Source organism: Rosa chinensis, chromosome 7 (genome assembly GCF_002994745.2).
Source record: "Rosa chinensis cultivar Old Blush chromosome 7, RchiOBHm-V2, whole genome shotgun sequence".
In the NCBI taxonomy this organism is placed as follows: domain Eukaryota; kingdom Viridiplantae; phylum Streptophyta; class Magnoliopsida; order Rosales; family Rosaceae; genus Rosa; species Rosa chinensis.
Genome location: NC_037094.1, coordinates 16,755,442 through 16,827,530, shown reverse-complemented (window position 1 = coordinate 16,827,530; position 72,089 = coordinate 16,755,442). Strand labels below are relative to the sequence as shown.

The 72,089-nt window shown below is 37.2% G+C and overlaps 3 protein-coding genes, 2 long non-coding RNA genes and 1 pseudogene across 12 annotated transcripts; 4 read left to right on the top strand and 2 right to left on the bottom strand.

Moving 5' to 3' along the window:
• The first annotated feature begins 8,850 nt into the window (after nucleotides 1–8,850).
• On the top strand, nucleotides 8,851–10,630 carry LOC121050494 (probable fatty acyl-CoA reductase 5). The gene is made up of 4 exons (XM_040510576.1): nucleotides 8,851–8,959; nucleotides 9,295–9,398; nucleotides 9,489–9,691; nucleotides 10,519–10,630. Exons 1-4 carry the CDS (start codon nucleotides 8,881–8,883, stop codon nucleotides 10,622–10,624), a joined length of 492 nt encoding a protein of 163 aa, XP_040366510.1. The 5' UTR covers nucleotides 8,851–8,880; the 3' UTR covers nucleotides 10,625–10,630.
• A 19,352-nt stretch (nucleotides 10,631–29,982) lies between these two features.
• Nucleotides 29,983–33,376, top strand: LOC112180041 (zinc finger MYM-type protein 1). The gene is made up of 4 exons (XM_040511348.1): nucleotides 29,983–30,312; nucleotides 30,463–30,547; nucleotides 30,654–32,741; nucleotides 32,927–33,376. The coding sequence occupies exons 3-4, from the start codon at nucleotides 30,825–30,827 to the stop codon at nucleotides 33,374–33,376; spliced, it is 2,367 nt and encodes a 788-aa protein (XP_040367282.1). The 5' UTR covers nucleotides 29,983–30,312; nucleotides 30,463–30,547; nucleotides 30,654–30,824.
• A 6,874-nt stretch (nucleotides 33,377–40,250) lies between these two features.
• LOC112179050 lies at nucleotides 40,251–40,910 on the top strand (annotated as a pseudogene).
• A 423-nt stretch (nucleotides 40,911–41,333) lies between these two features.
• On the top strand, nucleotides 41,334–47,293 carry LOC112179051. 8 transcript variants are annotated; one of them, XR_005803778.1, is made up of 6 exons: nucleotides 41,334–41,871; nucleotides 42,652–42,721; nucleotides 43,265–44,970; nucleotides 45,082–45,178; nucleotides 45,331–45,834; nucleotides 47,070–47,293. It is a non-coding gene; the product is annotated as an uncharacterized LOC112179051 (long non-coding RNA). The 8 variants fall into 8 exon arrangements; XR_005803775.1 differs by having other exon boundaries at nucleotides 45,082–45,834; XR_005803777.1 differs by adding an exon at nucleotides 46,303–46,451 and having other exon boundaries at nucleotides 43,265–45,834.
• A 3,373-nt stretch (nucleotides 47,294–50,666) lies between these two features.
• On the bottom strand, nucleotides 50,667–51,152 carry LOC112177500 (BAHD acyltransferase At5g47980). Its single transcript, XM_024315793.1, has one exon. The coding sequence runs from the start codon at nucleotides 51,150–51,152 to the stop codon at nucleotides 50,667–50,669; it is 486 nt and encodes a 161-aa protein (XP_024171561.1).
• A 3,417-nt stretch (nucleotides 51,153–54,569) lies between these two features.
• Nucleotides 54,570–56,275, bottom strand: LOC121050755. The gene is made up of 3 exons (XR_005803782.1): nucleotides 56,151–56,275; nucleotides 55,107–55,153; nucleotides 54,570–54,669 (listed from the first exon to the last, which is right to left on the bottom strand). It is a non-coding gene; the product is annotated as an uncharacterized LOC121050755 (long non-coding RNA).
• Between the last annotated feature and the right edge of the window lie 15,814 nt (nucleotides 56,276–72,089).

Genomic DNA, 72,089 nt, shown 5'->3' with positions numbered 1-72,089 from the left:
AGATATTTCTACACAAGCTTTACATGGAAATCATCACAAAGATTCATCAATTCATCAATACTTATATTTCACGTAAATACATATATATATATATATATATATATATATATATGTAGTCATTCACTTAGGAATACCACTAATACCAACTATAGTCGTAGTTAACCTAATAACTCCAAGACAATAGGGTAATCCTGCTCATAACAAATATCAATCATACTCATAACAAATACCGATCCTGCTCATAACAAATACCGATCCTGCTCATAACAAATATCGTGAGATTTACTCACCAAACGATGAAGGTAATCTGTTCATTAATGAAACTTGTGAGATTACTCACCTCAGAATCCCGCTGCGTCTTCTATACAGAACCGAACTAACACTATCACCAACAACTCATCCAATTCACCTTTAGAAGCACCTAATCACCAATGATCTCAAATCAGTAACGATTCACAATTGATTTAAGTCCGAAACACTTGTTTTGAACTAAAATTCCCAAAGTGACGCCAATCGCAGCGAAACCACATCCGAGACCTCCCAAAGTCCCCGGAATTCGTCCACAATCGATGTGACCAAACCACAAGTCGATCGGACACTCGAATCCTCACGGATCGAATAAATCGATCGGTATGAAACTGCAAAAATCATAACAATTCCATATGAACTCCAAAATTTATATATTATATATCAAAACGCTCGTATCAACGAATACAACATATATAATACCAAAAATAGTTCCTTTAGTCATCGGAACATAGCCAGAACTCCTCCACAGGCGGTGGTGCACCGCCGCTGGCCAAAACTCAATATTTCCCAAAACTCCCAACATCAAAAAGCTTCATCTAAGCATGCTTGTGAATTCTCATAACTAGCTCGAAGTCAGAAAACAAGCATAAAGGGTCAAAAACTACCTCACAAGCCGTGAACAGTAATCCAATCTGAGTTGAACCAAGTTTTACGTGAATTGATCCAAACAACCACCAAGGATCGATCAAGGAGGCTGCTCTGAGCTCCCCAAGCTCAACTTGAAGCCCCGCCGACGTCGGAGATCGTAAAACCGATCAGGTCTGAAAACACTTAACTGCGCCGCCTTGCAGCGCCGCCTTAGAGGAGAATCAGCGCTAGAGGAAACCAGAGGGACGACTAGACAGAGGAGACGATCCTATCTGGAAAGCTTCGTCGCCGGAGACCGTTACAGTTCACAGGAAAAGCCGGGTCGGGTCGGCCTGGTCCGGGTCGGGTCAATCGAAAAACTCAGATACTGAAGGTGCAGCCGAGAGAGAAGAGAGAGAAAGAAAGTTTCCAAAAACAGAAATGAGGAATTATGAAGATATTTTCAAAAATTCCCTATTTATGCTAAAATAGAAACTTCTTCCAATGGCTATAACTTCCTCATACGAACTCCGATTCTCGCATTCCACATGTCTACGAACTCGTATCAATGTGCTCTACAACTTTTGTGAAGGAAGTTTTCAGAGAATCTCAACGTATCAAAAGTCAACTTTTGCGCCAACCCTAAAGTCATATTTTCCGAATGAAAATTAATCCGAAACACTTCCGCTCCGTCCACGAGCCACGAAACCGTCCAATAAACATAAAATTAATTCCGAAAAATCTTCAGACAATAATTAAGAATTTCCGGGGTATCACAAGAGAATGCCAGAGGGAGGATCGCACGGCCGAGATGAGCAGATTTGGAAAGTTTCGCTGCTGGAGACCACCGGAAAAGTCGGGTCGGGTCAGCATGGTTTCTTCGATACTGAAGGTGCAACCAAGAGAGAAGAGAGTTTCCGGAAATGGAAAATGAGATTTATGAAATTATTTTCGGAAATTCCTTATTTATACCAAAATGGAAACTTCTTCCAATGGCCATAAGTTCTTCATACAAACTCCGATTGACACGTTCCGCATGTTTACAAACTCTTATCGACGCGCTCTACAACTTTTGTAAAGGAAGTTTTCACGTACGAAAACCATTCCACTTCACATACAACTTACGAATAAAGCACAATAATAATTATTCGTACAACTGGTCCATTATTAATTACCAAAATTAAATAATGAAAATTCAGGTCATCACAGATTATGAAACTACTAGCCTCATACCCATGCAATCGCATGAGATATCATTGAAAGGATGGAAATGTAGATGGTTTCTTCTCATCTGCTTCCCTTAATTTTATATTTTATATTTTATATTTTATATTTTATTTCTCCAAAATAACCTTGTTAAACAATTTGATAATGATTTTTTATTTTTATGCTGAAGGGTATTGTGAGTATTTCAAATTTTGGCGAAGCCTTTGACACCAAATTTTGGCTTCCCTTTATAGTAACTAGCCTTCCTGCACACGCCTTGTTCAGGCGGAACGACTGCGCTCGCCCGTGCGAGTTCTCTCTATCTCTCTCTCTCTCTCTCTCTCTCACATCTATTAATCAAGAAATGAGGACATATTTGGTTAATTTCCGTGGTTATCACATAAAGGTGCTTTTTGTAATACTATAGAGTAGATAATGTACAAAAATGGAAAAAAAAACAAAACAAAAAAATTGTTATATGTTGATAAGGACCAAAACAGGCATCAAAAAGCAAAAAACAACATTTACATGGAAATTTTTTTGCACTTCTCAAATATAAAGAACAACCATGAACCATCTTCTCGCAATGCTCCTAGTTTCACACCAAGACCTCCCAAATTCTAAATCTGCAGTACCTGAAAAAAGAAAAGAAAAAAAATAGAATAAGCATAACAAAAAGCACCAAGTTAATTAAGATCAGCTTTTAATGTTGTAGAGAGAGTTAAACAGCAATAGTAAGATTGATTTGAGCTACATATAATCTCAGTGCAACTAAAAACAACAGCTTATCTACAGTTGAAAGGTAACCAATTAATTCGTAATATGCAATCCTAAGTAGAATTTGAAAAGTAATAAGTCAGTTAACAAAAACAACAATTTTCTGACTCTATACAATAGTGGCAGGAAAGCCTAATGTAAATCTACCTAATTTTTATTAGTTGTGTGAGAGTGGGATGAAGAAGCCATTGAAATGAAAATCTATTAGACATCAGAGGCAATTTCCTTAACTTGTGGATAAATTACAACTAAGCTAATTTCTCTTTTTGTTTTTTCTTTTCTTTTAGTCTTGTATGTGAGTATGGAAGTTGTAACATATTCATTCTCTCTGCATCACCTCCGACAACCTGTCTAAGAAACCAAACTAAACTAAACATATGGGCCATAGAACACTCACCCAGTTTGAACCCCTTATATAAATTCTGAATCTTATAAAAAGAAAAAAAAAATGGTTAAACCTTCAGTTGCAAGAATAAAACTTTAATATGCAATCTGCAATCTGCACAACTGCACAGGCATGCCTTACCTTTGAATTTCTCAAGTCTTCCTATTTTTGTTTCGGTCATGACCCCTGCAAACACAGATGATAAGAATCATGAAAATTAATCCATCATTTTCTCCCATTCATAGAAAATCAATTGCATACTAATTACTAAACCAAACGCGTCAGGATTTGTTCAGAAATCGAGATAAAAAAAAAACCACAAAGTTTAATTTAATTCGCTGAAACCTACCCGTTCTGTTTTTGATCAATTTCCCAATTGCTCTTCTATTTTCATCTGCGGTCTTCACTCATTTTTTTGTACAAAACCACAATGGGCAGTTAAAATTGAAACGTGGATCAAGGAGTGAAGCCATCTCCGTCTACTCCACTTAAGTTTATGCTCTCCCACATTTTTCACATCTTTTTCTAAATTTTATTTTTCTTTTCTTTTTTACAGTTTACCGTATTAACCCTTATAGGTGGTATTTCTTTCAATCTATTTTGTGTCTATTATGGATATTTTCAGGACTTCATAAAATTGATGAAGCCTTTGACACCGAAGACCATGCCTGGCTTTGTAGTAGTAGAGATAAAGATAAGGTGAGAATTTACGATTAATTGGATAGACTAAACAATCTTCGATTTGATTTATTATTTTTTGAGAGAATTTTCAAAGGATAATTTATAGATGAACGATTTAGATTATGAAATTATAAGGTGATCCATAATACTTTTAAGAGAAAATTTGTTCTATTGTAATACCCCAAAAATTCGTTATTAATTCCTAAATGCTTCAGGAGTTATTAAATTATTCGATAACACGATTTTGTGGTTCGCAGGTGGAGCGGAAAGTATTTTGAACAATTATTCGCTCGAAATGCTTCTTCTCAAGAGTTGACTTTTTATACGTTTGGATTATATGAAAACTTCCTTTACGAAAGTTGTAGAGTGCGTCGATACGAGTTTGTGGACATGCGGAACGTGAAAATCAGAGTTCGTATGAAGGAGTTATGGCATTCAGAAAAAGTTTCCATTTTGGTTAAATAGGAAAAAAAATCTGAAAATATTAGAAAATTGGAAAGTTTCCAAAAACGGAAACTCTTTCTCTCTCCTCAGTCCCGACCCGGTTTCACTCTCTTCCCTTCGCCCCCATCATTCTCCCTCATTCGACCACCATAAGACACGATTCCAAGTAGGTTTTGCTTGCCTCAATCCCCTCTAGAAGTTTGTGGAAGAAATTCACCAAGATTCGAGCTGTGGAAGGAGAATCATCGACGAGAAGAGACCGTGTCAGGGGCCGAAATCGCCTCATTGGTTCTCTCTCCTCCGACTACCATTACAGGTGTTTCTTGAGGGGTTTTGTCACCCAGAGGCTGGGGAAGGATTCTCCCAAGGTATCTTGCAACGATTTCACTTGTGGAGGACGAATCGAAGCTTTGAATGTCCAGGGTTTTAATCGGCCCCAAGTTTTTCTAAGGTAAAATTTGATCAATTGGCTTATAATTTGACTTTGATGTAGTTGGGAAAGTTGTAATTCGAGTTGAGATAAAGATCCTTTGTTTAGGAAGTTTGGACAAATTCTGACTTTGGGCCTGCTGCAGTGCCGCCACTGTGGTGGTGTTTTTTGGCAGGTTCTGGCCAGGCCAGGAACAGTTCCTATTCCTCTTTTTAATCTACACATCGATACAATCGTATCGATATACAATGCATAATTTTTGGAGATCGCATGATTAAGTTATGAATTTTAGCGTTTTAGGATTTTTAGTTCGATCGGTTTTCAATCCGTGAGGATCCGGCTGTCCGATGGACTTGCAATTTTGTTATATTGATCGTTTAAGTTTTCCGGAGACCCCGGGTGGTCTCGGATGAAGTTTTTCTTTAATTGGGATTACTTTCGAGATTTTAGGGCAAATGGGTGTTCGAAATATAATCGTTTTTGATTCGAGTACTAAGTTAAGACCGTATTGTACTTAGGTAACTAAAGGAGCGTATTCAATACATTATCTACTGTAAGAGAAGACGCAGCAGGATTTAGAGGTGAGTAAATCTCACGTGGTTCATTTACTAACCGAGTTATTTAATTGTAGGAATTGATTGATAATTGTAAATCGTTTTCGAAAATAAAGATTTGTTTGAAATAATATGAACTTGATTGACTACAGTTCATAGGGCTATGACTCACTAGTAAAAAAATGAAGTTACGTATAAAATGAATTTCTTGGTTTTAATACGTGAACTATAGTTGGTATTAGTAGTATTCCTGAGCGGATGACTACGTGTGTGTGTATGTGTGTGTGTGTGTGTATTTACGTGGAATATATATTGGTGCAGTTGTGTAATGAGGTGGAATTAACATGTTAGGTGAATTGGATGTTGCTATAGTTGTGATTTAATTTTGCAAGGAAATGAATGAGTTTTGGTTCTTTTGAATGGAAACAATTATATTATTGACATTTCGTAATCGAGAGTAACTTGTTAAATTGTGTTGGTGGTTTGTGGTGTGAAAAAAAAATTTCAAAATTGATTACTATATTGTTTTTGAAATGGGAGTTGAGCTTTGAAAATAATATTTGTTACAGTCAATTATATTGTTTTGGAAAGTGTTGAGGTTGTGTAACATTTTGAGTCTTGTGTGACTTTTTAAATGTTTTTGTCTTTGTATCAAAGGCCACAATAGTGACCGAGGGTGGGTTATCGGAACCATGCCTTTGACAGGGGTATGGTTACGATTCAGTTAGAGCTCTAGTCTGTCTGTCATTGTATGTCATGGTAGGTAACAAGCAGGTTACTTACAAATCATGAATACACGTTTTTAAAAGAGAGTTTCAAGTGGTTTCTTTCTTTTAATTTCCGAGGAGGGACTTGAATTTCATATTAAATTCTGAGTTGAAAATAAGAAGATTTTGTCACTTTAGTGATGTATGTTACCCTTATCTGGTAAGGTTGTCGAGTTTTGAAAAAGCGTCATTGTGGGATCATTTTAATGGAGTTGAAAAGGTGATTTCTGCTTTATTTAAATTGTTTGATTTTATTATTGATTTCGATTTTATTTGAATGGTTTGATTTTAATGTAATCTCCTGAACTAAGTTATATGTAGGGATTACTGCCTTTTGAATTATTATTTTTAATGTAATGTCCCAAACTAACTCTATGTAGGGATCACTATGATTTCTATTTGGATTGTGTGCCTCTCGCTGATCGATCTCCTGAACTAATTTTCTATGCAGGGATTACCGGTTTTCATTTAGAATGATTTGATTTGTCACGGTAGTGACCGGTGTGTTCCTTAAAAAGAAAAGGATTCTGATGTTGGAATTAATCATTGTGTGATTTATTATCCTTGAGTCGGAAGTGTGTTTTTGATGTTTTTTAGGTTTACTCACACGAGCTTGCAAAAGCTTACCGGTCGTTTCAACCCGGTGCACTATTCCGTGGTGTAGGAGTTATTGTGCAGATTAGAATATCGAGTGATCGTCGTCGAAGCTGAGGAGTACTTTAGGTAGCGTGGACGTCGAAGGGTACTTTGGTTTTAGTCTTCCGCTATGTAGTGAGTGTGGTGGGTGCGTTTACTTATTGAATTGTTATTCAGTTTAATTTGTAAACTCTCGGTAATGTAATTGTGACTCTAAAGAATGAGTCGGTATTGACATTGTGAGCTCAGTTTGTTTAGTTACTTAATTTAAATCAAAAATTTTCTAAGTGTTTTGTTTGTGCTTGTTAAGTTAACGCGTTTTGGATTTGAATTTTTGTATTCAAAATTCAGGGCGTGACCCAATTTGAAAATGATTTATGAGGTTACAACCCAATCACTTTTCTTTTCAATTTTACCCAATATACATCATCACTCATTCCTTACTGAATAGATTGTCCTTACTAACATGGCAACAAAAAAGGTAACAATGCCTGAATTCCCTTCTAAATTTACAGCAAAATCTCTAGGCTTTATTGAGACTCCAGTTGGCCTATGTTGATACCTAAGGAAGTGATGCAGCCTCTAGCATCTGTGCCCAAAGAAACAGCAATGGTGGAACAAGCTGCAGGTAAAAAGACTGGGGGCAGAAATGTCATAAGTGTTTTGTACTCACAGAAACCTCCTAGCCCTATCTCGAAGGGCAAGGAAAAAATGTAGTTTTTCTTTACATTAGCCTATAACTATATCCTAGTTGTATCGTAGCTGATAGGCTTGCTTGAATAAGTGAGCAACTGTTGTTTAATGAATGGTCTAGTCCTATGCACCATCTTAATATCCCCACAACCTCTTGCCTATCTTTGAATGATAGCGGAGGGGTATGTAATGGTCTTCTAGCTTGAATTAATGACAATCATTGATGAATTGATTTAAAAAAAAAACAATTAATACAATTTTCATTCATTCTCTGGTTTCCATTGTACCATTTAGTAGCTTGTAGAAAGTCATATGGAAAAAAATTAATCTATATGCCTAAATTATATATTATTTTGAAAGTATGTGATTTATGGCTTAATTCGTGCTTTGATTTCAAATTTTCATTGAGAAAAACTTTTATATATAGCACCATGATTTTATTATTATTATTATTATTATTATTTTTAACTCTTAGCCCACCCCATCCTTACTTATGTCAGTGGGGAATTATAACTTACCAACATGTCACATTTCACCGACCATAAACTGATACTAGTTTAGTTCATGTAGACCATAAACTAAAAAACGACACACCCTAGGGTCAAAAAGAATTCTTAGTACACCCACCTTTTAGAGTTAGACACTTCTATTAAACAAAAAATCTAATACTCTGAACTCTAAAGTAGATTAAATGGTCATAAGAGATACTAGCTATCTTGCGACCTTTAAAATATAAAAAAAAATACTATGGGCCTTACAGACCCAAACCAGCCAAACTCACATGGAAAACTCTAAATTCCTAAAGACCCAATCCTTGTCTGTTTGGAATGGCTACTTTTTCTAGTACAGTCTTTAGGCAAGGCTGAAATTAGGTAGTACGTAATATCGTTTTTCCTTCATCTGGCTGTACAAAATTTATTGTTTGTTCCTACAAACTAGACTCTAGGCCTCTAGCTAGACTGATCCATTAGGTAGTGGACTCAGCATACTTATCTGAAGTTAATACAACTATAATCTAATAAAGATTAAATACATTTTTCATCAAACTATATATAAGGTTAACTTCACTTTCATACATAATTATGAAATTTTAGAAGACCTGGACTGGACAGGAATAAGGTAGTAACTCTTTTACGCTCATATATTTCCGACCTCCTTTGTGGTTTAAGATATTAGGTAGGTGTTTGTATTTTGTGGACAAGAATTATTTAGCCCGTGTCTAGGTGAGTGGTTAATTAGTCTAAATTTGTGGTATATCATTTAATGAAAATTAGGTAGTGCAAATTTGTGAGTAGTATTCACACTAATCCTTTGGCCTAACTTTGTGCTAGCTAGTAAGGATTAGTATAAATACTACTCAAAATTTTAGCACAAGTAAACTCGATACTTCCCTCATCTAGATCTGTAAATATTCACTACTCTTTCTCTACAATGGAGTCGGATAGCATTCTTGGATATCTGCAGAGCAAGACCATCTTAGTTACTGGAGCCACTGGCTTACTAGGAATGGGTATACTAACATCTCTCTAGCGATATATATATATATATATATATATATATATATATATATATATATATATTCTTTTTTCTACCAGTTTGATGTTGTTGTTGTTGTTTTTTTTTTTATAATTTTTTTTTATCAAAAGGGTCTTGTTTGACTAATGAGTTTTTAGTCGTTTACTTTCACTTTGCTGATCGAAGAACAGTACCTAGCCTCACTCTCTATACAACTATACGAAATGATAGTTTTTCAGAATCTTATATAAACTTGAACTGTTAGGATATAAGTCAACAATTATTTATACCTTAAAGTTAATATTAAATTTAATTTGCAAATTCATGCAGTATTTGTGGAGAAGATACTAAGGGTTCAACCAAATATTGGAAAGCTCTACCTTCTTATAAGAGCTTCTGATGCCAACTCTGCCACACATCGCATGCGCAATGAGGTCTGAGAAAAACTCATACATAGGTTCCAAAAATGCAAATACTTGCATCCTCTTACTAATCTTTTTTTTTTTTGGTTCTATTTTATTAAGATTATAGAGAAAGAGTTATTTAGGGTTCTTAGAGAAAAATGGGGCACAGATTTTGAATCCTTCATTTCAGAAAAAGTAGTTGCTATTCCTGGAGATGTAGCTTCTGCAGAAATAGGAGTGAAAGGATTTGAATTGAGGGAACGTATGTGCAATGAAATACAAATTATACTTCATTTTGCAGCAACCGTGGATTTTAATGACAGGTAATCCATTCTATATAGAGGAATTTATACAAACATATATATATTATTAATCAATGGTGTTTACGTACCTTCATGTGATTAAAGAATTTGTGGTCATCCACTCTTAAATTTAATATCAAAGACAGAGATTAAGATATTGTACTGTAGACATATTAATTTCATCTTGGCTCTTGTTATTAAATTCAAAAGGTGGGTAATCATAAATTTTTTTATTTGATATGACCAAATTATATATATACAAGAACATTCATATACCATTTTAAATGTCCAAAAAAAAAAAATCTTACATACATATTGCAAGAAATATATACATATATAATATGTAATATATATAGTGCCCTTCTGGTGAGGAAATTTTTTTTTTTTTGCCATTTTAAGGGATTGCTAATTAGACCCACGTTTCAATCACATATTATATTTACATCTTTATTGTTATGTTTTTAGATATTTATGAGTAGATCATCTCTGCAAATTTTCAGCCAAATTGAGAATCATTAAGGCATTCATAACTACAATTTACAATTATGAACACGATGGTTTATGTTGGACAGATTTGACTCATCCATTGATTTAATCTAGTTCAATACCTTAACGATCATTAACTTAGCTGAAAATTTACAGAAATGATCCATACATTATAATATAAAAAATGAACGGTTGAGATGTCGAAATACGATCCAAAAGTAGGTCCAAGGGATCCCTTAAAATGACCAAAAAAGGGATCTATTAGTGATATATATATATATACACACACACACATAAATATGTTGTGTCTGTATATACGTAGTGTGTGCAATATGGATACATGTGTATATGTGTATGTGCAGGTATGATATTGCTTTGGATGTGAATACATTTGGGGTTCTGCATGTGTTGAGCTTTGCGAAGAAGTGTTTGAAACTAGAAATGCTTGTTCACATATCAACTGGTTAGTCTTTGTTCTGCTTAATTTGCACTCCCGAACCAATAAATGTCATTTATATATGGATTGTTGATTATCATATATTTAGAATAGGTTGGCGTACGTATCACGCGCATATTAGAAAGAAAAGAAAACAAGTCATTCTGATATTAACATGGCTCGTTGATTATCATTTTGAATAATCAACACCGTGAACGTTGTTCAAATCTCATTGATATGATGAGAAATGGAATGAGTTGGGATTAAAAAAAAAACGACAAAACATAGTATAGTTCATGCTAGCTACCTCTCCACACTCTCCATTTTGTGCTACAATTAGATGTCCATTCCTTTTATATATATATATATATATATATAGAGAGAGAGAGAGAGAGAGAGAGAGAGAGAGAGAGAGAGAGAGAGAGAGAGAGAGAGGTATATAGGCCCTTTTTCTTGTTGCATGCTTGCGATTTGACTCCTCCATGGCCTTCGATCAATTTTAATTTATTTTGTCAGTATAGGTTTTGAGTCCTCCCCCGCCTCCCTCTTTTCTGTTTTGTACTGTTTCCCTTCTAACATATTTTGGACGAGCGGGGTGAATTTTTAAGTGTAATAGTCCCCTCTCAGTTAAGGGAATGATAGATGTTTCCATATAAGTCTATAACTATTACTATAGAACTAAACTGTTATTATAGAACTAATATCGCATAATTACTTCTCCATTAAAGGCTTCCATACTTTTTTTTGCTAGTTGGTGCTTGTTAGAATACAAGTCTTCTGTAAATATTTCTGATATTATTTCAGAAAATATTCTAGATGTTTAGTCAGGGGTTTAGGCTCAATGTCCCCCCTTGTATTCGACAGTTTCATTAATCGAAGCTTGAGGGCAGCCACACCAGCCCTTTATTAAAAAAAAAAAAGTAGTCATTTTTGGTTTCAACAATCTCCCTATACCAATTGAAGATAAATAAAATAAAAGTACCTATAAATCTATAGTACATAATACTTTATCAATATAAGAAAAATTATATTGAAACCCTAGTAACCCTAGTGGCGCTGACGTCCACCCGTGCAGCCGAGCATGACGATGGTGGTTATCCCCGCCCTCGTGTGAAGCACCAGGCTCATCCCGGTGCTGGTCTTCTCTCTATGGCTTTGCCAGGGCTGTTTCTCCAAATATTGACTTCGATTGAGATCGGAGCTTTCCAAACTGTTGCTGCTGATTTGCTGGTGAAGGAGACATGGATTCCTCTTGTTGTGCGTCTGCCCTGTTGGGTAGGAGATGGTGAAGTGGCCTATATGCGGTTCCAGGGTGGTCGGGCTTATGGCAAGGCTGTTGGTAGCGTCTGTGAAGGTAGGGTGACTACAATGGGCGTGCTAGTGACGCAGAGGAGTGACAACGGTGTTTGTGATTGTGATGGGGATTTTCCTCTGTCAAGCCTAGGAGAAGGCCCTCCGTTCATTGATCATCTAGAGGACAACGGAGAAGGAGCAGTTCTGCGGGACGACGGAACAGTGGGAATCAATGGGGAAGATCGTTTATGGACCTCCCATTGTTCAGAGATGGCAGCGCCGGCGTGGTGGCCGATGAATGGGTTAAGGCTGGTCGGAAGTCTACTAGGTCGACCAAAGTTGGTATCTCAGGTGGAGGCGCGACTGCTTTGGTGGCTGACTAAGGTGCATCTAGGGTTTTCTCTAGATGGGTCTCTTGGGCTGTTAGTTAGGCTTGGAGTGTGGCTGCTAATTTTTGGGCTTGACCTGGGCCTGGAACAAGGTTCTTTGGGCTTGGTCTCAAGTTCTAGGCTATTTTGGGATAAGTTATCGCAAAGAAGCTCAAGCCTCTTAGGAAGGAGGAGAAATTGGTGAATGGATTACCGGAATTCACTGTGGTGGAGGCAGTTCATGGTTCCAACCCATCACTGGGTAAGGAACCAATAGTTGTATGTTTGATAGGTTGATCCTAGTTACTATTGTCTATGCTAGTAGAGATACCTCTATGAGTCTTGTGGAAGTACTTGGTTTTAACGTACCACAATTGCGTGCTCGGCGTGTGAGACTAAATAGAATAGATTGCCTGCAAGGCGAGGTGTTTGTATGTGGCATAGACTACTCAGAGCATAAATGTTTTTTTGGAGTAGTCTTCTGTACTATTTCTTAATCTATGAACGGAGCATACTATTAGTATGTCTCAAATTTGATAAAAAAATATAAGAAAAATTATAGGTTTGATTTGTCTAATCCATCTTTCTGTTAGTCCAATTATGTATTATTTATCTTGATCGATTGTATTAGGAAGGATCAAATTAACATTCAACTCCTAAGTTTGAGAGTAGAGGTGGTGGCGGACCCTTTGGGATTCTCCTCCATCCAATAGAAGCGTCGTCTAGCCCTGTGCTATAGAGGACGAGAATAGGGTTCCTATTAGGAGCTTCGTTCTTGTAATCGGTTTTCATGGAGGAGAAAAACGATCTTGTTTTCTTCCTTTTATTGGATGTGGTGGCTACTAACTACCCTTCCTAACGTCGGGTATCACAGAGCCTTGTGAAGCTACTGACTACCCTTCCTAACATCGTAGAAGCTCATGTGCAAGTTTTGACTTCCCTCTGATCTCGCTTGATAGATGAGGCGTAGAGTTCGGGCCGGGTATGCTTAACCGTATTGGGCTGTGGCAATCCCTGTGAAGTGATTCGAGTGTAGCTTGTCCCCAAGCCATTTCTAAGGCAGTTCTAATTCTTATAGCTCACTATGGCCGAGGGAAGAGGTTGTCCACCATAGGTGGTTGACCAGAGGTTCTTTGGAGGAAGGTCGCCAGATTGGTTTAACGGTTCTCTGGTTTGGAAGTAGCTCACTACAGCTCTTGCTGAGCCTTGGTTGCAGGGATGGAGATTGGTGGGTTTGGGCTTTCGGGCTAGCTTGATTATTTTTCTCTCTAAGACTTGAGTTTGATTTGGACTGTTCCCTTTAGGAGGGTGTAGCATATTCTGATCTTAGATGGGCTTATGGTGGTCTTCCCTTATTTGTTCATGCTGGCGTACAATAATATATGTTTTTAGGTGACTAAATTTTGCTCAAATTTGGGAGGATAAGTCTTGTTTAGGTTAGGGTTTATCTTTAATTTGATGTTTTTGTTATTTCTTTTTGAATTATTTAGTCCTTCGAAAAAGTGAGCATGTCATTTTTATTGAGTACCCTTAGTTTGGTGGGTTCTATTGTTCTGGTTTGGTCGGTTTTGAGCTTCGACACTATAAAGAATCCAACTAGGTTGTTACGACATTCTAACTTGACTTAGTATGCTCATATGATTTTTCAATCAATGAAATCTTGTCATTCCCCTAAAGAAAAGAAGAAGAAAAAATATCCATCAAGTGTATTATTATTTTATCTCTTGTACATCCTTCTTGAATTTGTTGACTTATGATGCGTACATGTATTCTAGCTTATGTGGGTGTCGGAAGGATTGGACTTATACCGGAGGACTCCTCTCCAATGGATGAGCTGAGAAAGGAAATCACTAAATCTGACTTGAAAGTACTGGAAAGGAACATGGTGGTGGAAAAATTAAATGAACTAAAAGCACAAAATGCTTCAGAAAAAGTTATTACAAATAAGATGAAGGACTTGGGCGTTGCAAGGTTTTTGAGCATTGACTTAACTCTGCTTTATGATGTTTCTAAGAGTTTTAATCTTGGGTCTTTTCCTTTTTACTCAAAAGTTATCATGGAAAATCAAATATCTTCATTTGAATCTTGGTGCATGTTTATGGAAATGTTACACACGTGCACACATATATATTGAATATAAATTATATATAATTAGTTCCTCTTAATTATGTTTGTTACCCAAGTTTGTGCTCACTAGTTTGCATGATTAATAAAATATTGTCGTTTTTCTCTTAAAAAAAAATGTTTGAAGAGTATATTGTGTTTTTCTCCTAACATACTCACATGGTTAATTAGGTCAAAGTTGTATGGTTGGCCAACTACTTATTTGTTTACAAAAGCGATGGCAGAAGCGTATCTTGAACAATCAAAAGGTAATTTACCCATTACCATCATACGAACAGCTACAGTTACGAGCACTTACAAGGAACCATTTCCAGGTTGGCTTCAAGGTTACAGGTAATAATTATGAATAAAGGTGTGCTTTAACATTTTCCTTTGATAATTTATTATGATTCATGACCCAAAACGAGGTGACCAATCAGATTCTTTTTCTATTAATCAACCCTTTAAACTACATCTAGTTTTCAACTAATATATCTAATACTAGACGAATATAAGACATATATCTAATAGTGTACCGATCTAAAATTCACATTGGTCGAGTTTGATGGTTACAGAACCGTTGATAGCCTAATTGGTACTTTTTGGAAGGGGGCACTGACATGTTTGCCTATGGATCCTACAGCTGTAATGGATTTGGTGAGTTTCATACCATTTTGGATCAGTTGTTTTTTTTTTTCAATGAGAATTTTGGATCTATTGTTGATGACGCAGTACAATACAATTCCAATACTAAATATAGCACGTTTTTCTATACTTCATTTCAGCTATATATATGAGTTAGTTGAAACTTAAATAAGATAATCTAAAATTAATAAGAGAAGAAGAAGAAAAAATATAAACAATAATATTTGCATCATTGTTCATATCATATGATTTGTGGTAGAAAAAAATGCGGGTAGGTTTAACATTGTGATTTGCATCATTTTGGCTATATATATGAGTTAGTTGAGACTTAAATAAGATAATTTTAATAAGAGAAGAAGAAAAAAATATAAACAATATATTTGCATCATTGTTCACATCATATGATTTATATCTAGATAAAGGTGTATATATATTATTTTAAATCTTCTTTTAAAATCTACTTCTCACATGAAAAGTTCTATAATATTAATTTATACCACATTATCTTCCTTTTTTTTTAATGCCCTACCCACCTTTTGATGTTAATGTGATTGGATCTGTATTCTCCACCGTCATATGAATTAAATGTGGTAGAAGAAAATGCGGATACGTTTAATAATATTATTTAATATTTATTTTTAAAATCTAAAAAAAAAATCTAACAGAAGAAGTTCTATAATATTTTTTCTTTGAGGAAAATTTTCTATATTATTAATTCATACCACATTACTTTTTAACCATTTTTTTTAATACTTGACCCTCTCATTTTTTTTTTTGAATAAGAGCCCATACGGCTGCCCTCAAGTCTTGATTAATGAAACTGCATAAATACATGGTGGGGACTAGACCTAAACCCCAAATTACAATTAGCGTCATGAGAACTTCCTAAAATAATAACAAGAGTCTCAACTAAAACAATGTATTCTAACAAGTGATTTAAAACCGTGACTTAATCCTACAACTCACTAAACATATTTTGAATACCAACTTACATGAGAAAATGGAAATGATGACATATGCAATATCATCATTCTTTGGTTAGAATCTAAGCTCAAGTGTTGGTCTAAATTAAAAGTGTTTTTGCAATTTTAACCCCTAGGAAATCAATAAAATAATTTATAATGTGGCAGATGTCAGTCATAAATTAGAAGATTTACGTCATAAATTATAATGTGGTTTAATAAAAGAGTCACGTCATTTGCCAAGTATGTTATAACAGGTCAGTGAAAAGTGTTATGGTAAATGTTAAAATAAAATAAAATATTATGGTGAATTAGAAGATTCATTAATGATAAATGAAAAGTAGGAAATGCCCACTCTGTCAATGATAAACAAAATAATTTATCAGAATTGGAATTCATTAATGTTACGGTGGAAATTTTTTTGTGAAACTCATTAAATGTAATATTAATAGTTGGATTATATATGCAGATTCCAGTTGATATGGTGGCAAATTCAATAATTACGGCGATGGTGGTGAATGCCAACAAATATCTTGAAAATCCTGAAATGATTTATCATGTGGGAACGTCCTTGAGAAATCCAATTAAAATGTCTGAGTGGACAAATTTTATGTTCCAATACTGCACCAAAAATCCATGGCTTTATAAGGATGGAATCCCGATCAAGGTTGAGAAGTTGAGAATGTTCACAACTATGGCTGCATTTCGCTCGTACATGCAAATCCGCTACATGTTACCATTGGAGGTAATTTTTTTTTTGTTGCCCTTTCATGTTTTCTAATGGACCGGTTCTAATTGGACCTCCAAATTTATTATTTAGACCTCCCATACTTAGTATACCTCTAATTTACTTATTAAAATAATTGAAAAACTAAGTTGACCTCCTTATTTTTACCAAAACACCCTTAAACATGAATACAACAATCTGTTAGTCTACTTTTTATCTGTATCTTCAACCACGAGAATAAGAATGAATCAAAATCACATGATACTGCTCTCTTATGAGTAGGTCTCTCATTCACCAAAATTAATCATAGGGTAGGTTCTCGATCTTAATATATTGCTAGAATCCTTTTGAATGTGCTAAAAGAAGATCGAGAACCATAATATTCAACCCAAACGATCATCAATTTGGCTGAAGATTTTCAAAAATGATATACTCATTGGGACCTAAAAACTCAACAGTGAAGATGCTGATATGGGACCGAAACGTTGGTCTAAAAGTTGGTTAACTTCGTATTAAGATATACGAAGCTAACTGGTTAGCTCGAAAGTGCTCATCTTGAAAAATATGTATATGAGTTATCAAAACAAACGTTTCACAAAAAGAACTCTAAAACGCGTACGAGAACTAACATATATGATACATCAGTGTTGGCACTTCATGTTTTTAAACACTAAATCTAGCCTTTCAAAAAAAAAAACATTGAATCTAGAGATTGAGAAGCAAGTAAAAAATCTATTGATAGGAAATAACGGTTTATGATTGATAGACTGATTAAGCCCTCATAAAATGGAAGTAAACATTAATATTTCCATCTCCGCTACTTTCTTTTTCTTTCTTTTTTTGGGACAAAAACCTCCCACATTATCTAAGCAGTGATAAATTAATGGTAACCATTTCTACTACTCCTCAAATATCATTCATACAATGCTAGCATTCTGAAGGGATACAGAAACTACTAAATTATAATAGTGATAATTTTCTCCGCAATTCATGTGGTGACAAAAGTTTTCAAGTTCAACGTACTTCTTTATCTTTATGATTAAAGCAAATACAAAAGCATAGTTGTTTCATTTGGTATAATGTTATTCTGTATAAGTTGTTTCATTTATGTGACGTACACTAATTATTGATGATATGTTCATGTTCTTTCTTTCTTGAAGGTATTAAAGTTCTTGAATAAAGAATTTGACCAATATTTTCAAGAATTATATGCCAACTATAACCGAAAAATCACATTTGCGATGCGGTTGGCTGAGTTGTACCGACCATTTTTGCTATACAAGGGCATGTACGTATGCTTAATCTATGCATTTAATTGATGATTAAAGATAAGGTAGGCTGTGTTATTTCTTATAAATCGTACATGCAATAGGCATTGATGTTCAGAGTTGTACGTGCAGCTTTGACGACACCAATTTGGAGAAGTTGCGAAGGATAGCAAGAGAAAATTACAGAGACGCTGAAATCTTTAATTTTGATCCAAGATGCATTGATTGGGAAGACTACTTGATGCGTACTCACATCCCTGGCCTTTGGAAACATGTTATGATCAAACATAGCCAAAGCCAGAGCCAGAGCCGACTTTGAATGGTGGTGCCACCTCTACGTACTATATATGTCACTTAATTGAAATAATGATTAGTCAAAAGTACAATATATGTTATGCATTTGAAATAACTGTCTAGTCAGAAGTATTGTATTTGTTACTTGATCAAGAGATCAATACATGCATATAGTCAAGTATACGTGCTCCTATTGTATCACATGCGCTTTAGTTAAGAAAGGCTTCTTAATTTTATGACATTTATTATGAAACAAATGAAAGTTTTTATTAGAACTTCCAAATTTTCTCTCAATAGTTTCTATTTACACCACTCTTCTTCACCAAAAGAAAAATTTTAAGGGATTATGTGAGACAAATACATCTTAACCACATGTATTAAATATAAAGGTAATGACCAATAAGATCAAGTCCATTGGTCCAACAACCATGCACAAAGTCACCACCGATTTGTTCCGTGCGCGCGGACCATTAATTAAAAAGGCCTTCTATAATAAACATTAAAGTTTGATAAAATTACAAAATTTGCCACTGAACATTCAAACCCAGTCAAACATAAGAAGTAAGGTATTTAGAATTATCTTGGCCCAATAAAATTTCTCAACAATGTCTCATTACTTTAGCTCAATCATTTTCAAATATAATTTCTTTTGCCTAATAACTTTTCATTCTCATTACTCTCAAAACCAAGCTAAAAATTATAGACCATTAACCATTTGATATGATTAATAAAACTATAATTCCCCTTGAAAGAATTATTCATCAACCTCAATTAAGTGATTTTCACCAAAAGTAATAAGTTAGTAAAATAAATCAAAATGAACTACTACTTTTCTATGCAATACTACTGTATAACGGTAATATTTACAATTTCACAACAACTTTTATAACTACATTTGGCCCATAGTTGAATGACATCCAAAAGTCACACAAGCATATTCTTCTTAGCAAACAATCAGATTTTCAGCTACTCCATATTGTCAGTAAACTATTACAAATTAATCACAAGTCTAACTCACAATAATTACAAATTTTCCAAATATGACAACCAAAGAAGCATTACAACACAGCTACATTTCACATGTAAAACTTCTTCTGCAATGAGTATCACCATGTTATTGACCCTCAACAATAAACAGTCATAAAAATTTTCCTCCTAAATAAATAAGCCTCTTTAAATCCTTGCAAATAATCTCACACAGGAAACTCTGCAAAAACATAATTACTGAATTGTTTCTAAAAACACAAGAGCAAATGATAGTCAACAATGTTATTGACATGCTATATATTGAGGGTTAATAGCAATGATGCTATTGAGGGTCAATAACAATGATGCTATTGAGGGTTAATAGCAATAATCCTATCAAGTTACTTATCTCAAATACAAATCAAAGCAAAGAAATAGTTTTTTTTTTTAGAGTTATAGTCAACCATTTTATTAATAATAAACTTTAGAAAAATTACAACTTATAGATGTAGAAACTATATCAAAATATAAAATAGTAAGAGAAATACTAGATACAATAAAGCATTGAAAATAAAACTTAGCAAGGGTACGAAGGAATGCAATTAAGCATTTGATGAGGCACCAGACAGAGTCCGGGCTAGGTAAAACGGTACCAATAGTATGGTCGACCATATTTCCACGCAAAGAAATACGTCGAATAGAGGGTAACCTTCTATCAAGGTATCGATGACCTATTGACTTGATACACATTTACACAAGCGTACGTATCATTGTCAAGATAGGGAAATATTATACCCAAAGTTTATCGTGCCACGGGGATTAGTGGCTAACCCACAATCCTTGGATAGTCGGAACTAGAGTCACTAGGAAAATAAAGGAAAAAGAAGAAAAGAAAATAAATAAAAATGCTATTCTAAGGCACCAAGCCTTAGCAATGCTTGGCTTTGATTTTCACCAAAGCCTAATCAAAACTAAGAGCCTAATGGTGGATATGCACAAATGAGTTGAAAATTGTAGGAAGTTTTGAATTGTGAATTAACTAAACTAAACGCAACCGAAAAGTAAACTAAACAACTAATTAACGAACTAGAAAATTAAAGGATTAAATACTTGTTACTCCTCAAACTTTTCCCTGAAAAACAGTTTAGTCCCTCGCCTTTCAAATTAAACTGGATGACCCTTATTCTTTTTAATTCTCACACAACATATCCAAAACAGGTCTAAAATGACTATTCTACCCCCAAGATTCTTTTTTATTTTTCTCTCTCTCTTTTTCTAACTTTTCTCTCTTTTTTTATTTATTTTTTCTGCTTCTCTCTCTCTCTCTCTCTCTCTCTCTCTCTCTCTCTCTCTCTCTCTCTCTCTCTCTCTCTCTCTCTCTCTCTCTCTCTCTCTCTCTCTCTTTTCTCCTTCTTTCTTCGTTTTTCGTTATTCTCTGCTATTTTTTTCCCCTTCTTACTCTACTCCATATTCCAATTTAATTTAATCTAGAGCCAGTCCTCCCCACAAAATTCCTCCACCTCTCCCAATTCACACTCCCAAATCCAAGAGTAACCCCATACCCAAATTCACCTCCAGCCCCCTCCCCCTTTCTTTTGTCTTCTCCTCGGACAGGACCCAAATTTCGGCAAAATCACCGCAGCTGGACCCCAGTTGGACTCGTCGCCGGCCATCGAAGCTTCCTCTCTTCCTCCTCCTCCATCTCTGGTAAGGATTTTAGGTGATTAGGCTTGGATTGAAGCAAATCGAAGTGGAGAGAAAAACCGAAAATTTTTGATTTCTTGGTTGGGTTTTTGGTTTCCGGTGATTTTTCGACTGGAAACCTTGGTGAATCTTGTTGTTGGAAGAACACTGATCTTGTGGGTATGCTTATTGCAGCTTGAATCGAGCGGTAGAGGAGAAATTCGAAGGTGAACAGTAGCTCGCCGGAAATCCTTTTACTTGGGCTGTTTTCCGGCCTTTTTGTTTGGAATTGGACATTCTTGCAGGTATGAAAGTTGTTGGGCTCGTGGAAGAGCAGAGAAGAACGAAGAAAGAAGCTGAACTAGTTGGGCTCGTGAAAAAAAAAAAATAGCAGAGAAGAACGAAGAAAGAAGGAGAAAAGAGAGAGAGAAGCAGAAAAAATAAATAAAAAAGAGAGAAAAATTAGAAAAAGAGAGAGAGAAAAATAAAAAAAAGGATCTTGGGGGTAGAATAGTCATTTTAGACTTGTTTTGGACATGTTGTGTGAGAATTAGAAAGAATAAGGACCATCCAGTTTAATTTGAAAGGCAAGGGACTAAACTGTTTTTCAGGGAAAAATTTGAGGAGTAACAAGTATTTAATCCAAAATTAAATTTGGGTTTTCAAATTAATGGGAACATGGAAGTGTCGGATGATTCACACTAGCTATCTTGCAAATATCGGTTAAGGCTACTAAACCAATTATCCTTTCGATGTATTGATTATGCCGGTTAAGGCCACAATCAACTCTCTAATTTGGGCATTACGCCGGTTAAGGCCGCAATATCCAAAATTAGAGGCTTAGAGAGCAAGATAATAGAGACTCAAGTAAGCTTACCTACAATTAAGCTAGATAATGGTCACCACACTTAAATCCTAGATGCAACAAGACCAATAAGTTGTCAATTTATCAATCTATTCATCACAATTGCCCACAACATAATTTCAAAGGGTGACAAAGCCTAGAAACATGCTTCTAAGGACCAATAAATTCAAATTTAAAGCATACACAATGGAAATTGCATTTATTAAAGGGAAAATATCACAAATGGTGTATGAACTTTAAGTCATTCTACATTTTGGTGTACCAACTTTCAAAACTATCAGAATGATGTATCAAGTTTGCTCAAATATTTCATTTTGGTGTACGCCGTTAAATTTTCCGTTATCTTTACAAAAAAAAAAAAAAAAAAAAAAAAAACTGACAAAGCTAAAGGAAAGATAACGGAAATTTTTTTTTTTTTTGCAAAGATAACGGAAAATTTAACGGCGTACACCAAAATGAAAGATTGGAGCAAACTTGATACACCATTCTGATAGTTTTGAAAGTTGGTACACCAAAATGTAGAATGGCCTAAAGTTCATACACCATTTGTGAAGATATCCCTTTATTAAAATTAAAGCATCAGTATTTATACAAGATGAGTTAGGGCTTCACAACACTAACTCCCAAAATTGAACTACGCACTGCGCATACTCAAATACATCACCAAAAGCATAGAAAAATTATGAAAGAGATAATAAGGAAGAGAGATGAGAGTTAGCTTGGTCACTTCTAGCTATGGGCTAGTATGAACCAAGTAATTTCTTCACTCAACTACCTAAAAATAGATGTGTGCTCTTGATGATGATTTCCTTGAAGCTTGAGTGAGTCATTCTTTAAATTTATAAAATAAAACTACAAAAAATGTAGAAAATGGAGGAGGTGGAGAGGGAAGAGAGCAGCCCAAAGGAGCTTCCTTTGTTTTGTGGTGCGGCTTTGCTTAGTTCTCCCCCCCCTGGAGAATAGAGAATAGGATGCTTAAATATGGTCTCGGTGGTGTGCTGTTGTCCAAGATAGAATGGAGAGGATGAGATTTGTTGAGGTGGCAGCTCCTCAATGCATGGCTCCAAAAGAAAAAGAAAGATGCAACGATATGCTGGCGCGTGAAAGAGTGAAGGATGAGGATGGCTAGCTGCACGTGGTCGTTGGCTGGGAGAGGAAGACTAAAAGATGGTAGCTTAATTGAGCTTAATTAAATCCACAGCACCTTTTGTAATTAAACCAAATTGGCTTAATTATTAATTAAGCTACCACCATTCTCCAATTTGAATCAACAAGTAATGCTAATTAATTCTGCTGCCAAGTCCTTCCTTGTCTCATTTCTTTATTAGTGATCATGGTCCACCATTCTCGTTGGCCTCGACTAGTCATTTGTCGAAAATTCATTTTTATCTAATTTCGGGTCATTATATTTCAATTTTTGCAACTCTGCTTATTTCATACAAAATAAATAAAAATAGATTAATTACATAATATTTGACTTAAAGATTAGCTTAATTCTTGTATTTAGAGTGTAATTACGCTCATAGAAATACGTGTAATCACCTATCAGGCCACATGTGTGACGACCTAAAATTTTTAACATTTAAAAAAAAAAAGAGTTTAATTTTAATTATTGTGCTAAACTGTTTGTTTAAATATTATTATTTAGAGATAATTTTACTTGTTTTGTTTTGGGTTTAAGTAATTAGAGTAGCCCAAAACTCAAACCCAAAGTAACTTAACAGCCTATAAAACGATTTCCACGACAAAACCAAATCAAACAAACGTCTAAACTCAAAGCATTGTCCCGTCTCTTCATCGGCTTCCTCACCCCCAGATTCTTCTCCATCTGATACATCAGCCACCGCCTTAGGAAAGTACAAAGGATATAGCCATTGTTATGGGTAAGTAGGAGGTGTCAACAGCCTTGAAAATTGGGTTATGTTCATATAGGCTATTATAAGACCTGGGGATTCATGATGATAGAAGAAGTTACAATAGAGATGAAGTTCAGTTAGGAATAAAGTTGTTACTAAAACAAAACTAATTATTTTCTCATCTTCTATTTTGATTTCACTAGTTTTCTGGAAAAAAAAAGTTTATATCTTTGGTCTTTGAATTTATCCAAATTAGAATTTGAAATCACTTTGTATTTGGTTTGTTGTTTTTCCTTTAGTCATTAGAGTTTTTGGAAGACATAGATTAATAGAATCTGACTTGAGATGAGTCCAGAACCAAGTAGGAAACATATGCAGTTTTAAAGTTGAATTTAGAAAACTTTCACTCATCCTTTAAAGCCTTGTTGAAAGTGTGGTTTCTTTTATTTTGACACTTTAGAAAGTCTATTTTCAGTATTGAAAGTTTTACACAAATTGGAGTTGCAGAAAGTACATTAAAACATAAGTGGTTAGCACACAGTAGCAGTTTCTGCAGAAAAACGTGGGACTGTAGCTGAACTTTAAAAATTCATAACTAATTCTAGAATTTTTTTTTTTCTTCAGGTGATTCAAATTCTGAGAGTTTCTTTAGGATGTCAGCTACAGATTTGTATAGTTTTTAACGTTAATGTGACTGGGTCAGAAAACTGCAGTATTTCTGCCTGTCAAGTAAAAACCTGTTTTGGTTAAAATAACTCACTGCCCAGATTTTCTTAATATTTTAGCTGAGTTTTGTTTTAATTCTTTGTGTGTGGAACTAATAAATTCTATTCTTGCAATATGAACTTGTTTTCATCCGGATACTTAACGTGAAAATCGATCGAGGTAGGGGAAAAACTTGGGGAGCCTCTATGTTTACATTGGATGGTTGTTACATGATTGTATTGTCATTTACATGATTGTATGCATTTATATCCTATGTTTATGTTTGTTTGGTGTGGCTGAATAGTCAATACACTTACTTATTCAAAGTATTTGATGCATCAATAAGACATGAAGTATAAGGGTGGTGATGATAATGTCAATATGCTATTGGAATAAGTATGTTGGTTTATATTTTGCGTAGTTGAGTCTATAACCTCAGCAGGTACCAGATCCCAGGTATGCCCACTTGTTAATGTGCACTTAGTATAGGATATTGAAAGGGTAATTCTGGACTGGCGAAAGGGGAATGGACAAGATGACTAGCAAAAGAGGGTTAGGGGGATTGACTTTGGATGGGGGTTAGTTCACATTGTTGAATACTCTGAGTCACATTCGTGGTAAAATACATGGTATGAGAAATGTAGGCTTGGATCATTTTGCAATGTGGGTTATCGGGAATAGATAGTAGTTGCATCCATTCATTATTACTATTCTAACTATGATTTTCAAAGAGGTTTATTTCTCCTACTGGGCAATGTATGCTCACCCCTTTTATCATTTTTGTAGGTGACAAATAAATACGTTTGAAGTTATTTTACTACAAGGGTGTTTTTAATAATGTAATATACATGTGTGTTATTGCTAATCATGCTTGGGTTCCTAGACAAGAACTTGGAATATAGTTGTCATTTTGTTGTAACTGTTGGTGTAAACCCCTCTTGTAATAAAGGTTGTGTTTCAATTTCGGAAACTTGTCTAGTATCGTTCTTTTCCAATTATTCGTATCTCGATTTTGGAAATTTATTTCCATCATTGGAGTATGAGTTGCATCTCAAAAAAAAAAAAAAAAAAAAAATTTGGGATGTGACAACATGGTATGAGCCGTGCGCCAAGGTATCGACATCGAGAACGACGCCGGAATTTTGCTGCATCATTGATGGAGTAAGGTACAGAGAGGCCAAGAGCGGTGCTTTCCTAACCCTAGCAGAGCGCTAGGCATTTTTTCCCGTATATTTTAGTTCTAGAATTGATGTTGACCAAAGCAAAGAAATAGTTGTTTTCTCTTATTAATAAACTAATAATGTCAATCACATAAATGATAGCCAATAAAAATTATAAAATTATTATTGATATTCATAACAAATATGCATGCATTACACATAATAATATAATATGTTAATTCACAGTTAATAGGTAATAATGCTAATAGAAAATAATGTTATTGACATTCAATACCAAACAATATCATTGAAGTTTAGATGTTGAAAGCGACTCTGCCATCCTGATTTCTGCTCTCAATAGTCGAGAGGAAAATTTCTCTGAGGTAAGTCGAGTTTTAGATGATTGTAGGGAGTATATTACTGCTTTTCAATCTGTTAGAATTCGACATATTTATCGTGAAGCAAATGGTGTAGCGGATAGGCTTGCTCACCTTGCTAGTAGTGGTTTCATTGATGATGTATGGTTAGATGAGACACCTGCAATCATTCAGGATGTTCTCTATGAAGATTATTGCAACTGTTCTACTGTAGCTCGGGGTTCAGGTTTTATGTCCCCCCCGATGCAAAATTCTACTATTAATTTAATAAATAGAACCGGGCGTGGGACTGAGCCTCCCAGCTTGGCTGGGTTCCAAACCCCTTTCAAAAAAAAAAAAATCATTGAAGTTTAGTAACAAACAATGACACAATGCTATTGAGGTACAACAACACATAAAGCTATTGAAGTTCAGTATCAAACAATGCTATTTGGTACAAAAACTTTGAAGATCATTGTTAAAGAGATAATCATGTTATCTAGTGCCTGCATGTGGTCTCTTCATCATCAAACTAGTGTCAGAGTTAAGTCGTATTGATTACTAAGATCGTAATATCTCAAAAGTAAATTCAAAACCAAACTCAAAAGACAAAAAATATAGAAAAAAAAAAAGAAGAAGAAGAAGAAGATATTCAACTGCATGCAGGGTAATCAATTACGAATTCAATAAATATAGAATTGCAAAATTTAAAGTACAAAACCCAAACCTTTAATGGTCAAAATTGCTTGCGAAACTCCATGTATGGCTGATGATTCTACATTTTCCGAACTTGAATGATCCCAATCTCGATGTGGGCTTCGTTCGATCCCATTCTTGATTTGGATCCGACCTTTCTTTCTCTTAGTATCTCACTAGCTCTCTCTTGTTCTTGATTTGAATCCTGCTCTCTTTCTCTCAGTAACTCACTAAATTACTCTCATTCTTAATTTGGATCTGGATCTAGATCATGATCTCTCTCTTTCTGCGTCACTATGAGCTTCTCTATCTTATATACAACAAGTGATTCTCATATACATAAAAAATAAAATTGTCTGCATGTGGTTTACCTGTTCGCATAGGCCCTATAAGCTTTGCACGTGAGATATAAAATTATTGGGGCCTGCACATGGTAAAAAGTGTGTTGGTTTTGTAGTTGGTGGTAATTTGCTATTAAATTTAAGGGGCGTGACTACTTACCCAATTTAAGCTTAAAAATTGCCTACTTGCTCCACTAAGAGTTTTTTAATCCCATTCACCCAATTTAAACATCAATTACAGTTTTGCCCTCATTTTAATTAACAAACTACTCCCCTCAGACTGACTCTCTCTCTCTCTCTCTCTCTCTAACACCAACTTCCTGTCATCACTGCACCTCACCTCCACCACCACAGCATCCACCAATCTCTGGAGACTCAATACCGGCCTTTATCAAGTCCGGCGACGCCCCGGAAGCAGATTCACGCACCGACAAGCTTGGCGTTCTGGGTTCATGTTTGAAGAGAGAGAAACAAGATCTCATTTTTTCTCTTTCCTTGGTCTAGAGACTAAAATCACTCTTTACGACTTACCACTGCCTTAATCGTGCTCACACTCCTCAAACAAGAAAAATCATTCTCCAGAACGTCCGGCAATGGCCAGAAATAAAATCACGCACCAACGCGTCGTCGCTGGCGCCATTTGATTAGTTCTAATGACGATCACCAGCACCATCCCTTCGATTTGATAATTTGAGACAAACACCCACCATTAATTTGGGCACCCGAGTCCTCCCTTGATACCCATGCCTCACTTCCCGGCAACCATTTTGCATCTTGGCACCATTCTTCCTCTCGACAACTTCTCACCATTAACCTCATCATCTCTGGCAGCTGCATCCCAACAGCTCTCTCTCTCTCTCTCTCTCTCTCTCTCTCTCTCTCTCTCTCTCTCTCATTTGAAGAGCCCACAACAAGGATTGATCTGGGCACCCATTCCCATCTCCCGGTAGCGACAGCGACAGGCACTAGCTCTCGGTGTTGGCGTATTGCAGCTCTTCTGGTATCGCAACAATCTCCAGTAAAAGAGCCAGAGAGTGAGACTTGTCACTAATTCTTAAAACAAGTAACTTGATCATGCACTTATAACATTTTTAATCTGAAAGTGAGAGAGCCAGATTTGTCACTCACTGAGAAAAAAGACATTTTCCCTTTTTTATATTATAATTTGGTTGACAATAATAAGATTATTGGGAAACAATAATAATATTACTAGGGGGCAATAAAATGTTTATTAGGGCAATAATAAGATTATTTATTTGGATAAACCTACTAAAACATTCAAAATTAAAACATCTTCATTTTTAACTAATTATTGATCTCCAATGAACTTGTTATTGGGGGGGGGGGGGCAATAATATGGTTACTGGGTATTATTAGGGGGCAATAAATTCAGACGCCGGAATCCGGTAGCCAGATTCCGGATTCGGGTCATTGGTTGCCGGATTCAGGTCACCGGTTGCCGGAGTCCGCGGCCGGCCACTGGTCACCGAAGTCAAGCAAGGTCTCCAATGACTTCTTTCTCTAAGTGACAAAGAAGGAGGGGGCAAAATTGTTCCAAAAATAAATAAAAAAGAATAAAAAAAACTTAATTGGGTAATAGGGAAATAATCTCTTAGAGTGTTTGGGTAAGTGGGCAATCTCTTAGAGTGTTTGGGTAAGTGGGGTTAATTAACTCCAAAATTGGGTAAATGATCATTTTCCCTAAATTTAAAAGCTAAAATTATAACAACTTAAAAATGTGTATTTGTTTTCAGCCATCAGATTTACTTTTTTTCTCTGTAAGTCTTTCAAAGATTGTCCCACAAGTGAGTAGATCCCTTTTTCTTTTTAAACAACAAACTTGCTCATTAGACATCCATTACATTACTAATATAGCCTTATTCATATAGCATGTATACAAAACATAGAAATTTTGTAATATATAGAAATCTTTTGGTAAATTTACTGACAATAACTCCTGGGAGCGCCTTTATCTAACTAAGCATGAAGGTGGAATGGGCTTCAAGAACATATATGCATATAAACAAGCAATGTTGGTTAAGCAAGGTTGGAGGCTTATTTCCAATCCACACTCTTTAATTGCTCAGATTTACAAGGCTAGGTATCACCCACACTGTTCCTTTTGGGAAGCTCAGCTTGGGGAGTCACCAAGCTTCTCTTAGAGAAGCATATTGCAAGGGAGACCAGTGCTAAAAGCGGAGTGCAGTGGCATGTAGGTGATGGCACACAGGAGCATATTTGGAGTGATAGCTGGATTCCTAGATGTCAGCGATACCAGGTCCAGAAACCTCCGAGATGTGAACTTGAATTGGTGGAGGATCTCATTGTAAATGGTAGCAGAGAATGGAAAGCTTCTCTTATTAATTCCATCTTTGTTCCTGAAGTGGCAGAAAACATATTGTGTATACCCCTTCGCAGCAGACAAATGAAAGATAGACTCTTTTGGAGCCTTGAGCAAAAAGGCTTCTATTCGGTAAAGACGGCATACTGGATTGCAAGAGAAATGGTGCTTGGAAATGACCTTGCCTCCACCTCTAATGGGGATCCTTATCAAGGCCTATGGAAGAAGTACTTGTGGAAAGCAAATGTGCCTGGTAAAGTGAAAATATGTCTCTGGAGGGCATGTAACAATCTTTTGCATACTCGAATCAAACTGAGAACGAAAGGTTTTCAGGGTGAAACTGACTGCCCTCTTTGTCCTCATCATTTTGAACTCATAACACATATACTTTGTAACTGCCCTACTGCCTTTTCTCTTCTTGCTACACCTCCCTTTAACTTGGGTAATAGTCTGCTACCAAATCTGCAATTCAAGGATTGGATGTTAGATCATGTCACACCTCTTAAACAAGAATTGTTTGATCATTTATTGATGGTGCTTTGGTCACTATGGAAGACTAGAAACAATATGGTGTGGAATGGCACCCATCAGTCAGGGCCGGCCTTGCCCATGGGCATTATTGGCGACAGCCCAGGGCCCAGGATATTGGGGGGCACCAGAATACAACAATAAAATTTAATATATAATATATATTTAATTATATATAATAATATAATTATATATGTATAGCACTAACGTGTAAAACAAAAAAAAAGTTCAGATTTCTGTTTACTTTTCCTCTTTCTTCTTCTTCTTCCAACACGACTTTACTTCTCGAGCTCTCCTCCTTCTTCTTCCAAGTTCCAACACACAACGGCAGGAAGAAAATTGATTATTCAAGCTCTTGCTCTCTCCAAGTCCCAATTCCCAAACCTTGAAACCCTGCAAATTTTTTCTTTAAATTGGTTTCAATGGTTACTCAATTCTTCAATTCATTCTCATCCATCACCCAATCTTTCTCCTCTCTATGTTTATGTTATTCTACGGACTACGGTGATCGTACGAAATTTTCAGCTTTCCATTGATGTAGGTTGAGATACAAATCAAAATAGGTATTGGGTGTTCTTCAATTTTGATATCTAATTTTGATTTTTATTGGGTGTTCTTCAATTTTGATATCTAATTTTGATTTGTATTGGGTGTTCTTCAATTTTGATTTCGAACAATCTGGACATTCATTAGTTTTCAATTTTCAATATTAGGTAAGTTGCAGATGCAAGTCAATCTCAATCAAAAGACTGAGAAGAGAAAGAACAAGAAGGAAAAAAGCAAATTCCAAATTTTCAGGTATTGTTTTAATGTTCTATGCTACTGTGTTTATCAATTATCATTCAAAGTGATTTCTAACAACTTGCTCATTCATCAATTTTCAATTTTCAATTTTCAATATTAGGTGCAATTATAATTTGGATTTGCAAGTCAATCTCAATCAGAAAAGAAAAAACAAGAAGGAAAAAAGCTGATTCCAGATTTCCAGGTTTTATTGTTCTATGCTAAAGTGTTTATCATTCAAAGTTTAGTGTCTTGGCTTGCTTGTTTGAGTTTTTTCTTGCTAGTTTCAATAATGTTTCCTAGGAAACAACTCTCAGGTTCTCAAAAAAGAAAAAGAAAGAAAAGAGAAGAAGAAATTATTCAATCTCAACGGGGATCTTTAGATAGATATTTTGTTAAAGAAACAAATGAATCTGTTGAAAATCATGTTGAGAATTTAGTAAATGAACCTGAACTACATATTCATTCTGATGAGTTTGTAGAAAATCAGAATGAGGTGAACGAAGAACTTGGTGATATAGGTGAAAATGAAAGTGATGAAATAGAAAATAATGAAAATCCTTGTCATGATGAAATTATTGCTAATGAACTTGAATGCTTGAAATCATCTGCTGATTTGAATATTTTTGATCCTAGAGTTTGGGATAGTCTAGATTCAAAAATGAGAGACTTGCTTGTAGAAAAAGGACCTATTACGGAATATGATATCAACTTTCCTAAGGATGAATTAGGTCGGCACTTTTCTGCTGAGTTTTATGTTCGAAAATTACCAAATGGTGAAACTTTTGCTAGAAAATGGTTGATTTACTTGAAAGAGCTAGATAAAGTTTTTTGTTTCTGCTGCAAATTATTTAAAACAGCTCGCTCGAGAAGTCAATTAGCAAGTGAAGGGATAAGAGATTGGAAACATCTTAGTACGACATTAAATTTACATGAAAACAGTTCTGAACACCTCATTAACTTGAGAACTTGGGCTGAGTTGCGAGTGAGATTGAATAAGAATCAAACAATTGATAAAGAGTTACAAGAGTTAATTAAGAAAGATACTGAACATTGGAAAGAGGTTATGGTCAGAATAGTTGCTGTTGTGAAATGTCTTGCAAAGAATAATTTGGCCTTTCGTGGAACAAATGAAAAAATTTATGAAGATTCTAATGGAAACTTTTTAGGCTTACTTGAAATGATTGTTGAGTTTGATCCTATAATGAAACAGCATTTTCGTCTTATTCAAGATAAAGAAATTCATTATCATTATCTTAGCCATAAAATTCAAAATGAGTTGATTGGTATGTTGGCCTTAAATGTCAAGAGTGCAATCATTAAAAAAATCAAAGAGGCAAAATATTTTTCGGTAATCCTTGATTGCACTCCTGATGCAAGTCACAAAGAACAGATGACTTTAATTATAAGATGCGTAGATGTGTTGAATTCTCCTATAAAAATAGAAGAGTTCTTTTTAGAATTTCTAAATGTGGAAGATACATCTGGTTTAGGGCTTTTTAATGAATTACAAGCAGCTTTGAAATCTCTTGATTTAGATATTGATTGTGTGCGAGGACAAGGCTATGATAATGGTTCTAATATGAAAGGAAAACACCAAGGTGTTCAAAAAAGATTGCTTGATATAAATCCTAGAGCCTTTTATATGCCGTGTGGTTGTCATTCTCTTAATTTAGTATTGTGTGACATGGCCAACTCTTGTCATAAAGCAAAATCTTTTTTTGGAACATGTCAAACAATTTATACGGTGTTCTCTAATTCTACAAAGCGATGGAGTGTTTTACTTGAATATATAGATGACTTGACTTTGAAATATTTGTCAACTACACGCTGGGAAAGTCATATTGAAAGTGTCAAAGGTATAAAAACTCAAGCTGCCCAAATAAAAGAAGCCTTAAAAAAATTGGCAGAAATTAGTGATGATGGAAAAGTGTGTAGGGACGCTGAATCTTTGATATCTGGTGAACTTTCAAGCTTTGATTTTATTTTAAGTTTGGTTATTTGGCATGACATTTTGTATAAAATTAACTTGGTTAGTAAAAAGTTACAATCCAAAGATATGCTTCTTGATGTTGCCGTGAAGAACTTAGAGGGACTAGTTTCTTATTTTGAAAAGTATAGGCAAAATGGGTTTAATTTTGCCATGACTGAAGCTAAAGAAATTGCAAATGACATGGGAGTTGAGCCTATATTTCCTATAAAACGTCACGTTTGCAGAAAAAGCATTTTGATGAAATTCCAAATACTGAAAGGGAACAACAATCTGCTCAAGAGTCCTTTAGAACTGATTACTTTTTGGTTTTAGTTGATATAGCTCTTTCTCAATTAAAAAGCAGGTTTGAACAAATGAAAACTTTTGAATCTATGTTTGGCTTCTTGTTTGATGCATCAAAGTTAGCTTATTTGGATGATGATGACTTGAAAAGTTGTTGTTTGAATCTTGAAACTGCTTTGAGAAATGGTGATGGTTCTGACATTGATGCGAAATATTTGCTTATGGAGTTACAAATTTTGCAGGAAATGTTGCCGAATGAGGCATATGAAACAGATAGGCCTTGGACATCCATTCAAATTATGGAGTTTGCAAAGAAAATGGATATGTTTCCAAGTGTTATGGTTGCCTATAGGATTTTATTAACTATACCGGTGACGGTAGCATCCGCTGAAAGAAGTTTTTCAAAATTAAAATTATTAAAATCTTATTTGCGGACTACCATGACTCAAGATAGGCTGAATGGATTAGCTATTTTAACCATTGAAAGAAATATGTTGGTAAATGTTGACTATGAGAAGATAATTGATGATTTTGCTTCAAGAAATGCAAGAAGGCATCATTTCAGATGATTTGTAATCTTTTTTATATGGGGTTTTGGTTTTATGTCCCCCCCATTGTATAATATTTCTTTATGTAATAAAATCGGCGTGGGGATGAGCCGCCCAGTTTGACTGGGTTCCAAACCCCTAAATAAAGGATTTAGATTATGACATTTTGTAAGAATCATTACATTTATATTTCGGTTAGTTGGTGGGCACACAAAAAAAATTTCGCCCAAGGCATCAAAAATCTCAGGACCGGCCCTGCCACATCAGTCTGGGCATGATATCTTTCTAAGCTCGGCGGCCTGGCTCGAGGAATTCCAGCAAGCTTGGCAGGTGAACAAACCTGCAGTGGCCAAGCTTAGACAGAGGTGGAAACCGGCCTCTGATGGAAGATGGAAATTGAACATTGATGGGAGCTATCTTCCGAACCAAGTATCTGGGGGCATGGGGGGAGTTCTCAGGGATGAGTTGGGCAGGTTTCGGGCTGCTTTTGCAGTCCCTGTAACCAATATGAGTTCTGCTAAACATACAGAGTTGCAGGCCATCAAAGAAGGAGTACAGTTAGTTTGGTCTATGCAAGTGGAAAATGTGGTGTTGGAATCTAATTGCCTAGAGCCCATCAATGATCTAAAGAACACTAATCATGATCTGGTGGTCCTTGGAGGTATTGTGGATGACATTAAATTCGCTATGCAGTCTTTTAGTAATATTTCAATCTGCCATGCCCTAAGAACTTGGAATGGGGGGGGGGGGGGGGGGGCACATAGACTAGCTTGTCTTGCTTGCTTTTGAGGATAGAGAAAGTTGTTTCTAGTACACCAGACCCCCAAACTGCATTACTGATGCTTTGCAGTATGAGTGTAACTTTGATGGCTAATGGCCTCTTAATATGGTCATTTCCTTGATTAAAAAAAACTGACAATAACTCCAAAAATTACATTCTCTTTACAAATATTTTTTTGTACCTTCATGACTTTTGATTTTTGACGCAAAACTATTATTTGTCCTGCAAATCCAGTTCAAAATGTTCCTTATGCAACATTCTTGAGGTGAAATTTTTTTTCTACACATGCAAACTACTTCATAGATGTCAGTTTTTTTTTTAAATTTTTAATTTTTTTTAATGTGCATAGGGCATATAAAGCCAAAATCCTAAGCTGCATTTTCTCTTGCTGCCCTATCGCCATCCGGTAAAAGTGAGCATTTATCATATGAAGCATAAAATTGAGGAAGTCATCCAGAACCAAAAAATTGACGATTAATTTAACTCAAATCTCCAGAAAGTTTTATCTTCTCACAATAAAGAATCATATTGCATCATAAATATACTTCTTTTAAGTGAAAGAAAAGAAACAATATATCAACTAAGAGGGCTTGAACCACCATATGTGGTCGAGTTGGTAAGAACCTTCAGTGTGGAACCCTCACATGTGGGTTCGAATCCCATCATCGTTGTTTTGAGTTATATGTCAATATATCATTAGTGGCTAGGGGAGAAGGAAGCGTTATAACATGAACCCCGACACAGATTAGTCCCTTGTCCCAAAAAGCCTTTGAGTATACCATGTGATCTCGATAAAAAGAACAAAAAAATAATGATCACAACTCGACCCCAAATTTTCCATCTGAATACAGAACAACACCCCCCCCCCCCCCCCAACCAAAAAAATATATATATATATATATATTTGTTCCTTTTCACTTTTGACCATGATCTCTCCAAAAATTTGAAAAATCGGGCTGAACTAGTCGGTTTGGCCTAATTTGATCCGGGTATTATAAATAAAAAAATTTAACAAATCGGACCGATTCGACAAACCTGTTTGGACCTCGCGATCTTACTCTGACTCCCACGCAATCTTCTCTCCCTTCTTCTTTGTTTCTGCTCAAGCTCGAAGACTGTCGCTCACCCCACCTCCGCCGCTCCCCACCAACAGTCTGCGGCGCCACCTCGTCGGCAAAGCCACCCAAATCATCCCCGTTTGCTCTACCTCCGGTCCTCAAATCCGTAAATGAAGACGCTGACCTCGCCCGGCCTCCCAATCCCAGTCATCAGTTGATTCCAGTCCCAGAAGACATTTCTCTCATACTAATCTCACCACCTTTCCATAATACAAACAAATGATTGGCAGCATATCAAGTATAGTGAGTGGGACGTTGACAATCCATAGTCACCAAACTAGAAAACTCATCATGCTGTTCGGTTCTTGAGAAAGTAAGAAATTAACTTATTACTAATTGAAAGTACTGACCCCTTATTTTCAACAAAGCGGGTGACTAATATTTTTTTGTGCCATAATTTAAAGATGGAGAAATTACTGGTCACTCCCTATACTTTTAGGGCGTCGACAGTTCAGTCCCTGCTATCATAATTTCAACAAGTTACTCCTCAGACATTCAAATCTCTTACAATGTGGTCCAAAATGACTTTTTTGCCCCTCTTTTTTTTTTTCCTCTGTCCCCCCTCTCTCTCACATTCTGCACATTTCAACCCAAGACATAAACACCCATTCTGCATAGGCAAACAACATCACATAGCCAACCCAATTCCTCAACTTTCAGAGATTAACATCTACTTATCACCAAGTACAAAACTTTGATTTAAGGTCAGGATTATACCTTTTTAAATCGAAAATCAACTTCAATTGACCGAAACTCAGTTCTAAGAACTCACTGCCGAGACGGGGATGGTGATGAACTCATGATTTTCACAACAGCAACTCAACAAACTTCTCGATTGTTGATCTATAAGTGCAGATGAGCAAGAGATGGAGCCCAGAAAGACCAGAGAGGCCGCCGGCGTCGAAGAACATGGTAAAACTGTAGCTACCCAAAAATGTAAACCATCAACACTTAATCCAATTAGAAAAATAATTACACAGACTTGAAGATTATGACGAGAGGAGTGAGTTTCATACCACATGCAGCTTAATCGGTCGCCAGAAAACACCACACAACCATCGGAGCAGTCGCTGCTTCTCGTCGTCAATTCTCTCTCCAAACTTAACTATTTGACGAATGGAGACAGGAGATCTGACGACAACGACGAGGTGGAGATATTGGTGCTGGTGTGCCGGTCGGAGATCGTCAGAGGACGCAGTTCCGATTAGACCTAGTCGCTGGTTGTTGGTTTTTCCTCTCTCGGGCTGAAAGAGCTTGAGGTTGCTGGAATATGAGAGCGAGAGAATTATGAGAGTGAGAGAGAAAAAGAGAGAGCGAGAGAGAGAGAGAGAAAGAGGGAAAGGGAAAGGGAGAGGGAGAGGAGAGAGAGAAAAAAAAGAAAAAAAAAAGAGGAAGTGAAGGGTAAAATAGTCATTTTAGACCACATTGTATGAAATTTGAATGTCTGAGGAATAACTTGTTGAAATTATGATAGCAGGGACTGAACTGTCGACGCCCTAAAAGTACAGGGAGTGACAAGTAATTTCCCCTTTAAAAATTGTCTGATCCAGTAGTAACTTCTGCGGCTATATACAGGGAGACCTACAATTTATAATATCTCCCCCCATTTCCTACCAGGCTACCAATTATTGAAACCAAAAAAAAAAAAGACGTCCTTGAAGAAAAAAAAAAGTGACGTTCAAGTTTTGGAGAGGTGGCTTTGCTGCATTATTTCTTATGATAATATTATGTTATCTTGGGGAATTCAAATGCAGTAGGTTTCATCAATTATGCATGAAATGATGACTTCAAGTTTAGTTGGAAGACAAAGAAACAAAAGCAACCAAAAAGAAATTTTGACAAAAGAAAAGGCCAGGTACATCCAAACCAAAAGAAGAGGAAGCTAAAGAGATGAGACCAACCACGGTCAAAGTTGAGACTTGAAAGAGATAATCCAGCTTTTCAAATTTCAAAGTTGTTTGGCTCATGCTGCACTACGACGACGTGGTAGAAGACTATTGGATTTCAATTTGAATGAACAGTAGTTTAGATCGGTTAATTTCAAATATGATCTTATCTTAAGCCTCTATATTGCCTATTATAAAAGAGCTTCTACATCAAGGCTCAAGAAAAAAAAAAAAGAGCAGAAAGGCTATAAAGCAGCTAGCAGAAAGAAACAGAGCAATCCAACCGAAGCCGAAGCACTGCAGTCCTTCCTTACAAGCTTTCTAAGAGAAGCCGTTCACGAAAAACCAACATTGCAGGAGCAAAAGCTTCAAGTAAATTACAGGTATATGATCTTGGCTATCACCTGAAATTACTAGTCTTTTCTTTCATGGTGTAGACAAAAGAAAAGACGTGTTCCTTCTATGCTCTGCTCTATCTAGCAGTGAAGTCGTTTGTTACTTTCGTCTTCATAAAATCTCTGCCAATGATCAATGGCTTTTGGGCAAGACAAGAAGTCTACATCAAGCCCTCATTCACAGTTGCAATGTCATTTTCATGCTTGCTTTGTTTTTCGATGTCTATATGGCGGTGCGTCCTACGTATAGGCGGCAAAAGCAAAGTATGAGCCCATTGAAGGGACCACGTGATCGACGGCTTCCGGGCAAGACACAAAATCAACATCAAGCCCTCATTCACAGCCGCAGTGTCATTCCATGCTCACTTTGTTTTTCGATGTCTATATGGCGGTGAGTCCTGCGTATAGGTGGCGAAAGAAAAGTGAATTAAACCTAAGCATGGTGGATGGTGCCTCTTCCTCAAGCACATGAGCATCCATTGCATGACGACCACATAAATGCCCAGCTTGTACGGAGGATTGAACATGTCTATTCAATCCTAGCAAAATACATGTCAAAGCCTCAAAATTGTGGGACTACCTCTATGAAGCAATGGTTCGCATAGCGTCTGCAAAAAGCAAGTCAGAATGGTGTTCGCTTCATGATGTTCTCTATACACCGAGGCTATATAACAACAAAGAAATAAACAACAATTGGAAAGCAAGAAGACCAACCATGAATCTTTCTTGGCTTTTCTACCCTTTGTTCAAACGATGGGGATGAACATAATCAATTTAATGGCAGCAAGTCACTCGTTGAGAAGCCACACTTACATTCAGCGTCATCATCCACTTGCACACCAAAAACAAAAATTGCAATCATGCATTACTTTAATTAAAGGAGCTGGAGTGGCCTATTGCTTTAATGCTCAAGCGGTTGAATCTCTCGAAGACTCTTGAAGTCATGGTGCAACAAAGCAAATCAATCAAATGAGTGAACAAATTGGCGAAGGTGTCTCCTTTTGAGCCAAGTTAAACTAATAAGGTGTTACAAGGCAACTAAGCATCAGTTATCAAATATTTGAAGAAGCTCAAGTCAAAACTTTGTGACTAATTGGCATGTACAAATTTGGAAGCAAACCCTTCTAGTCAATTAAGAGAAGCTGGCCCATTTCAAGTTAAGTTTGGGCCCCAGTTCAAATTGTCATCTCGATGGTGTCCAAATAAAACACCTATCGCAAGCTTTGGAGCCTACAATGCCAAGCAGTTCATCAAAACTGGGATGTCCACCAAAATGTTCAACTAATAGATCCACCAAAAATGTCTGTTAGTTACTTGGTACAAAACCGAAAATTCACAATTTTTTACGAACTACGGTCGGTTTGATCCCAAAATGGGTACGTAGGCAATCTAGCAACACCCACTAGATGCAACCACAAGTCCAAACAGAATCCTTGACTCCATTAGTCAAAATTCAACCAGTCCTAAATTGAATCATTGACTCCAGTCAAATTCTGCCAACACCAGAAATACAAACTCAAGAACTACAATGGTTTGATCCCTCCTCGAGGGTATGTAGGCTATCTAGCGGCCCACTAGATGCAACCGCAAGTCCAAACAAAATTCCTGACTCCCTGGTTCATCCAATCCAAATTCCTAACCTCATCAGTCAAATTCCGCCAAACACCAGGAAACGTCACAGCCTTTCCAAACAAATCGAATCCCTAGTTCACTTACACCAAATTCATCCAAACACTATTCACATTCCAAAAGCAATACCCTCCAATGGGTCATTCACCCAATGGAATCATTGAACTACGAGTGGCTTGATCCCTCTCCAATGGTACGTAGGCAACCCATTCAAATATCTGGGTGCAGCCGCAAAAACAAATAAACAAAATCACATCCACAATTGGTCTCTTCATAAATGGAATCAAAAGGTGTTTCCTGGTAACAAGGGATTGTAATTAAGAGACACATTCTGTCTTGAATGGGTTGAATCCAAAATAATTAAAACTCTATTCATAAATGAATACGAGTAAAATTATGTTGGGTGACATTTACGCTCACCGTGTGCAATATTTTTACTCAACACCAACTAAAACATTGCAACGAATTGGAATTGAAAATAGAGCGCCCGACTATAAGCTGTGTTCTGTAGAAACTATGAATCTTTCTTCATCCTGAATCACTTCTCACCTTTACACTAGGGGTCTATTTCGGAAATAAATGAGTTTACAATTCAATTCAAGGAATTTCTGAATTTGGGATTGAAATTTTTATTCCAATTCCGGTTTTATAAATTTGGAGTTTCAATATTTCATTTTAGAATTTCTTCATCCCATTTGCATTTCATTTCTTAACTTAACGGATCCCGGGAAATGACACAAACTTCTAAACTCATATCGTCCACAAAGAATGGTTTCAATGCCAAAGTTCATGCACGTATGCATTACTTTGTTTCCTTTATACAAAAGCCCCAATTTATTGAGTGCTTTTCTTCAATTTTCAAGTCAAGCCAAAGTGGTGAAAGTGCCAAACCCTTCTTGACCATGAAATGCCCCATTATGAACTCCATCCCTCTAAATCTCTCTGCCAAACCTCAAACACGTAATCACACCTTCACCAAAAACCACCTTAATCCTAAGCGGCGAAACCTCTATATATAAAACCCTACAATTCCAATTCACTTCCTTCCAACCATAACCATTAGTAAACGAGTACCAAGTTCCTGGAATGAGCTTCTTCATCAAGCACTTGCTTCTCATCCCTCTCTTCCACGCCATTTCCAATGCCGCCACTTTCTTTATCCGAAACAACTGTCCCTACACTGTTTGGGCGGCCGCCATCCCCGGAGGTGGCAGCAGCTCAACCGCGGCGAATCCTGAACCCTCAAAGTGAACCGGGCACCAAAATGACTCGCATTTGGCCAAGAACCAACTACAACTTGGATCAGTCCGGTCGTGGCCATTGCCAGACAAGTGTCTATGGGGGCCTCCTCCAATGCTAAGCCTGGGGACAACGTCCAAACACTCTTGCCGAGTATGCCCTAAACCAATTAGGCAACCAGGACTTCATTGACATTTCACTCGTGGATGGGTTTAATGTTCCAATGGAGTTTAGTCCAACTTCGAATGGTTACACAAGATCATATGTATGGCTGACATCAACGGACAATGCCCTAATGAGTTGAAGACTCCTGGGGGTTGCCATAATCCCTGTACTGTGTTCAAAATGGATAAGTATTGTTGCAATTCTGGGACCTGTGGACCAACTAATTTGTCAAGGTTTTTTAAGGATCGGTGTCGGGATGCTTATAGTTACCCTAAGGACGATCCGACGAGCACTTTCACTTGCCCTGGTGGGACTAATTACAGAGTTGTGTTCTGCCCTTGAATGAATCACAAACAGCTGGTTGAGTGTTGTAATAAGACGTATAGGAAAATATTGACCCATGCAAATTGAAGTTTGCAAGCCATTGTTGTGAGCCCCGGAAAAATGTGTCGAGTTTAGTGGAGATCGTTCGAGAAATTGTTTAACGGTCTCTGTAATCATCCACGCGCCCGAGAGGATTTTCAGAAATTTTCATAAAGTGCAAACCTCAATTTGAGAGTTGGATATTAAAGTACACGACACGACGAGCTCGTGGAAATTTTCGGAGGATTATTCGGTTTCTCGGGCCATTTATCGTGATTTTTCGAAGTTGTGGGATTTTGGAAAATTAATTAAAGAAATTAGGGGGTGCAATCTGGGCCGTTTATCCTCTCCACCGATTGATCTGGACCATCAATTTCACTTTAAAAGAGAGGAGGACCAAGTCAGATTGATCCAGAACACTCGAGAGAGCATCAGAGCTCTCTGACCCGAACTGCAACCCACCGGAAATCGCCCCTCCGGCCATCTCTCTGCGGAGGACCACCGGAAAAAGCTTCGTCTGGTCGTCGCCTACTTTCCTATGGGCTCAGATTATACATGCAGCAACTGCGAACGGAGAGCAGACGACGAGAAGCCCCGACCTATCTCCGGCAACCTCTGTAATTTCCGGCGAATCCGGCCACCGTTTGGGCTGCCTTTGGTAGAACTTCATCCTCTCGTCAAGCTCTACATGTCTGTATAATTAATTTTTAAAGTTGATCGAGTGTTGACAATTTCGTGTCTGGGTTTGGTCTCGGGCTACTGTGTTATTCGACGCCGGCGACTCTTCCGTCCTTTCTGGGCTTCGTTTCTGGCTGGACAGCATCTGTAGGCCGGGCCTCAAGGATCACGCTAGGTTGTAGCACCAGAAACATCAGTTCTTCCTCAAGCCAACTTCGGCAGCGTGTAGGAAACTGGGTTTGGCTTAAATCAATTCTTGAAGGTATGATTTGAACCTTATTACCCTTATTGTGACAATCGAAACTTGATGAACTGAGTTGGGTGGTTTGGTTGAGATTGAAATACCCCGGTCATAAGTTTGATTGAGTGTGCAGAATGGGTTATGTGTTGATTTGAGTGGATTGTGATTGTGGAAGCATGGCTGACTAGTTAAGGTTTGGTTGTTGATGTTCTGCTCGTGTTGGATAAGATGGTTGATAAATATTGCTAGTGAGCTTGGCAAGGAATAAATATTTCAATGGAAGAGATTAATTGTGTATATAGTTGTGAAAAGTTTGAAAAATGGTCAGGTCTTGAAGCTGGGGGGTGTCCATAGTAAATTCCGTCGAATTACTATGCGACAAAACTATTAAGTAAATTTGAGGTCTTTCGTTAGTCAAGTCGTTATTAGTTTGTTTGTGTATTTTGCGGTTTGATAATGAGTAAAGAAAAGAATTATATATATATATATATACATATTGGGTGGCCTTAGTAAATTTCGGGTACGCCTAATATGTTTGAAATTAAATGGTTGCTTGATTTACTTCGACATAGTCGTAATTGGTCAATATTGTAATTTCAAGTAAAGGTTCGGTAATTTGGGTTAATTATCGAACCAGTATCGATTGGTCAAATGTGGTCAAACTAAAAAGTGCCGGTCAACGTGGTCAAATTGGTCAACTCCTGGTCGAACCTGGAAAAGTTGGTTGGATGATTTATTAATCGTCGAGATTTCATATAATTGTTCAAATGTGATATTAACGGTCGAAATGTCGGAATCTAGGACTCCAGTTACCCGAGGAACGGAAGGTTCGCAACTCTCGGAATACGTGAGAGAAAGTATCGGAATCCAGGTAGGGGATTCGGAACTCTCCTCGGTTAGTAGTTTTCTTATCTATTGTTATTGAAATGAATGCATGTTAAGTGGTACGGTTTGGTTAAGTTAAAATGCAATGCATACTAACCAAAGAAAGTGTGTGATGGCTTGAGAGCGAAGGGTGGCTCTGACTTCCTTGGGTTCGATCCCCAAAACCTCCGGAGGGTTAGTTACACCGGTCGGACGGTGAGCGATCGCAATGACGATCCGATCCGTGTGTGTAGCTAGGTAGCGGACGCTCTCGTTACGCTTACCTGGTGATAAATTAATTTGAGGTAAAGTCGTGTAGTGGGTCTATGGGACCGGCCATCAGGTAATACTTGGATTTGGCGCCGTATTTATTTAAGCATCATGCATCTGTTTTCAAGTTGAAAAACATTAAAGTTTGTCGTTCCTTTAAAATGTTTGATTTAAGCATGTTTTCATACTGGGATCCCAAATATATATTTAGTGGTTTCAAACCTAGTCGTGGTAGAGTTCCTGTAAGAGCAGCGAGGACGAAAGCTCACCCCTACAACAGTGTGGATGCAGGTACTATGCACTGGTGACGGGACAATAGCGGACGGAGCTGGGTGTGCGGAACAAGTTCGGTAAACTTTGTTGTTTAGGTCTTGTTCTAAATTCTATTTCTCGAACTTCGTATTTCGAGACTTGTTGATAGTTAGTCTTGTGTCAATTTTGGTTGAGTTCTCGTTTCCTTGAAATTCATACCTCGTGTGATCCTTATACAAGTACTGGATGAGTGAAATAGATTTCAGCAACGCAAGTTTTTCACCTCAAAAATATCGATAGCTCCCGCTGTGTGTTGCAAAAAGTTTTCTAACAAAATGCCTAGCGGTCCTCTAGAATGTGAATCGAGCTTTCGGTTTATATTTTAGAGCTCCGCGGCACTGTGATGTGCCCAAGTTGGTGAGGTGCGGTTTGGGGGCGTTACAAAAAGTGGTATCAGAGCAATGCTTTTGAGTCTTCGATTTCAATGATTTAAAAACGTCTGATACCCGAAAAAGTTCTGTTGGCTCGTGAAAAATTTTCAAATCCTGTTAAAAGATTGACTTGAGAAATGGTTGTTCAAAAACGTGTTGCGGAAGTCAGAACCTTTGACTTGAAAAGTTGTTAGAATTTCCACCTAACGTTTGAAAAGGTTTGACTTCACGTTACTGTTCAAAAGTGTTGGTTTTGGGTGTTTACTATTTACGTGCTTAAACCCGTACCGACTTTGAAATGTCTTTTGTCGGAATGACGCTTTGTGACGAAAAAGGCAAGTTTTAGTGGAAATCGTTGTTTAACTTCAACGTGGGTTTTTCATTTGAGGTTTTTGAACAAAACCTTACACTGATTTAAACAGTTTTTCGAAGTTTGTCTAGAGTCTTGATTTCCAGTTACGTGGGAGATTTTAGGAATTTCTTTACCATGAAATTCCGGTTCACTCCTTCGTAGTGAGAAATAATTGTTGCTAGTGTGTGTTCATATAATTACAACTCTTCACGCAGTTTAGGGCCCGACTGGCCACCGAATCCCCCTAATGTATGTCGCATTTGAAAGTTGTTAATTACTGAATACAACTTGCGATAAATAAATGACTCTGGAGTTATTCTCCGAAACTTCAGCGTGTTGTCAGTCGAAACTGTTGTTTGTTTTGTTTTTGGATTCCTTAATCCGAAAATCGTTATCCCTTCTTCGAAAGGTTGACATATGTTCCGACTTGTCTTTGAAATTGAAATTGTGGTTGCGTGATTTCCTATACTTTTGAATGTTGTTATATTGTTGGATTCACTTACCGATTTGGTTGTTTGCCATCGCTTTGATCAGTGAATCTGGTTCGTTAAAAATTGTGCTTATTGCTATTGAAGTTGGACTTGCTGATTGATTCTTCCTTGGATATCCTGTCGAGTCTAGTTTACTTGATTGCTTCCACAGACTCGATTGTTGTGATTTGTGTCATCATCTTATCAAGTCCAACTGTTGTATGTTCATACATTATGTTGAATTGGTTTATGGATTCACTTCCAAATTGTGCATAATCACGTGAATCCTGTTCATCGAAATATTGTTGGTAAGACTTGATGTTACATCTGTCTTGTAATCTTTATCGAGTCCAGTTACTGTTCATCTCTTTATTTGTTCTTGGAATTTGAACAAGTATTGCCACCCAAAGCTCCTCCACAGTGCACAGACTGTGAGAAAGGTTATATGGGCCCAGTATGAGGTAAAAGTAAAAAGGAAAAGGTACGTGAACGACAAACTTTGGGTCCCAATAAGCATAGTTGATGTTTGGACAACTGTCTTGTGAATTTCTGTTAGTTGTCTGAGTGATGTTGATTGTTGCTCTCATGTTAGACTTGAAATGTCATTTGACAACTCTCGAGGAAATTGAATCATTATTCCGAGAAGATCCTGTCGAGCGCAACTCGTTGACGCTTCTCGTGCCTCAGGGGTATGAGTCAAGGAAAAGTTGATCTTCAGCTACTTAATCTACTGAACAGCGGAATGAAATTCCTCGCTTAGACCTGTCGACTTCGAAATTAAGTAAGAGAGATTTAATTGTGCTTTAGTGCTCGCCATTTGACGTTGCTTGTGAAATTTTAGGATTTTAAAATCTGGAAGCATGGTTTCGGCGAGTGGTACCACATAAGGCGTTGCTTTGGGGTAGCCGAGGAAGCTACGCGATTAGAAGATTTATGGGTTTGACTAAGGTCACCCTATGTTATACTATGTAGTGTGTAGACCTCCTTGGAAATGGTTTAGCAAGTTAATGCGGATTCAGCATGGACCAGAAGCATGTCATAAAGGAAGAAGGAGAAAAGGTGTGTGTCACTGAGCGACCTCTATGGCGACTTCTCAAATTTTGTTTCTTCGACACACTCGTATGTGCGGCAGAAACTCTGTGTCAATTATGGCTATAGTTGACTCGAGTTTTGGACGTCAAGATGGGCGTATGTACGAGGAAACAAGGCTACTTTGTTCCGTGGACCAAATGGTTCGACTCTAGGTATCGAGAAATTTGGGCTGACGGTTGTGACTGACGGTTTTGGTTAGGCGGACGGTTGTGATTGTGATTTTGGGCTGTATTGAAGACGCAGCTGGATTGAGGTGAGTAAATCTCACGTGGTTCATTTACGAACAGATTTAATTATTACTCGGAATTACTTGTTTAATTGTTTAATTATTTTCGAAACAAATTATTTGTTTTAAAATATATGAACTTGATCGACAACGGTTCATGGGTAAGTTAAAACAATGTTTTGATATAAAATGATTTTTGAGAAGTATAATTTATGAACTATAGTTGGTATTAGTGGTCATTCCTGCGTGAATGACTTTGTATATATATATTTACGTGGAATATATATATGGATGGTGTGGCATTGTGTGAAGTATAATAATTGTGATTTTATTCAGATTATTATATTGGAGCATTTACTCTTGTCGGAAATGTGAATTGTTGATTTATTTGTGTGGAAGAGTATTTGAAGTTTTGATTGGTTTTAGATTGTAAAACCAAGTATTGTAAAGAGTACCTTGTGTTGTGGGGTAACTGGGTTGTATGCTTGCGTGCAGTCATGGTGGTAACTGGGTTACGACATCATGAGTACGTAGTCTGTGGTATGCGTGCGTGCGGTCATGGTGGTAACTAGGTTACGGCATTATGATTACGTAGTCTGTTGTATGCGTGCGGTCATGGTGGTAACTGTGTTATTGCATCATGAGTACGTAATTTTCGAGGAATGTTGCTGATGTTCTTTCTTTAATTTATACATGAGATTTGGATTTCTATGAATTCTATTGTTGATTTAATTGTAATCTCCTTAACTAAGTCATATGCAGAGATTACTGTCTTTTGAATTGTTTGTTTTAATGTAATCTCCTAAACTAAGTTATATGCAGGCATTACCGCTTTTTGTATTGTTTGTTTTAATGTAAATTCCTGCACTAAACTCTATGCAGGGATTTATATGATTTCTTTTGTTTGTTTTCATGTGATCTCCTGAACTAAGTTTCTATGCAGGGATTACTGATTTTGCTTAATTCTTATTGTGGGTTGTGATCTGTAGTGATAGGGGAATGAGTTGTGAGGTCATCGTTTTGACAAATGCTTTATGTTGAGCGGAAGTGAGTGTGATTTGTCTTTGAGATGATATGATATGATATGAACTTGATGTTTGGTTGTGTTTTGTGGAATTAAATATTGTTGCTTTAATTATCTCACAAGTTGAGAAATTATAAGCATGAGTGACGTGAGTCACTTTAATTGAGTTTACTCATACGAGCTGAAAAGCTTACTGGGTTTGTTTTGTTCATTCCCGGTGCACTATTCTATGGTGTAGGGGTTTTTGTGCAGGTTTGATTATCGAGTGATCATTATCAAAGCTGAGGTGTACGTTCAATGGTGTGGACGTGGAAGGGTGCTCTTAGTTTTAAGTCTTCCGCTGGGTAGTGAGTTGTGGTGGGTGTGTTTACTTATTGAATTGTCATTCGGTTTGATTTGTAAACTATCTGTAATATAATATGTGACTCTAAATAACAAGTCGGTATTGAAATTGTGAGTTCAGTTTGTTTGTTACTTAGTTTAAATGAAAAATTTTCTATATGTGTTTTCTTGTGTTTGTTCTTGCATTTCGGATTTGAATTTTCTTTATTCAAAATTCGGGGTGTGACAAAGCCGCCGCTTTGTATGGCCACCATCGCCGCAGTAGACTATGTTAGGCAACGTGGAGGTTCTGCTTGCGATTTCAGAGCGTTGGGTTAAGCCGTAGAGGCAGACGGCGTGCAATATTGAGCGGTTTGATCTGATTTGGTGCCTAGAGCATTTCTGGGTACCCAAATCCGAATTTTTTTTTTGAGTAATGGGGTAGAAGGAAATGAAAAAAAATACTGGACCCAAAACAGGGCCCCCATATGCAAACATGAACCACACTAATTGGCAGGGACTAGTTTAGTCTAGATTTTGGTCCATGGTAATTGATTATTGAATGGAGTCTTAGTGTTATCCATTGTACCATTATGCTATGATTTTAGGTTGGTTTTACATTTTCTACCTTTGTTCATGTTTTATTGATCACCAATGGTAATTGCTTTAGGTTGAGACTGCATGTTGGAGGCAATAGACGTCTATTGGGGACAGAATTTCGGTGATTGAAAGTTATATTAGGGGGCAATAGACGTCTATTGAGGGGCAATAGATGTTTTGAATTGACATAATTTTCTCTTTTTTTTTAATCAAAATTTATTTGTCTGAATTTAAGGAGATTAATTTTCATTCCGGCGACCAAAAGTTCTATTGGAGGGCAATAGACGTCTATTAGGGGGCAATAAACCTTTCCAGTGAGGTTTTCAGAAATTTCCGGTGGGCGGCGGTCGGTGATCGGAATCCAGTGACCGAAATCCAGCGAATCCGACCATCTTCCTCTCTTCCACTCTCTCTCTCTCTCTCTCTCTTCTCTCTCTCTCTCTCTCTCTCTCTCTCTCTCTCTCTCTTTGAGCAACAAAGGTGAGGATAAAATGGTATTAAAAAAATAAAAAAAAATCTTAATGGGGTATTAGAGCATCAGTAGTGGGGACTCATTTTTTAGACTCAAATTTGGGTCCAAATAAGCTGGAATAGTGATTTGGGTCCATCTAAATAGTGTACAAAATGACTTACTTTTTTTAGGTGCTGCAATGGTGTAGGCCTTATTTTTGGACCCATATTTTGGACTCATTTTTTTAGACTCATATTTGGGTCTAAAACACAAATCTTAAACACAAATCTTTCCACTGTGAAACAGACTCATATTTGAGACTTTTAATTTATGTTCATTTTAATTTATATATATATATATATATATATATATATATATATATATAACTTACATCATGTTAAAGAAAATCATAAAATTCATTAAAAATTATTCATATTGAAAAAAAAAATATTTGAAGAACAATAGAGTGAGAGTAGGGAATGAAAGAGGCAAATGAAAAAAAAATCATGTTAAAGCCTTTAAAAAACGGCAATATTATTAACAAAATTCAAAATATTAAATTTATAAAATTAAAAAAAACATCAGAAAGCCCATGTGCTGGGTCCCACGACATTTCTAAATGGGGAAATGATCATTTACCCGATTTTAGGCTAAAAATTGCCCACTTGCTCCACCAACTGTTTTTTAACCTCATTTACCCAAAACACTCTAAGGGATTATTTCCCATTTACCCAATTAATTCTTTTTCCTTTTTTTTGAGACTTTTTTGCCCTCTCCTTCTTTCTCACTTAGAGAGAGAAGTCATCCTCCACCTTGTTGTGCTCCGGTGACAAGTGGCCAGCGCGGTCTCCGACGACCGGCGACCGGTGACCGGACTCTGGCGAACGGTGACCGGGTTCCGGCGACCGGTGACCGGAATCCGGCTATTATTGCCCCCAGTAATCATATTACTGCCCCAGTAATTATATTATTGCCTCCCAAAAATCATATTATTGCCGTCCAATGAATTGTATGAACTCCAAAAACCAAAATGAATACACTACAGGAACAATTGATCAATTTGTAATCATATTACTGCCCTCCAGTAATCATATTACTGCCTCCCAATAGACCACAAAAAATGCACATTTTTGTAGGATTCACAGATAATTTGACTTTAATACACAGAAAACAACATGTAACTTATCAAAACACCACACTATAGTGATCCCTGTCCCGCGTATCAAAGTCTACTGGGGGCCAATAATGTGTCTACTGCCCCCAGTAGACCATCAAAATTAAAAAAAAAAAAAACTGATTTGGGCACCCAGTAAAGCTCTGGGCACCCAATCACCATCTTCGGCGACACCATGGCTTCGACGTTCAGGTCTGGACGACGAGTCGGTCGTTTTATAAGTTGGCGATCGCTCTTGGAGGTTGAAGAAGCTCCAGCGCCGGCTCCGATCACTGTAATTTCGGGTCAGCCACATCGGGCGTTCAGGTCGGTTGCGGAGAGAGATAGGGCTTGGAAAAGAACTCGGCGTCGAAGATGAAGGACTGGAAACGAACTCGGCATCGAAGATAAGGGTCTGGAAATGAAATCGAGTCGAACTGATGACTGGAGAGAATTGAACGTTGATGACTTCGAAGGTGGCCATAGAGAAACTGGCAGCTAGGTCAACGGAGGGCGGCGTCGTCGTCTTCAGGCCGAGAGAAGCAGGCGGCCTTGTCGACGGAGGGCATCGTCGCCATCGTTGCAACCGGATATGGTGATCGGAGATCAGAGAGAGAGAGGATCAGATATCAGAGAGAGAGAGAGATCGGATCTGGTATGAGGAGAGAGATAAAGACTGGGATTTTGTAATTTCGGGGCAAAACTGTCTCTATAGGTTAGATTGGGTAATTAGGGTTAAAAAACTCTTGGTGGAGTAAGTGGGCAATTTTCATGCTGAAATTGGGTAAGTGGTCGCGGCCCCTTTCTAAATTCATGCCCACTTGCATGCACCAGAAAACCCACGTGGTGGGTCAATTAAATTTGAGTCTAATTTTTTTAGGTCCTTCTTTGGACCAAATTTGAGCCAAAATTTAGGTCTACGGCAGAAATGGGTCCAAAATTTTCCTACCCACTATAGCCTCATTTCTTTACTTTTGGACTGAAATATTGGTTTTGGATCCAAATTTGGGTCCCCACTGCTGATGTTCTTAGGGAAAACCTCCTTAGAGTGTTTTGGGTAAGAGGGAATTAAAAAAATTTAATGGGATAAGTGGGAAAAAAATCTTTAGAAATGGGGTAAATGGACAAAAACCCTAATTCAAATTTGATGATTGAAATTAAAACAGTTGAAATGCTTTCATTTAATCTTAACTCTTAAATACAATTGTAGGAATTCATGGTCACTGCTGTCAAAAAAAAGATTCCAATTAAAGATAAGCGAAAGTAACATTTTCGGGTTTTCTTATCCTTGGCATGGTTTGACACACACATTACATGCTTAAAATGTGTAGGTTTGGAGACGCAAATGCTAAAAACTGAGGTTCCTTTTCCATTATAACTATTTGCTTTTCCTCCGAGGTAACCCATGCTTCAATGCCCTTACCCCATTGTGTTTCAAGGAACACTGTGAGATTCCTAAATGTTGGTCCAACTTTCCCCATGACCCCAATCCAACACGGCCTTCCCCATCCAAAATGAACTTCATTAAGAATCTTAGTCCAGCTGGTGAATGCATATGTTTCCACTTCTAAAGAATGCATGCGCAACCTCTTGCTGCCGATCGAAGAACTCAGAAATGGCTCCAAATCCCTCCTCCCTGCAATGTCTTCACACTCATTGTCAAATCCTTTGATAGATTCACGTACAAGCTTCATTGGATCACACAACTTATCGTTATCACTAGTTTGTCCCTCATCAGTAGGGATGCTGGCTACTGTTGCCCACCAAAAAATATTTCCAGTGGCATTATCAGACATTGGGGGCTTCAATCGCGGCCTTGTGTTCACTGCATGCGCTACTATAGATGCTCGTCGTGAAGTACTGCCTAATAATGATGTAAAAAAAAAAGCAAGGTATTACATCTCTATCTAGAATATAAAAATATACATTAAATGTTTAACGATGGACATTAGAATAGTCATACAACAATAACCATAATAATTTTTTAGTTTTATTGTGGAAAAAAAACTCTCTGAGCGAGAGAGCAAAACCCTAGGGCGGCCGGCAGCAGTCTTAGACCACAAGATCGTTCTCGTCCGGTGGCTACCCCAGCATCTTGGGTGGCCTTTGGCCTCGCCGACACCGCGCGGTCTGCTGCCGGACGGGGATGCAAGCTAACGTTTTGGGGAGCTACTATTGAGGGGTCTTGCTTGAGGTGTTTACAGGTTAGATTGGGTTGCAGACTTGGCATGAAATCTCTATATGCGGTGGCTTCATGGGCGGACTCGGGGCTCGATTTGCTGCTGGATCGACGACCTTTCGGGATGGGTTACCTTTCTGTGGCGGCGTGGATTGCAGGTGTTGGATCAGGGTGTGTCGTGATGATGCTGGGTGTGGCGGCGTGGTTCAGGGTGATTTGGGATGTGGCGATTGGTTCGTAGCGGCGGGATCATGGCGGAGCAGGCCGGCATGGTCGGCGGAGCAGGCGCGGCGCTGGGATCTGTTCGATGGTTAGGCGCGTGTGGAGATGAAGGTTTGGGCCTGGACCCGATCAGGCCTGCTGGGCTTTTTGCAAGGGCTCCTTTTTGGATCTGCCTTGAACTAAATATGTTGGGCTATGGTTTTTCCCTAGGCCCATCCCTATGTTAATTAGTTTGTCTAATTACAATAATTTCCTTTGTTTTAGGAACCTACGCACTTTTGTTCACCCTATGTCTCTTTAGCGTCTCTGGAGTAGTACCGAAGGAGGATATCCGCTATTTCTACGTATTTAAATGTACAATGAGTAGGACTATATGTATGTACCACTTGTGGGTACTACCACTAGCTTCTTGTCTGTCTATGGATGACAGCGGAATGGTATATAACGGCCTATTCTGGCTTGTGATGAATATATTTGCACCCGATTTGGGTTTGATTCAAAAATAGATTAATAGTCATTAGAAAGCCAAAAAAAGAAAAAACGGACATATATATATATATATATATTCAAGCCGCATCGTGTTTTCAAAGAAAACCAGTTAGTGTCTCTACTCGTGTTGGATTGGGCACGACCTCGCTCTTTGCTTTGTCTGGTAGATTGTCCATGTCTTTAGCATTGAACACAAATCTCCTTGTGACATAATGTTTTTCCTCGAACCACATGCTATCCATGAAAGCTAGGTAGTTTGCTGGGAAACTTAACGAGGCTTGGTAGAGATTAGGGTGTAACAGAGTTTTGTCATGATCCCCAAGATTTGAGCAGCTGCCCAAGATTTGAGGAAACTGGTTTCCATATATTGCATGTGGAAAGGCATAAGGTAGCGGTACAAAATTAATTTCTTCATGCAATATATTGTTGAGAATATAAATATCGTTGCACTCAAATATATTGTCAGTTTCCAGCTCAACCATATATTGTTGAGAAAATAGGGATCTTGCTTATGAATTTATAAGTAGTCAACACCATTCACTGTAAGTTGGTTTTGGTTATGAAGTCCAAATTATTTTAGGGCAATGATATAGGGCCTCAATGAGACCTAAGATTTATGGCCTCAAATCCTAGGTGTCATGCCATGTAAGCAAATACTAATTTTATTTTCAATTTCACATAATATATCTTGCCACATCATACTATTGCAACACCAACTTTACCCTTTCATATTTTATTTTAGATATTAGGGATGAATCAATTACATTAATGAATTTAATTAGGTGACGAAAAAAAAAATCTGCTATTAATTATGTATTAATTTAAGAGATATGTCTACAAATTCTTTCACTATGCCAAAAAGGCCTTCAGACGACATAACTGTTCTGTCGTCTGAACGAACAAAAATGTGTCGTCTAGTACGGTGTCGTCTCTTAGGGGCATCAGACGACAGAAGTGTTCTGTCGTCTAATTTTTCAGACGACATAAAAAAAAAAAAGTCTTGTGTTGTCTGATGAGTTTTGCATTTTGGGAACATTGTGATCTGTATCTTTAAAAGCATTCAAACAACAGTTTTGTATTGTCTGATAAACAAAACAACCACAGTATTTTTTAAATGCTATTGTGTGAAGCATATTTGCAAGACTTATTTGTGTGGTCTGAATGCCCTTAAATAAGAAATATGAACACTCATATGTAGTGTCTTCTCTCATCAACAACAATTAAAGGTTGTGCTAATTTACTTTAAACGACAATTATATGTGGTCGTAAAGAGTATAAGAGGACAATTAAGTGTCGTTCTAGGGTCCATACATACGACACTTAAGTGTTGTGTGAAAGGTCTTTTATTAGGTCTTTTATATTGTCTGTGATTGATTCCAACCACACTTATTTGTTGTTATTATATGCTTCAGCCAATACTTTCGTCTAACTTATGTTGTTGTTTTGCCCTTTAGACTACAATTTTCTGTCGTCCCAATGCCAAAAAGACAATAGACTTCTAATTGGTTTTTGTGTTGCTTTTGTACAGCTGCAACCACACATTAGTGTGCTTTTGTTGTAGTTTGAAATTTGAGATAACACATGGTAGTAGTCCTTTGTTACAATTGGTATGCATTCATTTTGGAAATTAAAATTGCTCATTCATGAAACCATAAAATCCACATCCAAAATCATTCATTACAATTTCCATTAATCCACAATTGTCTCATGTACACAAACCTAATCATGAGCATCAGTTCAAAATGACCGATATATACTAATCTGGAAGTCCAAATGCTTAATAAAGGAAGAACTTCTACTAGACACAAGTCAATAAAGGAACTAGCTAGTTGTAGCTAGTTGTACTGTTGTACCAGTTTCACGATCTTATCATGAATGGAATCACCCGAAGCATAGAAGTGGTCATAGAAAACGGAAGGTTTATCCTGCAGATATGCTTTGCCAGGACTCAAAATACCAAACTTGATGCCAACCCATAACATATACTGTTGAGAATTCCAAACCTTAACAGCAAAAACATAAACTTGATTGCAGAAAGTGAGACAAACATAGCCAATATCAAAAGCCAATATCAAAATGAAGCTAAAGACTCAATATTTACATAAAAATGTGGGGAACAATGAAAAGGTTTATTGAGACCAATAATCCTAAACCAAATAATCGAATTCTTCCATATCTAATTCTAGTAGATTAAGAAATGAATTTGTTGCTAGTAGGTATAGTAATCTAGTATATGTGCTTACTCTAGAGTTTGTCTCAAAGCTGAAATAGGGTCACGGTGATGACTACCCCATAATTTAGAGGAAACAAAAATGTCCTCTTTTTTTATAGTCCCATCTTGAAACGTACGTCTCTGTTAAAGTGTTTATAAGGGCAGCCTCAGAACCATATATCTTGACTGTGCCAAAGTGCATGTAGCCCATCTGCATTGTACAAATCAATTATTTCAGAAATTGTAGGTAATATTGAAAATCACATTGATCCGAGTTTTCATCAATTTCATCGACGACTTACCAACACATGCAAAAATTATAAAGATCAATTACCTACAAATAGAGAGAACAAAGCAGCAACAAGTTGCAAGGAACTTAATTTCTCTTTACCTTCTTATTTCTATTCTAAGAAAGATTAAGAATTAATATAATTGCTTTTCCAGCTAGCTACCTACTTGCAGATAGTTTAAGAGAGAAGGAAAAAGAAGCAATTAACAGAGACGTTTGGCAGCAATCCACACCATTGCAGGTATTATGGCTGCTACTGTTTTTACGTTGGACATTACCAGAAAGTAATCAACACCATTGCAGGTATTTAAATTTTCTGACATCCAAAATATAAGAGAACGTTAATTACATGTATTTACCTGAGCAGCCAAAGAGAGCATCAAGAAGACAGTCCTTGGAAATCTACCTACAAATAGAGAGAACAGAACAGCAAGAAGTTGCAATGAACTTAATTTATCTTTACCTTCTTATTTATATTCCAAACATGCCAAAACTTTTGTTCAAATATCCTAAGCTATAGTACCAAACCCAAACTTCAGATTATACAAATCTCTCAGCAGGATCTAACAAATTTGAGCCAGCTTAGCCCCTGCCCTTCCCTTCCCAAGCCTTAGGCTTCCTTTCTACCCAAAACAAGAAAAAAAGACAAAGACAAAACACACCAACAACAAAGAAGACAGCAGCAAATGCTGCAAATCTCGACTGAAGTCACTACAAATCAAAACCATCTCAAACCTGCATCCAGAAACCCAAATTCAAACAGCACCAAAGAATCATAAATCGAAGAAATCAAAGAATCAGAAACTGCAAATCTCGACACAATGTATCCTCTCCAACCTCCAAAGAATCAGAAATAGAAGAAATACTCAAATCCCTAACTGATCTACTTAAGCTTCCAAACAATCAGATTCAAAGAGGCTATGGGCTGCCCTATATTCCACTCTAGCTCAGCAGCCCATAGCCTCTTTGAAACTCTTCAAAAACTTCACCCTATTCTCATATATAATTCCAGAAACTCAAATTCAAATAGCACAATGCCTACATAATTAGTAGAAAACAAAATCACACATACTTAATTCATAGCTCTGGAAAAAGTAACGAAACAGATGCGAACTGCACGAGGAATCAAAAGAAACTATCTAACAACAAGAACTCAATCAAAATGGCTATCCAACATTTTAAAAACCAAACAACAAAGACCAATTTCAAAACAGAAGATGAAGGGAAAATACAAGTAGTTTGGAATCTATATGGATCCAATTGCCAAGCCCCGTCCCAATTAACTCTTTACAGTCTTCAAAATTTGAACGAAAGAAACAAATTTAGGAGCTCAAATAAGATCAAACCAACAATCAAACAGATCGAATACAAGTAAATGACACTATAAAACTCCACACACTTACTTTGAGTTTTCTAGCATTCTTGCAGAAACTTATAACAGTTGCCTTTGAGTTGCTACTAGGATCTCTACTAATTCTCTTTAGAAGAGTCCTAACCCTTTGGTCAATACTAGAAAATCAGCCTCAGCCTTGGCTTGGTAGGTTTTCTTTAAAGCTACATAGTGCCTGCAAGAAAGTAGATAAAGCACACATTTCAACAAATTAGTTTTTAAAGCACAAAAGAGAAACATGAAATTCTGGGGATGTCGACTAACTCAGTTGAAGATGTTATATCTGGTACTGATCCCTCGAGGGGTGCCTCACCACCACCTTCATTTGCTAGGAATTCCTGTAAAGTGAAAATTTATGATTATACAACTTAATAAATGAATAGTGGTATGGATTGTATAGAATTTGACTAGCTAAATACAAGCATTTGATTACTTGATAAAAAAATATATATATATAAAAAGTAACTTTTGCAACCTTCATGCATCCAAAGAAAACGGCAGAAATCTAAGAGCCTTATTAAAGCGAAGACTTCTAGTCAGATTACTCAGGTGTTCCCTCCCTGCATGGACCACTCAATTAGACAACATGCTTCAACTCTGAGCATTTATTTCTGTATTTACAATGATCATGTCGGAAAACCGAGGACTAGAGCTAAAAACTCTGTTTGCAAAAAATATGAGTTAAGCCATTAACACTAGGTTTTACTTTTTTTTCCTTTTTTTTTTAATCAATGCATCAAAGTTAAACTGCCTTACACTCACAACTAAGAACACTGAACCATTTTGAAACTACAGTTTAGGGTTATCAATCAATTCAAAACTTACCATAAGGAAATCAGTTGGAGATTAAGGAAATCAATTCAGAACTTATCATAAGGAAATCAGAGACTCTAGAAGATGTTATAAATGTTAAGTGATAAAAACACTCTCACCAAGATAAACAGATCTAATTTATGCACACTATATCCAGTTGTCGCAGATTCAATCTTGGTTTCACAAATCTTCAATGCCGCCACCATGACCCAAAAGTCTGATTAACCGGAATGAACTTAAGAACGGCTGTCACTAATTATTTGTTGCAACTCTGGACCTGAGACATAAAGTAAGAAAAATCAACCACCTGCTCAATGGGGATTGATATTCACGCATGAGTATTTGAGGCTGAAACACTAGTTATAACGGCAAACTCCAAAGAAGTGTGTGCAAAACCATAAAGCCAATACCAACCCCAAAGGAGTGAGAATGTAAGCAATAATTGACAAAGCGTGACACCAACACTGCATCTATGCAGGTGCAGTAATTGAGTGCAGTTTGTAGCTTAGTTAAACAAATACTAATTTTAGAATTTTTCCTGACATGAAGAAACAATGTCATTTTGAATTTTAGTGACAACTATATCCTATCTTGAAAATTTCCATTCGCAACAGCCTCTTCAACTAAAAACGTTCTCAAAATTCCAACCAATGCTTGAATAACATATCCTCACTAATTCCTCAAGGAGTAAAGACTTTAAAGGAGTTCTCAATGCTTCACTGTAGTTATCTACATCATCTACAGTCATCCTAGTTTTGATAAGCTCCTTATAAATTCAAGAACACAGGAAGAAAAATCACGGTGCTGAACAGCAATAAAACGATTGTTCAACATAGTAATTAATATACAAATCAAGAAGGTAAACCTTGAACTCTTTTTTCTCTTCCCTAGTTGTTGGAAGTACACTACTAGGACTTTTTATCAGAAATGCAAAAGAGACTGACATTGATAATGTCTCAGATAACAACATGAAAATAGCACTCTGTACCTTCTAAGCTCAGGCCATGGATTATTCAAGCGAAGGTCATCCAGAAAATGTTCAGGCTTGGACTCAATCACAGTATGTTTCTGCACCCAGAAAACCATAGAGAAAATGAAGGACATGCCCATTTCATTTCATTTTCTTCTCTTTTATTTTGTCTTCAATATCCCAGCAACCAAAGCTAGCAAGAAAAGCATCAAAAACCCAATAAAAACCAAATCGAATGACAACCCAGATCACATAAATCCCGGAAACATTCACCAAAGCCAACACCTTTTTCAAAAACAAAGCTTAAACAACCAGAACTAGCACCTGATCTAATTCGAGGACAGAGGGAGAGGGCTAGTGCTGGCAACCGTCCAGGAGAGATTGAGAGAGAGAGAGAGAGACGAAGAGTCACTAAGTGATTGACTTCGAATTCATGGAGAGACCAAGACAAGAGTCATTGAACCAAAGCTAGTCATTGAAATCAAAATGAAACAAAATCAAATCCTACTGACCTATCAAATCAAAATACAATTGTAATCTACATAACTAAGTTCTAATGGCCCAAACAAGACCTTCAAACTCAAACCCAGATCCGTATAATCCCAAATAAGAGATGAGCTGCTGAAAAGGAGACTTACAAAACCAATATTTATCGAAGCATAGGTTAGCAGAGTCCATGAAGGATATACAAGAGGCTATCTGTCCTCCCAGATTGACCATGATCAAGAGGAATTGTATAATAACACCCATATTCTCTCCTGGAATCCCACTAGCACTGCAATTCCAAGCATCAAGCTACCAAAGTGAATAAAGAATTGTATGAAATTTGCCCAGAAACTTAAGATAACTTAGCAGCCTATTAATGCCACTGACCACTAAGCTCTCAACCTATGTACTCAGCTAACACACAGACTTGCCAATCCGATATCATCAAAGTAAAATTAAAAATTTCACCCAAAGCCCATTATAGAAGCATAACTGTGTCTAGCAATTTGTTCTAAAAGCAAACAAACGATGCAATATGAGTTGAAAACAGCTTGTACAATAAAAGAAAGAAAATCATCTAGTGTAAACATACCTTTTAAAAGTGGCCATGTTGATTTGTGTTATCGACAAGATGAGCAGCCTTGCCAAAAAAGGTATGAACACTAGTGGCAATCACCACAGCTTCAATCTCTCCTTGTTTTCATGTAGACCCCAAATACACAATGTCACCAGGGCCTTTGATCACAGGAAGTGACTCACCAACAAGTGTAGACTGCAAAGACCAAATGCAAAAAATGAGACTAAAATCTAAATAGCTCCATTCAATCATATAATCTTGCGAAAATGTGATTGTTAAATCACCTGATCAATTTCAGTGGATCACCATCGAGGAGACAAGCATGTGCTGGAATAATATCCCCAAACTTAATGTTGATTATATGATTTATATCAGCAGGAACAAGAACGGAAGCATCCTCCTCAATCCACCTCCCAATCTGATACACGCACAAATTCAGAGAACTCAAGCCACCCAAGAACTGGGATATATTATTAACAATTTCATTAGCTTTAATAATTTCAATTTGGGTTTTATCAATTAGGAGATAAATTGGGTTTTAGAATACCTCTTTCGGTGGAGTGACCGGAGTGAATAACCCAACAATTTCGAACTGATACAAGACATATAATCATGAATCTTAAAAAGTTACAAACTGCAATTGAAGAAGAAATCAACATTAAATGGAAATCAAGTTATCACACCCATTTCTAACTACCCAATCAGTATCATTAGTTCATTACCTTAATTAAAATCAACATCAAGATCAAAACTCAAATGGAAATTGACATCAACATCAAGACCAGATCAGTTAATCAGTAACATTATCTTTGTTAAAAACTTAAAATTACCATCAAGATCAAAATATCAAATGGAAATCGTCAAATCAAACCCATTTCAACATTACCCATTCAAAATCTAATTTCCCATCATAATTTCCCAACAAGATCAAATGGAAATCAAAGTATCGAACCCAAGTTTACAGATTAGAAATTTAGAATTCAGAAACTCAGATGAGAAGCAAAGGAGGAGCGGAGCTCGGAGAGGGAGTAAGAGATAGTGAGATACCTAGAGCCTGGAGGAGGAGCTCGGAGACTGCAGAGGCGGACTGGCGGAGACGGATTGCTGGTTGTAGCCTTGCAGGTTGCTGTGTTTGGTGTTCCATATTCCTCGTTCAGGTCGGGACTCGGGAGTGCTCCAATTCTCCAACTGAGTTCAGCGGTGGGGCTTGAGTCCTACCCAGTCCGGGCTGAATCCGCCCCTGCTCTGTGATTTAGTTCTTGGGAAGTGAAAGACTTGTGGTGATGGACAGGTCCCCATCCCCAAATAGAAGAAAAACCTAATCGAAACTAAGAAGAAGAGGGAGAGACTAAGAAGAATAGAGAGAGCGAGAAGACAAAGGAGGGGGTGAGAATCAAGATCTGAGAGAGCTGAGTGAGAAGGTGAGAGGCTGGTTTTTGAGGTTTTCAATTTCGCGAGTTCTAGGTACAGCTGAGAGAGCTGATCGATCGAGTGAGAATTCGAAGGACAGAAAATGACTTGTATCAAAACGCACAAGTCAATATAACCTAGAAAATTTTAAAACAAGCTCTACACTCGGACGACATTTAAATGTTGTCTGAATGTCACAACATTTTCTAGTCAACTAGAGCTTGGTTATTTGAGAGGGAAAAGTATTTGATCAAATTTTGGATATCCCTCCAAATTTGGGATAAGAAATCATCATCTATTACAACAACAAATATGTGTTGTCTGAAGGCTGGCCATTTTTTCAAATTGAACGGGTATGGTTTTAGCCTATATTCAGACAACATAAAAAAAAATTATGTCGTCTGAAAAACTCAGACGACACAAAACGAAACTTATGTCGTCTGAAGTGTGTCGTCTGAAGGCTTTTTTGGCATAGTGTTTAATCAATATTTTCTTCATTTATTTAAATTATTTCCTATAATTTTTCTTTCCAAATAGCATAAATATATTGAATTAGGTGTCAAGAAATAGGCAATAACTTTATTGATTAATTTCATCCAAAAAAATAGCATTAATAAATTGAATTTAGAAAATACATATGTCTAAATTAAGAGGTAAGAAAAAAAATTTCATGTTAGTAGCATTCATTAATTATCATCTACAATCTAAATATAAGGAAAATAAACAACCAGAAAATAATAAACTAAAATATAACGTTTAAACCCTACCTACATAAAGAGAAAAGAATGAACATAAGAACATATATAATGCTATAACTATGTATTTTTCACATTATATTTTCAAAATTTACATAAACGCAACAAAGGTTGAACTCATATACATGTGTTATGCAAATCTATTGATTGAATTACATGAAATTTTTTCTATTCTTGACATTGTTATTTAAATCTAAGCATGAGTGTAATGAAAAAAAAAAAAAAAAAGACAAAATAATTTTTTCTTTTAGAAAAAAAATCAAAAAAACTTAGAGTCATTAGATTTTGGAAAGCTAAAATAGTATTTTTCTCAAGAATTACATGGCATGATTTGACAAATAAGTGATGTGTGTAGATGACATGGCATGACACCTAATATTGAGGCCATAAATCTTAGGCCTCATTGAGGCCACAAATCATTTTCCATTATTTTATCATGGTATCAGAGCGGGTTACCCCATGCATACATGTCTCGCGGCCAAATGTACTTCACTTCACCCAATATAAGCCGTTCATGACTCCACGTGTATGGCTTAAAAATTCACCACACGTGGTAGGCGTGTTGAGGATATGAATTCCACTTAAAAAATTAGAGACCTTAGCTATAGAATTATGAGGATTTAGGTCAACTTCATCAATTGTCAACTAGTTTTGATTGTAAAGTCCAAATTACTTTAATCATATGTATGTAACCGACTCTAATCGATTGTGTCGAGTAACTAAATATAGCCACAGATGATCAATAATGTTGCACTCAAATTGAGGGATAGGTTCGTATGTGGAGAGGGATGCGATTGCTGTACCAAATAAAATAAGTACTTCATCCTGCATCATTTATATATGTATGAGCAACTTAACCACAAGATGTGAAATCTCCCACTTCATGCGTTCGAATGCTGGGTTGGTTTAGTGTTATTTACTAAATTATAAATGTGGTCAGAGAGGGGCTATAATTCCCTGTGGTCATTCGGGCATCCAGCGGATTAATCTTTGGTCCTATGAAGCCTTTAAAATATAGTGAACAATCCGAAAAGATGGTGTTAAAAGAAAAAATATGTATGAGCGACTTTAATTGATTTTCTTGAGTAAGTGAACATGGACGTAAATGATCATGCTGCATTCATATTAGAGTGGAGAGGGATGAGATAGTTGTACCAAATTAAATGAATACTGCATCTCCAAAATATATGTGTGTATGTAACAAGAGAATGAATACTTTAGATTATTAAACCACATGCTAAAAATAAAATGAAATATAGCCTATACAATACCCGACATTTTTGCCATTATAAATTTCGTACATCAACTTTCAAAAATATCATAAAGGGACATGAGAACCCCGACCAAACATAAGTACCTGGAGCCATTAGCTTCGTTACGGAGGCTGCCAGCTTGCATATTTTGAAGGGTATTTTCGTCTCTTCATTGTTCCCTTTCTCTCCCTCCCTCAATCTTTTCTTTAATGTCTTCTTCTTCCTCACAGCCTCTTCTTCTTCTGGGTTTGGTTTGTACATACGTTAATCGTGTTAATTGAGATATCTAAATGGGTACGTAAGAAGAATAGACTTCAATAAAGAATAGAAATGTAGGGTGCCGTGTGCTACTATCTTTGAGGTCCTTAGCCACACCAAGCTGCGAATCTACCTCCGACTATAATTCAACGAGCTCTTGATCACTGGTGATATGCTCCCAAACAAGTACCCAATTCTTGTTGGAGAGGAAAGATCCCACATTGGAAAAGTGACAAATAAAATATAACTTATAAGTGTGTGGCTCTTACCCAATTGTACCGAGGCCTTTTGTGATTAAAACCCAACACCTATCGGGTGGATAAGTTTGGACAATATCGGTACAATGGTGGGCCACAGGCCACGCTTGTCGCGCTTTTAACAATTCTAGCTCAGGATTGCACCCACATTGCCGCCACAAAAACCAGCCATCTGTTTCTCAACAACGACTTCAACTTCTCAATCGAAACTACCCCCACGATTAAAAATCTCTATTGGGTTTATTGGGTATGTGTTCTCGGAAGTCGGGAGTGGTTTTTTTTTTTTCTGACAAAGTTTTAATCTTTTTGTTTGCCCCCACGACTTCAACTTCTCCAGTCTAACTGCCCCCACGATTATATATGCAGGGAGTACTTACCTTTGGACTTTTGATTCAGAACATGAATTGGGTTTTTAACATGTACTGAAGAAACTATCATTGATTGGGTTCTATAAAATCTAGGTTTATGTTGAAATCTAGGTTCGTATTAGAATCTCTCTTTGACAATCTCTCTGTCCTGTTCTCATCTTCTCGCTTTCTTTCTGTCTCTCTCCTCTCTATACTCTCTCTCCTCTCTGTCCTCTTCTCAAGAATGAAGAGGATACAATTTATAGTTTTCAAGTTCCAATTCCTATTTTTTTCCATGTTCACCTACTCCTCCTAAAAATCTAACCCATCATCATATCAGTCTGGGAATTTCTGGCAAGCCCATTTCATCATATTTCAGTTCCACAGGTTTCTTTGAGGTACATAAAACGAAAAGATATGGAATCAAATATCACAAAGCTCAAAAGGAAATTGGATCACTCTGTAGGAGGTGGTGCTATTGTTTGAATTAGAGACTTGAAGTGGACAATTAGAGATGAGAAAGAAGGAGGATTAGTCTCTGATGGGTATAGCCTAGTTGAGCATTTAGTTTCAGAATTTTCCGATTATTAAAGCAGCACATTCTCAAGCACAATGCCAAAGGTTTGGTTAATGGCTACTGCTAGTTATCAAACATACATGAGATGGCAAATGAGGCAACCTTCTCCTTAGATTCAATGGGGTCTTCAAGCTATTTCAATTTCATCATAAAAAGAACATGAGAGAGAGAGAGAGAGAGAGAGAGAGAGAGAGAGAGTGAGAAGACTAAGCAGTGAATGAAGAGAAGAAATAAAAAAAAATATAAAAAAATGATTAGAAAAAAGAGAGATAAAATCATTTTATCACTCTAAACTTTACACTTCAAATACGTGTATGAAAAGTTAATCAGTATTAAAAACACGAGCGCCACTAGGGAGAGAAACCCTAGGCAAAACATAAAGTGAGCAGCGCCTGTCCGGCGGCGCGCCCTCCGGCGTTGTCGTCGGACGGGACAGAAGGGACTTTGTACCCGATTGTGAGAGGTCCAGTCGGAGAAGAGATTGCGGGGGATGACGGAGCAAACCAGATCGTTTGGCGACATCGATGTTGGCGGCAGGCAAGTGGGATCGGTATTGCTCTATCCGAGGGAGGAGCGCGGACGGCGGAGGGAGGTTCTGAGTTAGAGTGGCGGGCTCGGAGGTCTCTTGGCGGTGATGACCGGGTGGTGACTTCGCTGGTTTCTTCGGGCTTTTGATCCAGTCAGTTTGCTTCGATCTGATTCGGAAGGTTTGGGTTGGGTCTGGGGTGGGGTGGGGTGGCGCGCCTTGCCTGAGTAGTGGGGATGATGGAAGGTTGGCGTCAAGGCGGTGACGGCGGAGCTGCCGGTGGCGGGACGATGGGATCTATCCTCCGCTCCTTCAGGGGTGATGGCTGGTTCGATATTGATCTGGTTTACGGCGGAAGGGAAGATGGTATGATGCTGGCGGCGGTCAGTTTCCAGTGGTGGCGAGTGTTTCAGCTGTGGCGGACTGGGCCTTAATCTGAGTGTGGGCCCGGCCTGGACCTGGTGGTATTTGGGCCTGGGTTTTTTTTGTTTTAATGCTATTAGTTTTGTTTTATTTGGCAGTTGATGTGTAGTCAGTAATAAGGCACTACTAAGGATGTGGCAGCGACAATCTTCTCTTTCGCAGTCTCGGGGTAGTTCCTGTTCTGGAGTTGGGTCAGCAGCGGTGGCGAAAACGTCTGGCTATAGACAATCATCCTTGGCCTTCTAGTGGGTCCTTCCTGTCTGGGATCGAGTTGGACCGATGGCGATTTGGAGCAGTGGTGGATGGATGGTGTTGACAATAGGGTGGTGATGGTGTTTTCTTTAGTCCCAGGTCTGAATGTCTGGCAATTCTTTTGGTCGAGTTTAGGTCACAATGAGTGTTGGCTTGGTCGATTCAAAGCTGGTCAAGAGGACTCTGGTTGGTGAGTTTAGTGTCGACACAAGTGAGTTGTCGAGTTTAGAGTTCTTATTGGCTGGACGAGAGGTGAGCTGTCAAGGATTCACTGCTCCTGCGCTTTTTGTCTTTGTCATACAGTTGTAGTGCCAGTTTAGAGTCAGTCACTATAGAGTTCCAGTGTGAAGTCTAGAGGCCATTTCTGGTTAAGAGATGTCACCTAAAACTCGTTGTAAGCAGTTCATTATTAATGAAGTTCTTCTTTGATCAAAAAAAACTTTACACTTCAAATCAGTTGTGCCCTTGCCCTTGTACTCTTCAATTTGATCAAGTATGGCCAATCCTTCACTAATCTATCAATTTATTCATATATTGAGAAGATTGAGCAGCGAATGAAGAGAAGAAAGAAAAAAAATATAAAAAATGATTACAAAAAAAAAACTAAAATAATTTTACCACTCTAAACTTTACACTTAAAATTAGTTGTTTGATCGCTTGTGCCCTTGCCCTTGTACTCTGTATGATTAATTTCAGTTTACCTACCTGAACTTTCACCCATTCTTCATGTTAGTCTTTGAACTTCCAATTTGATCAAGACTACCCCCGGACTCTCAATTTTAATTTACCGTGCCCAATCCTTCACACTCCATTCTAATTATCCGTCAATTGATGACGTGGCAAGAGACAAATGATTAAATTCCTATAATACCCTCGTCAAAATTTTCCACTCTGTTTACATCCTCGCCAAAAAAAAAAATTATGTTTGCATCGCCCTCTCTCTCTCTCTCTCTCTCTCTCTCTCTCTCTCTCTCTCTCTCTCTCCTCCGATCCCAAACTCAGACAATGTAATTTCAATAAGAAGAAAACACAAAAACTCCAAGCACAAAATTTCATTTGGGTTTCCTCGGAAGAACCTCAAACTCCGATTTAGGTAGTGAATTCCACCCAATCCCTCATCTGGGTTCTTCTAATTTCTTCACAAAAGCCTCAAATTTGATTTGGTTATCAAATTATACCTCATATCTATCTAATCTGGGCTCTATTCATTCTTATGATTTCATGACCGCGACGACTACTGGGAGTTCGAGGCTTTAAGTGGCTGGCTGAAGAGGACAAGAGCCACCGCTGGTTATAAATCCCAGCACGGACCCCACCACCGGCAAACCCGCCTCAGCGCCACCGTCCCTATACCTTCTACGACCGCCACCCGAAGGAGAATTTCACCAGCTTCTGCCCCGCATATGCCTCTGCGAACAACTAGATCTACTTTCACCGAACAGGATTTCAGGAGCTTTTGAGGTCTGGTACTCTGAGCTCCTTCTCCTCTGATTAAAATAAGTTCGATTCTTTACATTTGGTTTCGATCTATGCTCTCTGTGGATCTGTGTCTCTATTTTGGTAGAGTTTTTTGTGATGTTTGCTTTGCCTTGTATCAGTGTTGCATTGACTGTTTCAATCAAAGCCATTTTGATTGACTGAAGGTCAGGATTCGGTATATTCACAGCAGAGAAGAGGAGGATTGGTGTAGCTATCGCCGTCGCAGACACCCAGTCGAGCGATAAGTCGGAGAGAGATTTTACGATCAGCAGATTCAAATTCAATGGACAGGCATGGGAAAGACAAGGGCATCAATGTGCAGGTTGTGCATTGTAGGTGAGTCAGGAGTCTGAGTTGGACTCATGGCCGAGTTGAATGAGTTGTTGTTTCGAGTCATAAGCTCATGAATTGATTGAGCTGTGTTGTTTGTTGGAGTTAAAAGATTTCCTCATTTCCCTATCTATGAGAGGTTTGAAGTTGTTCCCCAAAATAATCGTGGCTCAGGAATCTGGGGTTAATGTGATCAACAAAGACGCAGTTGAATTTTTTTTTTTAAATACAAATTATCTATTTTAGCCCTCTCTGTGGGCTTGATGGCTTTAATTTGCTTGCTGACTCGTCCCACGTCAGCAGTGAACGAAATTTTTGGATGGCGTTAGGAGAATTGGACATGGGTGATGGAAATTGAGAGTTCGAGGGTAGTTTTGATCAAATTGGAAGTTCAGGGACTAACATCAAGAATGGTTTAAAGTTCAAGTAGGTAAACTGAAATTAATCCTACTCTCCAATATTTTGATCAAGTATGGCCAATCCTTCACTAATCTATCAATTTATTCATTTATTGTTGTCCACTCAAACTATTTTTTAACCTTTAATCATGCAAGAAACACACTATTTACATGATCAAGGCTAATAATTGACCCTAAGTAGGGATGCATTGTCACTAATTTATGAAGAAATTAAGGAATTAGTTTACTAATGATTATGATTGATCATATTAGAGAGTATAAGGCATATGTGATTAAATTAAAAGTTCGGGGGCACGGACTATTTTAGGCATAAAGTTCAAGGAGGTAAAACGAATTTAGCAAAAAAATAATAATTAATGATTCTTGGATCTCACCATGATTCATGCATTCCGTGGGGTGACTCATCTGATGTAATACCTATTGGATCATAATTCATATACATATTTGTGCCCTAAAACATGGAAATTACTTGTTCTAAAGTAGTCAAATTTAATGTTGACTAATCCAATTCTATTAATCCCCTAATCTTTTACTTTTACTTAACCTTTGTGTTTATTTATATATATTTATTATGTTTTCCTTATCATGCTAGGAAATGATGGAGAAACATGAAAATGCACTAAGAGCAACTCCAACAGATTCCCTATATTTTGATTTTTATCTACTTTAGAGAAAAATAAGCCTCTTTTGCTCCAACAGATTCCCTATAACTATCTCTATTTTAGGGAAAATGAGGAGAGAGAAAACCAAATTCCCTATATTTACAGCAAATTCCAAAATTTAAGGAAGAATTATGGAGATTTTAGAGATTGCTGCAAAATAAGGAATCTGTTGGAGTTAGAGAAGAAAAAATAGCTAAAGCTTTGACTTTTGCTTCCCTATAATACAAAAATTATAGGGAAGCTGTTGGAGTTGCTCTAAAAAGTCAACCTTAGCACATTTTCTTACTCCAGCTTGGAGAAAGCAAGCTAGACAAAGAAGGAGGGGAGGAATTTTGATCAAACGAACTCCAAATGAGTTGAAACTTTCCAGATGAAGAGTGAAAGAGCTAGTTCGGAGTGTAAGGCCTTCAAAAGATCGGTCCAAGTTTCTGACCAAAAGGCAAAGCCGGACCTGTACGGATTCTAGCTGTATTTCCGGCCAAACCACAGTAAACTAAGCTCTAAAATTTTACCATGATAATCTACACTTATCAAGGAACATTGGTATGAAGAAGTCGAAGGCCAATTTCGAAGTCTCAGTGGAGATTCAATTGAAGGAAACTTCAGAATCAGAAAACAAAATCAAAACATGGCAGTTTGACCTAGAACGTTCTTTGGACGGATTTCTTGTGCATATTTGGAAGGTCTATAATGCTGAAATTATCAAGGAGAGCCCTAGAAGAATTCTACAAGATTATGGCAAGATGAATCCATCATTTTATCTTTTGGATAATAGGCATCCCTTGCACACTTTCTCTTCCATGCTTGTCACCTTGACTTTGGTGAGCCAAAACCACTCCAATACTCTTCATTTTCTTGTTTCTCATGGACAACAAAGAGAGCAGATGCTCCACTCTTCTCCCTTAGCCATATTTCTCTACTTTACTCTCTTTAATAGGTCATCATTACTTCCCTATTTTTACTCCATCTCTTCCATACTCTTTGCCCTTGTTTTTAGGATCTATTACCACTCTCATACTCCACCTCCATACTTCTTACAATGCTTGAGCTGCTCTCTTTTGCTTCCATTCATCATTTTACTGCTCTCTTTCTCTCTTCTCTACATAAGCATCCTTTCATCACACTCTTAAGGCATCACCCATTCCACCCCATTACATCTTCTCTCTCTCTCTTCATCTCCTTCATAAAACCTCCATATCCACCTCCCAAAATCCAAACCCATAATATCTATACTCCTCAACCTCCATTACCACTACCATTACTCCATCACTACCACTCAAAGTTGGTCAAATGAGCATCATATCTTCATCACTATTTCATTCATCATCACAATCAAGAAGCTTATCATCCATCCATTCCATCATCAAGGAGGATTCAAGGAGCATTGAAGGAGGAAAACAAATGAGGAGCTAGCCATTGATTTGACAAGCTTCAACTAGTTCATTATTTCCATAACTCTTTGATTTACCTTGATGTATTTTATAGATTTGATCCTAATTTGTATGATTATGAGTGAGTAGTTACTTTGTTTGGGCTAGGGTTGAAAGCCCTAGCCAAACTTGTATGAATTGTTGTTTTAATTTACATTTGATGTTATTTGTGATTTTCATCTTCATATGTTAATTCAAGAAGTGAATGCATTCATTCAAACTTAACTACTTTGAATGTATTGTGTTTGTCATCTCATGAAAAAATATTTAGGGAGTAGTTAACTTTGAGCATTGATAGCATGATAGCATCCTCTATGTGCATATGAAGGTTGTGAGTTAAAATCACCTAGATCTAGGATTGGTTTGCTTGCATGATTATCTAAACTCAAGCTTTATGCATCTAGGAACAATGAATCTAGACTTATCCGGTTGATTGATACCATTAAAGGAGTTTAAGCCTTGTAGTCTTATCCAGATGTAAAGTGGGTAATTGGGAAATTAGAATAGCATCACTTGTATTTGAACTTCAATACTTGCAAGGGAGGTTAGTGGTAGACAATCCAACTCCTAACTTTATCCATTATATCTCTAATTTAGTTTACATTTGAGCATTTAGTTGTTTTCACTTCAAAACTATCTTCAAAAAACCAAAATCAAATCACTACTCCATCTTGCACATACTCACCATGAGCCTAGATTTCCTTGTAATTCTAGGTTTGTGATTGTACATTTACATATTCTAGCTCTCCTTAGGTTAACACCCTAACTAGTGAAATGAATCCAATCCTCGTGGGTTCGACAACCTTTCTTAAATCTCTATACTATTACTTGTACCCCTTATACTTGAGGGTGGCTATTTGGCTAACAATACCCGAGGTATTTAAAAAAGAAATAATATTAAGAGGGAATTAGTAGAAATTTTGTTAGTTTTTTTTATGTACAAAATAGAGGAAGGATAAGATTATTGGATGATTATTTTACGAGTTAGGTAATCAGATAACGCACGGGAATATTTCTCTTGGGCTGAAATCTTTAAATTGTAGACTCGATAATAAAGCACACGAGGCATCGAGTCTGTACGAATTTTCGGGAGGTTTTGGGACACTTTAACTATTATGATTGATTAATTGAGAAAAAGAAAAATAAAAAGGAAAATTTTGTGGTGCAATCTGGGCCATTGAAATTAACCACCACTTGATCACAGCCATTGGAAAGCAATTAATGGAGAACTATACTATATAAAGCCGGAGATTAGATCGATGTAGAGGGAGAGCTCCAGAAGCTTCAAGTCTTCTGATCCCCTTTCAGTGACTCGACCACCCACAATGGGTCTCTATCAAAAATCCTCCATCCAGCCACGAGGTGGTGATGCACCGATCTCACTCAATTTCTCTCCTCGCCGCGGTTCTACCTTCACTTTTGGTTTGCTGGCAGAGGAAGGAGTATCAAAGCTCGAAAGATTTAGGTATTCCAGTGACGGATGCTTGTACAAGAGGTGAGAAAGTTGGCTCTCTCGTCAAGATCTATTTCCTGGTATAGTTGTTTCTCAATTTAATTGAGTTCTGAAAGAATTGGTGTTTTGGGACAAAACAATTTCCTTTCCACTCAAAAATCTGGATTATTTTCAAATAACTTCGAGGTCGAGATGTTACATCTGAGCATTAGGTTGAGATTGAAGGAAGAGAAGAACAGTAGGAAAAAGAAAAAAATAGAAAAAATGATTTGAGAAAAAATAATGGGTTAAGACATGAAGATATGAAAATACCCATCATTATATGCCACGTGGCACGCACCTTAACGGAGCTAACAGCTCCAGATACCAAAATTAATTCGGTATTGGAACCTCAGGTACCGTTATGATATTTTTGAAAGTTAAGGTACGAAAGTTTAGAATGACAAAAAGATCGAGTACTTTATGGGTCATTTTTCCAAAATAAAAACATCCTCACATCTCAAGTTCGAAGACGTCCTCTCTTGATCTTCCCTATATGTATGTATGTATGTATGTATGTATGTATGTATGTATGTATGTATGTATGTATACAGACGGAGCAATTTAGAAGCAGACGTTAGCAAAATTGAAAAAGTGCGGATCGATCAGAATCTAGCTTGATTTCATTCTATTCAGCTTGATTAATCCTCCAACTCATTCTTGAATCATCTTTTCTCCCACTTTGGAAGAATTTTAGACCCACAAGAAAACCTAAACATCTACTTGTAGATAGGTATGAACTGCAATGGTGGGAGGAGATTAAATTGGAGGAATCAAAGGCCACCTGAGATGATCTATGATTTTAGAGTCTCTGATACTCTTCAAGAGTGAGAGAAAAGATGATTTAAGAGCAGATTCTAGAAGTTGATGAGCTGATTTGTGATCCATCAACACTTTTGCAGTATGGGACGTCCGCTTTCGATCGAATTTTGGCATCTCGACATTTCAGCTTTTATGTTATAATGTATAAATCATTTGTACAAATTTTCAGCCAAATTGATGATCGTTAAGTTATCGAACTAGATTAAATCAATGGACGAACCGAATACGTCCAACCTGAACCGTTCGTGTTCATAATTATAAATCGCAGTTATGAATGACTTAATGATCATATCTCAAAATCAAATTCAAGAAGAAAAACAATCTCCAAAAAATTCGGACTGCTCTACGTCTAAGGTTTGCAAATCTTTTCTAGTCCGGCGACGCTCATGGTAGGCGTTGGTTCTCCTCGCCGGT

Coding starts and splice junctions, on each gene's coding strand:
- LOC121050494 (XM_040510576.1), top strand. CDS start 8,881: ATGGAGTCGGATAGCATTCTTGGATATCTGCAGAGCAAGACCATCTTA. Junction 8,960..9,294: donor CACTGGCTTACTAGGAATGG/GTATACTAACAT, acceptor AAATTCATGCAG/TATTTGTGGAGAAGATACTA. Junction 9,399..9,488: donor CACATCGCATGCGCAATGAG/GTCTGAGAAAAA, acceptor TATTTTATTAAG/ATTATAGAGAAAGAGTTATT.
- LOC112180041 (XM_040511348.1), top strand. CDS start 30,825: ATGTTTCCTAGGAAACAACTCTCAGGTTCTCAAAAAAGAAAAAGAAAG. Junction 32,742..32,926: donor TATTTCCTATAAAACGTCAC/GTTTGCAGAAAA, acceptor GATGCATCAAAG/TTAGCTTATTTGGATGATGA.
- LOC112177500 (XM_024315793.1), bottom strand. CDS start 51,152: ATGTCTGATAATGCCACTGGAAATATTTTTTGGTGGGCAACAGTAGCC.